The sequence below is a fragment of the Hemicordylus capensis genome, chromosome 2, assembly GCF_027244095.1.
Source record: "Hemicordylus capensis ecotype Gifberg chromosome 2, rHemCap1.1.pri, whole genome shotgun sequence".
Classification (NCBI taxonomy): Eukaryota; Metazoa; Chordata; class Lepidosauria; order Squamata; family Cordylidae; genus Hemicordylus; species Hemicordylus capensis.
In genome coordinates, this window is record NC_069658.1 from 324,488,950 (window position 1) to 324,561,038 (window position 72,089).

At 45.4% G+C, this 72,089-nt stretch overlaps 1 protein-coding gene and 1 long non-coding RNA gene across 6 annotated transcripts; one reads left to right on the forward strand and one right to left on the reverse strand.

Moving 5' to 3' along the window:
* Window positions 1–26,836: 26,836 nt before the first annotated feature.
* Window positions 26,837–32,568, reverse strand: LOC128342232 (serine/threonine-protein kinase WNK4-like). Of its 5 annotated transcripts, XM_053289323.1 has the most exons (4): window positions 31,414–32,568; window positions 30,695–30,789; window positions 28,800–28,879; window positions 26,837–27,876 (listed from the first exon to the last, which is right to left on the reverse strand). In XM_053289323.1, the coding sequence occupies exons 1-4, from the start codon at window positions 31,910–31,912 to the stop codon at window positions 27,681–27,683; spliced, it is 870 nt and encodes a 289-aa protein (XP_053145298.1). In that variant the 5' UTR covers window positions 31,913–32,568; the 3' UTR covers window positions 26,837–27,680. The 5 variants fall into 5 exon arrangements, with proteins under 5 accessions (XP_053145298.1, XP_053145300.1, XP_053145301.1 ...); XM_053289325.1 differs by lacking the exon at window positions 30,695–30,789; XM_053289326.1 differs by having other exon boundaries at window positions 26,837–28,879.
* Window positions 32,569–32,899: 331 nt separating this feature from the next.
* LOC128342233 (uncharacterized) lies at window positions 32,900–52,923 on the forward strand. Its single transcript, XR_008314850.1, has 3 exons — window positions 32,900–33,078; window positions 49,628–49,851; window positions 52,573–52,923. It is a non-coding gene; the product is annotated as an uncharacterized LOC128342233 (long non-coding RNA).
* The last annotated feature ends 19,166 nt before the right edge of the window (window positions 52,924–72,089 follow it).

Below are 72,089 nucleotides of genomic sequence, written 5' to 3' on the forward strand. Positions count from 1 at the left end.
CGTTACACAGTCACTGTTGCATAAGTTGTCCCTCTGGACACCTAAGAGTATTGAATGTGAATCCTTTCTTTACAACAGGGGTGACCAAGAGTTCCTATCACTACCAGCCCAAATTCCTGTGGTCAGTGTTCCCTCTAATAGTTCCCTCTAACATCTTCCAGATGTTGCTGACTGCAGCTCCCAGAATCCCCAGCAGCAATGACTTCTGTTTGGGGATTCTGGGAATTGTAGTCAACAACATCTGGGAATCCCTGTTAGAGGGAACACTGGTTGTGGTTGGTCACGCCTACAGTGTTAACATCGTTTTAAAATGTTGTTTTAAAATTTAAGTTGTAATGTTTTAACTTTTATTCTGTCATTTATTTTGTTTTAACTACTGTTTTAAGTTTTGTTGTTGTTTATTTTAACTACTGTTTTAACTTTTTGTTTGCTTGTTATAAATTGCCCAGAGACATGAGTTTTGGGCAGTATAGAAGTGTGTCAAACAAACAAACAAACAAACAAACAAACAAACAAATAAGATACTTCGTTATGTACAGTTTTGCTATTAGGACTAGTGTTAGTGGATTTTTAAAATTAATTTTTTTGGTGCAAACAAGAGCCCTGGAATCAGGGCTGGCCTATCCACTAATCATATCTAGATGGTCGCCTAGGGTACCAGTTCTTGAGGGGTGCATAAACAGCACCAGAATATAGCACTGCCAATTATGCTTTCACTCCTTCCTGTATTGCACCAATGAAATACTGCACAGTGGCATAAGAATAACAAATCCTGCACTGTGTTCCCCAAAGGGCCTGTACCCCCAAATTCACAGTCTTTTTTTGCACATTGTACCTCAGCCCCCAATAATCAGCTAGCCTCAGAAGCAGCACTCTCTCTCTTGAATATGAATTGCCTGCCTCAGCATTCATTTTCATGAAGAAATGGGTCTCCGGCTGGATTTCCAAATTAGCAGTAGCATCTTTTCAACTCTGAAGTGCTAGTTTTGCCCCCATAATGGAATGGACTTTCCAACTATATCTTCAAATCAGCACAAGTTAGTCATTCGCTGGCCATCCATATGGGCTGGTCAGTCAACCTCACAAATCAGCAACCTGTGCAGTGGAAATTAAAGCCAGAATTCCACACTTCTCGGCTTGGGGAAGTGATGCCAAAGTCAAACTTCACCTAGGGCAACAAAAACTCTTGGGCCGGCCCTACCCAGAGCCCCAGGGCTAGTCAACAAAGGACAGGGGGATGAGAACCACCAATTATGACAGCAGAAATCTAACGTGGAAGGCCATCGAGCATTTAGAGCAATGTATCTGTGCCAATATTTTCTCCCTTGGGAACAATTCACATAATCACAGCTCAGATGGTAAAGACACTAGAAGATGACTTCTCTTGCAGGTTTTGCATTTCCTTAAAGAGAACCGTATCACTACATGGTTGGTCCTGTAGTCTAAGCTGAGGATAAGACTGAGTATAATCAATGAGACAATTTTGGTTCAATATTAAGGCCTAATCTAAGTTCATTTTTAAGGTAGACAAGACATCACGAAGTAGCTTTCTATTCATTGTTTGCGGTCTTCTGAATACTCCACTACATGTTAAAAATCGTAAGTTCCCATGCCCTGAAAATTGCTAGGAAAGTTTCAGGAGTAACTTTCTCCTAAAACTTTGGTGTGGGAGTATTTTTGCAGACCATTTTGTCATGCAATGACACAGGGGAAAAGTCACCTCAAGGTGACTTTCCCACCTTTAACATGGCAGTGTGAACTGGTCCCTATTTACTTTTAAAAAGGCTCAAACATTCTTTTCCTTCTTATTAGAGAACCTCAGAGATGAAAACGTTTGAAAACTTCCATTTTAACACATTTCATAGTAGTGCTAATTACATAGTATGGCTTGAAAGCCTTTGCTCTAGCACATTCCACAGCCTAATTATATAAAGTGTGGAAAAATACTTTTCATCAGTTTTGATTTTGCCCCCTTTACATCTGGAACAAAACTCACCGTATTGCCCACAGACTCCTGCTGCTTCATACAATCCTTCTCATATGCCCTTCGTTCCATAGTGAAAGCTGCCTCCACCCAGTGCTAAAACTTGCTGATATCTTCATTGTGAATGCTTCGCATATGGATCTGACATCTCCTGCAGGGTTCTCAGTCCTGCTGTTACCCCTCATTACAAAGCTGAATTCCCCATTACCCTATGCAGCCTGATCAGTTATGAGACATTCTGCGCCTGGGTAAGTGAACTCAATCTTGAGTTTTCTGATTCCTCCCTCTCCCTCTCCCTATTGTCTCTTTATTAGACTGACCCCTTGTGAACTCAGCTGCTCTCACTCTCCTGTGGTGCCAAGTGTAAAATTAATATTGACTCGAAAATCTGGGCGCCACTTTCTGAATTTAGAGACGCTGTTTGGAGTTAATAGGAATGCAACAGTGTTTCACAACCGCCGCCAGCTATTCAACGACTTTGAATGCTTGCAGCTCATTTATAACTGCAGCTATTAACTCTTAATGGGCTTCAACATTTTAGAGTGTTCAGTTATATTTCCTTGGAAGAACTCCTTCCAGAGGTCCTCAGAACCAAGGTTGGGTTCCTCTTGACATTCCCTGTAGAGAATGTGCAAAGGGATGACCAGTGATGTTTAGCAGGCCATAAACATACGAGGCATGCCTCTCAGTACCAGTTGCAGGGGGGCAACAGCATGTCCTCACCTCTTGCCTGTGCGCTCCCCAGAGGCATCTGGTGAACCACTGTGTGAAACAGGAAGCTGTTGGGCCTTGGGCCTGATCCAGAAGAGCTGTTCTTATGTCACTAACTCTAACCCTTACAGTATACTATGCCAGACCATTCATTCATCTATCTCAGCATTGTTGCCTATGACGGCAGCTCTCCACAGCAGTTCTCAGAAAGGGTTCTTCCCTAGCACTAGCTGGAGAGACTAAGCCAAAGAGGGACTAAACCTGGCGCCTTCACATGCACAGCACATGCACACCATTCTCAATAGCCTTAATGCAGGGAATGGTTTGTCTCCCTCACACAATCTTATAATCTTAGCATTACGTCCCTGAACGTAATCTCCGGATGTTTTAAATGAGTTTAAATTGTTGTTTCAACAGTTGGTTTTATTTTGTCTTTATTGTTTTTATTTCTGAGAACTGCTTATAGCCTTTGTAAAAATTCATGAGAGGCCAAATTCAGAAGTAATGGAATTTCATAGTTTCCCACTAAGTGGATGAGCCATTGGAAGCCCTGAGCATTGTCATGATGCTGGATTCAGAAACTCTGCAGCTGGGATATGAGGCAGACCACTCCCTGCAATTGGGAGATGAAGCGGACCATGCAAGGGATGATATATGACCCAAACCATGGGTGACCCTATGCCACCAGGACCCCCTGCACTAGGGAAATCAGGTCTAACATCCCTGCCACAACCTGAAGATACAGCTCTACATCCATGTTCCAATTCAAGAGTCCGTAGGGGACCTGCCAATCACAATAGAGATCTCCTGGCACCACTGGAGTCAGTCCCTGTAACGTAAAACAAGACCTCTTTAAGCCTCAGGACCTTCCCCAGGGAAGGGGTGGAGCCGAACTATATAGGCAGCAGCTATAAAAAGTTCCAGTTAACTCCAAACATTTGTTGGATCAATATCTGAACTATCTATCTAGACTTAAGTTTATATTGTTCATCCTCCAACGAGCCCAGAGCAGTGTACATAGTTATGTTTATTCTCACAACAACTCTATGAGGTAGGTTAGGCTGAGAGAGAAGTGACTGGCCCAGAGGCACCAGTGAGTTTAATGAATGAGTGGGAGATTTGCTCTCCCTGGTTCCTAGTCCAACACTCTAACCACCTCACCACTCTGGCTCTCAGCTTAATGCCTGCTTGGAGCTACCTGAAGTCCTGACCCCTTTATCTGACTATGCTCCCTTCAGAGATGTCCAAGGTCTCGGTCCCTCCCACACTTTGATCAGCATCCATATCCCTGCCTCAACAGAAGCCCCAGCTTGGCCATAGACCCCCACTTGAAACCTGTGTGCTTCCCCTTACCTCCTCACTTCCTGTTTTGCACATGAGAAGAGGTGAGGGAAATGTTTACTTCCATTTTGAAATAGATCACAGTTCTGCATTATGTCCAAACTTGGGAGTTGTGATTTACTTTAAAACAGTTAGAGGGAAACAAACCAGGACCAAACAACGTTTTTGAATCCTGGTAGTTCTTTGATGCACACAAGAGAAAGGGAGTGGGGAGCCCATGAGCTTCAGGCTCATTCATGTTGTGGGAAACTATATTTCCCCATTTTGGCTGGATTGTGGCAGAATTACAAGTTGCTGTCTTGGGCCTCTCAGTGAGACTTTCAAAGGATATGAGACAAGAAGGCTGTTTTGTAATAAACCAGTTTTAATGCTACCATGTGATGCCCACTGGATTTGTTTTCTTAGGTGTATCCCTCTATATGCTCAATGCTGTTCATCTTAATCGCAAAATCATGACATATTTTTAAATCCTTGTAAGAAGCTACTTCCTGGATAACATATGCATTTTGGATAAGGGATATTGGCTATTACAATGGCCACCTTCGCATGTAATGCAGAACCGAGGGTCCAGTGGGAGGGTGTGGTTCCAAGCCACCCACACATTTATCTGTCCACATTTGGACATAAGGGGCAGGACTTGAACTGCAGTCAGGGAGAATGCAGAGAGGAGGGGTAACTGGCTGCGCAGGTGGAGGAACTGGCTTCTGGGCTGCCTCCTTCTCATGAAGGACAGTCACGGCAGCCAATCGGAATGGAGAGAAGGAGGAGCTTCCTCCCTCAACTCAGGTTGCAGAGAATCCAGCCTAAAGTTCTCCATTTGGATGCACAGTAGCAGGATGTTAACCTCAGGTAGGAGCTAGGGATGTGCATGAAATGGTTTGGAGGTCCTTTTATGGGCCTACAAACTGGTTTGAACCCTGGCCGGCTTGAAGTTTCAATGGCTGGGGGGGGGATGGCTTTAAAGGCACGGGTGGGTGCACTTATCCCTCCCCGCCGTGTTTCCCCCGCCAGCGCTCAAGTGTCTAAAAGTCCATCAGGGTGGCAGCATACCTCCCTGCCGCCCCGTGCTGATGTTTACCAGATGTACCTGAAAGTAGGAGCTGTGACTGTGCATGTTACTTGCGTGTGCGCATGAGCAACGCAAGCAGTCGCAGCTCCTACTTCCAGGTACATCCAGTAAACGTTGGCACGGGGCAGCAGGGAGGTACACTGCTGCCCCAATGGGTTTTTAGGGACTCACATGCCAGTGGGGAAATGCGACTGGGAGGGGGGTAAATGCACCCTCCCCCACCCTTAAAGCTATCCCCCCCACCATCAAACCAACCCCCACCTGTTCCGTGTACAGCAAACTTACAACAGACCAAGGATTCAAATTGGAATTTGGGGAGGGAAACCTCAGGTTGCTTTTCCAATGGGGCAGAAGTGCCATGTATTTCGGCGTACAAGAAATCTAACCTTTGCCCTGTTTAACTCTGGTTTCCCATTACATGTGAATGGGGCTATTAAGTGATCATATCTTTTCTTCTTGGCATTTGATGAATACAATCAGCCTTAATTCATATTTCATGTGGTTTTTCTCTCTGTTAATTTAGATACAGTACATCTGTATTTGCTGATAGTTTTGTAATTGTGGGGCTTAGAATCTTAATGAAGAATGGTCACTGATTGCTTCCATTTATCATGTTTTTCATCTAATCACAAGTGTGAAAAGTGCATATTATTCAGTGGACTCTTTGTGACAGAAAACAAGGTAAGAACCTATTGGGCCAAATGTAAGATTCTCAAAGAAATGAAGTATTTGTGAGAAGACAGAATTGCTTCTTAAAAGAATATTGATGGGCTTGAGGTTATATTTTTCCTTCAGGTTTCTCTACAGGGAAAATGTCTGAATAGCTCTTAAGCAGAATCTTTGCTCTGAATTTCTGCTATCCCTTGTGGTGTATTTGAGAAATTTCACTACCCTTATTTGTAACTCAGATGGTGATGATAATAACAATTGCATGAGTATAGTGTGTTTGAGTGTTTAAAGTGCTTCCCCTGTGTTATCTTCCAGAGGGGTGGCCACATTACTCTGCTACAGCAAAAACAATCTCAGGGCACTTTTAGGGCAGGCAGATTTTTTGAAAGCTGACTGTTCTGTGAACTACATCCATCTTCATCAGATGTATAAAAACTTATTCTCAGGTAGCAGGGATACACTAGGAACCCAAGGGATACATCCTGACCACAACCATGTAAAGCAAGCATGATTATCGCCCTGTTGCTGATGGGGGTCGGTGCTGTGGTGGATTGAGAGTGGCTTGCCTGAGGCCACTTTTACACAGAGGCAAGGTTCAAGCTAAAGGTAATCCTGATTAGCAGCTCTCTGTTTTAGGACTGAACTACACATTGTGTAGGAGACCTGTGTCTGGATCTCCTTCTCCTTAAGAACATAAGAACAGCCCTGCTGGATCAGGCCCAAGGCCCATCTAGTCCAGCATCCTGTTTCACACAGTGGCCCACCAGATGCCACTGGAAGCCTACAAGCAGGAGTTGAGGGCAGGCCCTCTCTCCTGCTGTTACTCCCCTGCAACTGGTACTCAGAGGCATCCTGCCTTTGAGGCTGGAGGTGGCCTACTAGTAGCCGCTGATAGACCTCTCCTCCATGAAGTTATCCAAAGTCCAAACCCCTCTTAAAGCCATCCAGGTTGTTGGCTGTCACCACATCTCGTGGCAGAGAATTCCACAAGTTGATTATGCGTTGTGTGAAAAAGTACTTCTGTTTGTTGGTCCTAGATTTCCCGGCAATCAATTTCATGAGATGACCCAGGTTCTAGTGTTATGTGAGAGGGAGAAGAATTTCTCTCTATCCACTTTCTCCAAACCATGCATGATTTTATAGACCTCTATCATGTCTCCCTGCAGTCGTCTTTTTTCTAAACTAAAAAGCCCCAGGTGTTGTAGTCTTGCCTCATAAGAAAGGTGCTCTAGGCCCCTGATCATCTTGGTTGCCCTCTTCTGCACCTTTTCCAGTTCTACAATGTCCTTTTTATGATGTGGTGACCAGAATTGTATGCAGTACTCCAGGTGTGGCTGCACCATAGTTTTGTATAAGGGCATTATAATATTAGCCGTTTTATTTTCAACCCCCTTCCTAATGATCCCTTGCATGGAATTGACTTTTTTCACAGCTGCCGCACATTGAGTCCACACTTTCAACAAGCTGTCCACCACAACCCCAAGATCCCTCTCCTGGTCAGTCATTGACAGCTCATATCCCATCAGCGTATACTTGAAGTTGGAGTTTTTCATCCCAATGTGCATCACTTTACACTTGCCAACACTGAACCGCCATTTTGTCACCCACTCACCCAGTTTGGAGAGACCCCTTTGGAGCTCCTCACAATCCGTTTTGGATTTCATTACCCGAAAGAGTTTGGTATCATCTGGAAATTTGGCCACCTCGCTGCTTACACCTACTTCTAGATCATTGATGAATAAATTAAAAAGCACCGGTCCCAGTACAGATCCCTGGGGGACCCCACTTCTTATTTCTATCCATTGCCAAAACTCTCCATTTATACCTACCCTGTTTCCTGTCTTTCAACCAGTTAGCAATCCACACATGTACTTGTCCCTTTTTCCCATGACCACTAAGTTTCTTCAGGAGTCTTCGATGAGCAACTTTGTCAAAAGCTTTTCGGAAGTCCAAGTATACTATGTCAACTGGATCACCTTGATCCACACACTCTCAAAGAACTCCAAAAGGTTTGTGAGGCAAGATGTCCTTTTGTGGGAGCCATGCTGGTTCACTCCTAGCAAGGCCTGTTCTTCTATATGCTTAACAATTTTATCCTTGAGGATGCTTTCCATCAATTTGCCTGGAATGGACGTTAAGCTAACCAGCCTGTAATTTCCCAGATCCCCCCTGGATCCCTTTTTGAAAATCGGTGTTACATTTGCTACTTTCCAGTCCTCCGGTACAGAGCCCAGTTGCAGGGATAAGTTATATGTTTTAGCAAGGAGGTTGGCAATTTCATATCTGAGTTCTTTGAGGACTCTTGGATGGCTGCCATCTGGCTCTGGCCATTTGTTAGTTATCAGTTTTTCCAGACAGTTTAGAACATCATCTCTCGTCACTTCTATCTGACTCAGTTCTTTAGCCTCCATCCCTAAAAAGCCTGGCTCACGGTATATGCTCAGTATCCTCTGCCGTGAAGACAGATGCAAAGAACTCATTTAGCTTCTTTGCAACCTCCATATCCTCCTGAATAATCCCTTTCACTCCCTCATTGTCTAATGGTCCAACCACCTCCCTGGCAGATTTCCTGCTTCTGATGTATTTAAAGAGGTTTTTGTTATTCCCCTTGATACTTTTAGCTAAATGTTCCTCCAACTCTCTTTTCACCTCCCTTATTGTCACCTTGCATTTCTTTTGCCAGAGTTTGTTCTCCTTTCTGTTCTCTTCATTTGGACAGGCCTTTTGGGCTTCTAATATTGTGGTTATGAGTAAACTCCATGCACTCTGGAGTAAAGTAACTCTCCTGATTTTCCCTTTCAGCTTTCTTTTCACCATACTCCTCATTTTGGAGAAGTTTCCTCTTCTGAAATTCAAAATGTCTGTGTTAGACTTCCTTGGTGATTCTCTGCCACCAAGTATGCTGAATTTGATCACAAGATGGTCACTGTTCCCTAAAGGGTCGATGACACTGACATCACGCACCAGGTCCTGGGTGCCACTCAGAATTAAGTCCAAGGTCGCCTTCTCTCTGGTTGGTTCCAAGACCAACTGTTCTAGGGCACAGTCATTCAGCGTATCTAGAAATTTGACCTTTTTGTCATTACCTGACAAAGAGGTCTCCTTCTCCTTCTCTTTCTAACATAAGAGCCCAAGGCTCATCTAGTCCAGCATCCTGTTTCACACAGTGGCCCACCAGATGCTGCTGGAAGCCTACAGGCAGGAGTTGAGGCATGCCCTCTCTTCTGCTGTTCCTTCCATGCAACTGGTACTCAGAGGCATCCTGCCTTTGAGGCTGGAGATGGCCTATAGCTCTCCAGCTAGTAGCCATTGATAAACTTCTCCTCAATGAAGTTATCCAACCCCCCACCCCTAAAGCCATTCAGGTGGTTGGCTGTCACCACATCTTGTGGCAGAGAATTCCACAAGTTTCTTCTTCTTCCTCTTTCTCTTCCATGACTATGAATATTTATTGGAAGTGCTGCTTTTCAACAAATGTTCTCAAAGCAGTTTACACAGAAAAATAAATAACAAATAAAGATGCTTCCCTGTCCCCAAAGGGGCTCACAATCTAAAAAGAAACAAGGCAGACATCAGCCACTGGAGGGAGGCTGTGTTGTGCTTGGATAGGGACAGTTGCTCTCCCCCTGCTAAATATAAGAAATCTTCCCGAACGTAGTTGTTTTTACTTAACCCCCCTCCCAGTGGCTGCTTTTATTGGATCAAATAAGAATGGCTCTGGGGAACAGGGTGTTGAACCCTTGCCTTCCATGCCATATTCCTGATCTAAATCACTCTTTCCTTAAGTTGCTGTTTGCCCTGCTGGGAAAAAAAAATATACGTTCCAAACTGCAGGGCAAACAGCAACTTGGGAAAGGAGTGGTTTGGATCATGAACACTGCATAGGGGAAAGGATTGAGCACCTCTTCCCATACTGCTAGTGCTCTGATCAAAACCACAGCCCCCCCACCCGCCCACAAGCACAGCTTTAAAGTTTAAAAAGTTGTGCAGTCCAAGTACACATCTTTTGCACAAAGTAGAGCTTAGCCCTCAGTCACTACACTGCACCAGCTTTTTACTGATACCTTCAATTTCATCTGGGAGTACTGTGTTTGGGTTTATTACTTGGTGGTGATTATCTCTGACATTTAAAAGAAACCATGTCTAACGCTAGCAAATTCTCTGATACAGCAGTGAATGGGGGGGGGGGTGGATCCAAAAAGGCACTGCCCATTCAGACAGGGTACACAGCTGTGTTACATAAGGAGGACGGCTCCTCCAAACAGCCCAAGGTGCTCTTTCTACTCCATTAGTCAATTACGACTACCACCACCACCACCACCACTACTACTGTGTTTATATACTGCTCTTCATCCAAAGTTCTCAAAGCAGTTTACATAGAAAAATAAATATATAAATAAGATGGCCGCCTGTCCCCAAAGGGCTCACAATCTAAAAAGAAACACAAGGCAGGGACAGTCACTGGAGGGATGCTGTTAATCATTAAGAGGATAATTCAGATTATCATTGTGACAGAAACACCGTTTTAGTGAGATGATCATTCTGGGAAGAGGGAAAGGCCCAGTCCCCAAGTCCTAACCTGTGAACCTCCCTAAATATGCCTTCATCACAATTCAGTCTCCTTTGGTAACACTTTCAGGAATGTATAGTAATGGCGGATTTGATAGTCTGAAAACTAGCCTTGTAGGATGCATCCCAGTTAAATGCTACTTTCTTTTTTAAAAAAAGACATAATGGAGCAACATTTGAGGCAAATTTTCTAACAAATTTAGAGCAATACTCTCTGGAGCTCCTCTCACGATTACTGAGAAGAGCTCTGAGGCAGTCTGCAGGGAGAGCGGGTTTTACTTCCCACAGATGATCTCTGAACCTTCCCTGGGTGGGCAGATCATCTGCCCAGATAAGCAGCAGCTTCCCTTGTGGCTTGCCCGGCAGCTCCGGGGTCAGGGTGCTAGAATGTGCCACTGCATGTAGCCCCGCCCCACAAAGCCCGCTTGAGTGCATGGTGCATTACTGGGATTCCCCCTCCCTCCTGAGTATGCCCGCTGCTGCTGCAAGCAGCCGTGGAAGATACACAATCAAAAAAATGAGCAGGAGGCTACTTGGGCAGGTTTGTCGCTGTGTAGCTACCAGGATCGGTCCTGATCCCAGTGGTTCACATGAGTGTGCAAAACCAGGCTGGGCTCCGTTAGCCTGGTTTTGCATGCTCATGTGAATAGCTTCACAGAGTCCTAGGAATGACTCTGTGCATCCTCGTTGTGTGGCTCTGGTGCTTCCCGAATAGCTTTCACCAAGTCTCTTGTGGGATGTACACCACTCTGAGATATTGGGTATCCCAAGTATGCCACAAAGTGTGTGCAAAACTGACATTTCCCTGCAGAGATAGTCAACCCATGTTGTCAGAGTTTTCTTTTTTTCCTTTTCTTTCATCAGCATGAATTTTATATAATCATTATTAAAACAAAAATAACATATATACAATTAACCAATACAAAAAACCCCTCACTGTTTTGCTTTTAGATTAACTTGGATGACATCTTATACAAAATTAAATTCATGACAGTATATTTTCCCACCTGCATATAATATTTATACCCCAATTAAAAAAATTAGGACCCTATTAGAATAAAAAGCCAAACTTGGGGTGTGGTAACAAACCATGTACTAAATTGTACTGCACAAATGGTTGTTATGTTATATTAAAACTGTCATTAGACTTATTTTTTTGTATATAAGGTTATATTAGACATTGATGCATATTCCCATAATTTAACTTGCCATTCCTCTAAAGAAGGAATTATGCGTGTTTTCCAAGAAGACACACGAAGTATTCTGGCTGCAGTTATCATATATAATGTCAATTCAGTATATTTTCCCGGTATATAGGGTTTAGTAATACTTAATATAAAGACAACTGGTCAAAAAGGAAAGTCATTGTTTAGGATTTGTTGAATCCTATGATGAATCTTTCCCCAAAATTGTTTTGCTTTACACCATTGCCACCCCATATGATACAATGTTCCAATTTGAGTTTTAGAGCAGCTCCAATGGCGGCAGTGGGGGGGGGGGTGGGATCTTGCCATTCTGGTGGCACCCTAATAATCTGCTTCCTGAGGTGACCACCTCACTTTGCCTCATGAATGTGCTGCCCCTGAAAGAGGGGGAGGGAGCATATATCCTGAAGCTGGATCCCACTTTTCAAACCATGGTTTGCAAGAAAGAAGTATCACATCTGCACTGGACCTTAGACATAGTTTCTCTTCCATAGCTCTGGACAGGAGTGTCGCAAGGGAAGAGCAGGCCCACATTCACATCGTGAAGATGGGTGGCCTCCCCACTCATGGTGGCACATGCAGTCACACATGTGCACACCTCCTCTCATCAGGAGGGGCCACTGAGCTCCCCCTCCCCCAGAAAAAGGCTTCCACCACAGCCGCCACCGGCCACATGCAGCCACTGCCAGCCACCTCCTTCGGCTGCTCACCTGCCTCCATCCATCCTCCTTTCATTGGATGGACAAGCGGCCGAAGGAAGAGGCTGGTGTTGGTGCTGGCCCCGCCCGGAGGGAGCTTGGAGGCTCCTCCCAGATGCTCAGCTGTCCCCAATGCAGGACATGACAGGATCTTTGTATCTGTCCACCCTATTACCGCTTTGCCCCAACTCCAGACGTTCTGGTATTGGGAGAGGACCTAATTGTCACTGCTACAGTTGCCAGCTCTGACTGAAGCTGTTCTTTCACCCCAATATTTTCCCCAATATTTTTTACAATATCAAGCCATTAGGCTCTCTAGGACTGCTTTTGATAGTGACCCAAAGTCTTGAGGCTGATTGCTGGAGACTCCAGGCCAATCCTAGAAAGTTGACGTCATTGGCTAAGTGCTACAGGTCTCTTTCACTCTACACCTTTCCCATACTTCAAAGCAGATTACCATCCAATAGTTAATAAATGTGTCCCTCTATTTCAGAGTATGCAAATTTAAAAATGCCTATTAGCTAGTAGTGAGGCTAAGCAAAGTAAAAAGCAAACAACCCCCCCAATCTGACTCAGAGACAGTAAGCTTGGGTTTAAAACAATCCAGGCAGCATCCTCAATGACATCAATTGACAAGTGATTGGGCTAAACCTTCTTCTGTCAGCAACTGCAGGTTTAAAGCAAGCACACTGTTGCACAACACTCATTCTCAATTTGTGGTAGATAAATTGAGCATCCTTTCCCTCTTCACCTCCCAGCCTTGCATTGTGCTGTAACCAGTATTTGACAGGTTTCACAAAGTCACGCAGCCCTTGGAATTTGCATCTTATTCACGGAAAGATTCAAGCCTAAGGAAAATAGATGCTAATGCAAAAGCCCATGTTTGGATTGGTGAAGCAGATAATCTAAGATTAATTTCATCTGACAATTAGAAAAAGCAACCCTACAATTCTAGTGCCAGGCTCTGGTGCAACTCTGAGTTAGACTAGAGAGATAACTTAATGCCGGTGCTTCTGTGTGCACATGTTCTTTGCATCAGTGGCAAGGGTCAGGGAATGTGGGGAAAATTTCCTGAGGGTTTCTTTATTACTTCCGTATGTCAGATCAAGGAGCCTGAATATGAAACCAATTTAAACTATCCCTTGTCTGCTGTGCTCACCTCTTCTAATAACCACAGTGGGTGTGGCATGTGACCATGAAATCCACCTATACCATATATGTCATGGGCAGGTGACTTCCTTGTTGCATAGTCTACTTTTCTTTGGGCACTAGTATATCCCCATGGTCCACCAATGTGTTTTAAATTTACAAAGCAAGAATGCATTCTTTAGATCTCCCAACAAAGTATAATAAATCCTGAGTATGCACTCTTGGTGAATGTAAGAGGTACTTTGCTGGACCTTTGCAAGGTCTCTCTAGTCCAGCATTATTTGCAAAAATCCTAGGAACCAGCAGGTGCTAGATGGTCCACCAGAAACTGGCCAGTGTTTCACCAGTAAGAGAGGTCAACTTATTGCCCATCATGCTGTATAGCAGGGTTTCTCAACGTGTGGGTCCCCAGATGTTACTGGACTTCAACTCCCATAATGCCCAGTCCCAGTGGCCTTTGATTGGGAATTATGGGAGTTGAAGTCCAATTACATCTGGGGACCCACACGTTGAGAATCCCTGCTGTATAGGGTGAGCACTTAATACGTTACTGGAGCAGCACAGAAGAATTTCAAGACAGTGGTATCTGATAATGATTGTTATTCAATCGTTCTAATTATTGTTATTATTGTAAGAATATTTACACACTGCTTTTCAACACACCCATTCTCAAGGTGGTTTACAAAGAAAAAGGAATAAGATGATTCTCTGTCACAAAAATGTTCAGGTCATGTTTAATTAAATGTGAGCCTGCCACTGTATTGCATTTGAACATATGAGGTTGCCGTATTCTGTGTCAGATCATTGGTCCATCTCGCCCAGTATTGCCTACTTTGTCTAGTAACAAGGTCTCTGGCAGATGTCTTTCCCAGCCTTTCAGCCTGAAATTCTCTTTTGACTGGAGAGACTAAAGATTGACCTGGGGCCTCATACATGCATAGTTTGTGCTCTACCAGTGGCAGAGATTACCACTGGACCTCCCCACCATGGCTTGCTAGCACTGGGGGAAACAATGAGGTAAGAACTGTTTCATTGTGTTTCCTTCCAGTTGCCCCAGTTCCCTTTTGTTTGCTTTTGTATTATACTTGTCCCTGTAGTCAATAAGATCTACGGATCAGTATTGTACAGTATATATTCATCCTTATTATTTAATTGGTTTGTTCACTTTAGAGAAGAAATAAGAAAGTTTAGATTAAAAGAGTTACCTGGAAAGGGTTTTAAACAATACTGTGCCAAATTTCTCCCATTTCAATTTTCAGGTCAGAAGTCATGCTTTTGGGAGAGCAGAAATATGTCCTCAAAACCCCCCGAATCATGAATGTTCACCTCCCACTGCCACTTTGGTGACATATTTTTCTTTGAATTAATGTGTTTTCTCCTTCCTGAATTAATCACATGGGTTAGCCCAGCCAATCAGTGATTACGTAGTGAGCAGGATGATATCATAATGCTATGCAGCAAATCAGATTTGACAATTACCAAATTGAGTTGTAACAGGAAACCAGAAGTCCCTTCTCCTCCCCACACATCCGAATTTGGGGAAATTGAGTTTGCAGGGGAAAGCAGCCCGTGGTTTCCCTCCCCAAACTCCATTTCTGCAGTGCCAGCATTACATCTGAATGCTGGCACTGCAGTTTTGGCGTCACAGAACTGGAGTTAAGGGAGGAAGCTCCTCCCTCACTCCAGCCAATTGGCTATGAAAGCTGCCCTTCTGTCAAGAAGGAAGCCTGCAGAGCCAGCTCCCCTGCCTCTCTGCAATCTCACTGACTGAAGAGAGACAGCTCTCCCCAACATCCGAATGTGGATGGGAGAGCGGGGGAAGGGTGCAGAACTGCAGGTCCATTGACATTGCTGAGGGCAAACAAAGCCATGTGAAACTGAGAAAAGTGCTTCCTGTATCCATCACATAGGTGAGCCCAGCCAATTAGGGATCATATAGGTGAGCCCAGACCATTAGGGATCACAGAGTAAGCACAATGATGTCATGATGCAAAGTAGCCAGTCAGATTTGGCTACATGCTGATGTCACTGGGAACAAAGTCAATCTAGAGTAGGGCTGCTCAACTTCGGCTCTCTTGCAGATGTTGGCCTACAATTCCCATAATCCCTGGCTACTGACTGCTGTGGCTGGGGATTATGGGAGTTGTAGTCCAAAAACAGGTGGGGGGCCAGAGTTGAGCTGCCCTGATCTAGAGTAAAAGCAATGATGCCTAAATAGGCAAATTCACTGAAACATTTTAAAAGTAATCACTGAAAATATACCAAAAGACACTATGAAGCTATCCCCACAATCAGCAAAAATCTGGCTAGAGAAGGCTAGTCCGATTACTCCCGATTGTGGAAAGCAACGGGAGCCGCATGGCTCCCGGTGGCGGCTCAGCAGCAAGCCTGCTTACAGAGCCCGCTGTTTAATTGGATTTTGGGTGCAAGAGTGCCCCCAAACTGGGTCAAAGGATCATGTGCTGCCTAGCACAGTTAGGAACACAGGAAACTGCCATATACTGAGTCAGACCATTGGTCCATCACGCTCAGTATTGTCTTCACAGACTGGCAGCGGCTTCTCCAAGGTTGCAGGCAGGAATCTCTCTCAGCCCTATCTTGGAGAAGCCAGGGAGGGAACTTGAAACCTTCTGCTCTTCCCAGAGCGGCTTCATCCCCTGAGGGGAATATCTTGCAGTGCTCACACATCAAGTATTCCATTCAGATGCAACCAGGGCAGACCCTGCTTAGCTATGGGGACAAGTCATGCTTGCTGCCACAAGACCAGCTCTCCTCTCCAAGAGTTTTGCACTGCAGCGAATCACGAGTAGACCCCCGACGGGTCATTTTGATGAGTCATACCCACTCACGCAGGTCATTCTGGCAGTTCCGGGAACTGGGAGGCCCCCAAACCCTGCCGCCCCAACCAAGTCCGTGATGGAGCCAGTTGTCTGGGTGGACTATCTTATAACATACTCATATATTCTAAACAGCATACAAAGTATCAAGCTCTAGATAATTCACTACCCATTTTAGCCAAACAACCCCTTGGAAATTAATTTAGTAGAAATTTAGAAGTTTGTTCCAGTGCAGTTTGTACTTTTACTCCAGTTTCTCTCTTAGGCTGACTGAGACTCTGCAAAGAGCTCCAAGATGTTCACACTGAACCAATGGCTTTAACATGCATTTATACATGCATTTCTCTCACCCATTTTTCATATGTGCTTGCGTGAAGGTAGCTTGGGTGAGGGGAATCTTTTTAGGATCCCTAGCTATTAAACAACAACTAAAACTTCAATTTATTTCCAAATGCAGGACTGTTTAGTAATTCCTTCCATACTAGATCTAAACTTACAAGAACTGGCAAGAGGCAGATCAATGCAAGATGAGGCGTGAACCCAACCCCATACTGCCAAAGACAGAATTTGCTGTTGTGTTGATCTGACAAGAACTTGATAGGCTAAAGACATCAGGAAGACATACAGTAAGGCTCTTAAAATGTTTTATATACTGGCTTGAGAGCCAGTGTAGTGTAGTGCTGAGTTTGGCCTTGTGGGTCACATTCTATAGGCCTGGTCTGGAAGAATTCGTGGCCGCATTATTCCTCAGTTTACACAGGCTCAGCGGTAGTGACTATCATGGTTGTCAGGCTGGGCTGTAGAAGGATCCTGTAGCTCAGTATGGATTATGCCTCAAGGTTTAAAGTGACTCCATAAAAGAGAGCCCCTGGTGGCGCAGTGGTAAAACTGCCGCCCTGTAACCAGAAGGTTACAAGTTTGATCCTGACCAGGGGCTCAAGGTTGACTCAGCCTTCCATCCTTCCGAGGTTGGTAAAATGAGTACCCAGAATGTTGGGGGGCAATATGCTAAATCATTGTAAACCGCTTAGAGAGCTCTGACTATAGAGCGGTATATAAATGTAAGTGCTATTGCTATTGTTATTGCTATAAAAGCACTGATGTAGACACAGCTAAGGGCCCATGGCTTCTTAGACCTACCCACAATCTTTGGTTACAGGTCTGTTAGTACAAAGCATTTCCCACTGATGGTTGTGGATGCGTGTGCACTAGACTGTTCTTGACTAAGGCTATCAACATTTTTACAGACTCTCCTTCTGTGCCTGACAGTCTAGGGTTGCCAACTGCCCAGAAAAAAAACCTGGCCCAGATTTCATCCCCCCCACCGACCAGTTGTTAGACAAGAGAAGAGGAAATCCAATCCATTTTAAAAATATCCACTTCCAGAGCATCTTATTATTTCATCCCAATAGTCTGATGTGTGTTATTGATTTGGAAGTAGTAGTGAACCTATTCACAGCAACTAAGATCTATATTGCAGCAAATTGAAACAGAAACGTTAGCACCAGTGTCTCCATGGGACAGGAAAACCTGGAAGGCCCACTTGACATTAAGTCCAGAATTTAGATTTAAATCCGTTTATTACCACCAACCTTGATAGGGCTAATCTGCATAAATTCAGATACAGCTGGACTGTGGATTGGGAAGTAGAGGATCATGGCTTGGAAGAGGAATGGATCTCCTGTTCCTTCCTCTCTCCCTCTGTGAAAGAAATGCCTTTAGAAGTGACCCACAAATGAAAAATTGATGTGCGAGCCTGATAGAGATACTTGTCCTTCCCGTGTTTAACTTAAGTGTCACATTAGCTCAGCTCCCTGTCAAAACAAGTTTCTATTTTGCTGCTGTCAGCACGGAGGGTTTAACGTAGCTTAAGAAAAACATCTCACAGTATTCTTTATACTTCATACATCATCTCCAACAAGCCAGATAGCAGAAAACAAGCTGCTACTGTGCAGATGATTATTGGTGATCATGTACACAGGCAGGGCTGACGATGGAAGAATAATGCTTGATTTTCTTAAGATCCATTTTTAGCTGCATGGAGAAGCAATGAATAATGGCTCTTGGGTTGGGGGTGTGTGGCATGTGTGAAACGTACAGAACTCATGTCAATTATATAAACATGACCCAGAATTTCAATGGTGAGAAGAAAATTGCACCAGAATGGCAGCTTTTTAATGTTGTCACATCTCTGCTCAACAGAAATGGATTTCAGGCCATATAATTCAGCTTCCCATTGGATAGATGAGTGATGCAGTCTAAGTTCTTTTTTTGTAGATTTTTTTAAAGCACTGTTTACATCAGTTCTGGAACTGAGATGTCACAAACTGTATGCTGAAGAGCCTCTGTAGAAGAAGTCTCATTTCACACGCTGTTGCTGAGTTTTAAGGGTCTACATTTATTCATCTCCACAGTGTAGGCAATTATCTATTAAAGCAATGAAGAAGAAGAAAGATAAAATGAGGACACATCTGTACACAAGAAAAGGAAAAACACAATACATTTTTCCATGAAGCCTTTGGCTCAGGCACCTAGTCCTCTCATTACTCTGTTGTGTAAGTAAATTTAAGTGAACTAATATGTTATTCCACAGCCTCTGTTTTCCTCCTCTTCCTCTATTACAGGGTTGCAGACCTTCAGCTCTCCAGCAGATGCTGAACTTCAACTCCCATAATCCCTGGCTATTGGCTATTGTGACTGGGGATGATGGGACTTGTAGTCCAAAAACAGCTGGAGGGCTGAAGCTCTGCATCCTTGCTCTTTTGCTTCTGTTGTGCAGATTTTACATTATGAGCCTCCTCTGCCTTTCTTTGTTATAGTAGTAATAATGGTAGTATAAGAATTTTTGGCTATAGTAGTATATGATATAGTGGTATATACTTTTTAAAAGACTGAGGGAGTTTTTAATATTTGTTGACTCTAGATGTTCAAGAGACAAATGTCTCTCTCATGTCTTTTCTTTGTCTCTCCCAGAGAAAATGTGGGTAGAATTCCATTTTGAAATGCAAGCAGTGGATGATCACAAGAAATCTGGCTGCCCACTTTAACACACAGTCCTAGCTTCTTCTGTTAGAGATGGGCAGATATATTATAGTTATGACATTACACCTTCATGGTTCACTGATGCTAAATAAATATTAAGTAGCACTTAGACATGTGTGCAGCTCCAGAGAGTCTAAGCCATGAATTTTGAAAGTAATGCAAGAAACAGCCCTGGATGTGTTGGAACAAAAAGGGGAAGCTGTAGTCTTGGCACAGGACAAGTTATTACAGGGTACAGTATTGTTAAGCATATCAGTAATTTATCTTATCAGTTCATCACAGTCACTTTGTTCTTTCTCCTGAAACTTTGTTGTTAAATAGAGGCAGTAAATCATTGCCTTTGCCTCCGTTCTTCTGCGCTGATCAAGGCCCATTGCTAGAAGCATTATTTTTGCCAGCAATCATGAGCATTCATTGGCACCAGTGAAGTACTTTGAGGAACTGGCTATTAAGCTCCACTGAAAGGGACGGGACTTGTGACAAATGATTGCTTGTATGAAAGGTACCTGGTATTGCCCTTTCCTCAGAGCTGGCATCGCTCTTGACCATTAGGTATAATGGCAGCAGGTAACAGAATCTCAATGCAGGAGAATTATTGTACATGTGCTGAGCTTCTTCTAATAACTCAACTATTTTATTGCTCACATCTCAGAGCAAAACATCTCCAATTGGTGAAATAACAAAATAACATTGTATCCTAAAGACTATCTCTAGTTATTGGTCCATCTCACTAAGCCCCTGAAAAGCTCAGACAGGTCCAAGCACTCACACAAACGTCTGGTGCAAAAGTGAAATGGTTTGCCCCAGTTTATCACATGGCCTGTCTCATCATGAGGCCTGTGGGTCTTGGGTCATAAAGTACCCTACAAGAAGACTACAAACATGAGGGAAAGCTATGTCCCTGCAACAACTCATGTGTCCAGTTCCTTATGTCAGTGTAGTAGTTATATTCATAACCCACTCATTCTCCAAGCAAGTGTCCATTTAAAGGCCTATGGCCTTTAGAATATCTAACAATTAAACAGTTGTTTAGATGTAAACATTGCTAATCCATGTGTGAGAGGTATTTGAATTGAGTCTTCCCATTAAGAGGCTGGTCTTCCTCATGTTTACCCTTTTGCTCTTTTCTACCTTTCTGGGCATCTGCTATTTCATAACCTCACCCACATGGAAAATAGTATCTGGCCATTTGTTAGTGTTGAACGATTGATTGCCTGGTTCTTGTCATTCTTGTCATTCTCAACCCCTCCTTATGGGTTATCTCCCTGAAAAAAGCTGCCACTGAAACTTATGTGGCATTTTACACATTGTCAACCTGACAACAGTGCACACTAATCTATACAACCAGCCTCTAAAGAAATGCTAATTTACCCAGTGGAACAAACAAGGGCAGCTCCATTCAGTTCTCACCTCTGAGCCGCACAGACAACTATTTCTTAATGGATTTCCTGTACTCACCTCTTGCCAAACATGCCCCAGTTCCAGTGATCTGAAACACGAGCATGTTGCTGCTTTCTCTCTCTCAAAGAGCCTTCATTAGGAGGTCTTTCCCTGCCTTTGCTTTTACATTTTATACGTGTCATTTCAACACGGATTCTTACTGGCTTTGGAGCCAAACCAAATGCAAATTTGTGTCATTGGCCCTGGCATATTTGCTTCCCCCCCCCGCCCCATGTGCTTACACACACACCCCGCCTGGATCAGGGCAGTGGTGGGGAGGGGAGGGAGCTTTAGTCCTGCTTCTCGACAATCTTGATCTGGATTGCCCTCTCCCCTGTGTGCTATTTGCCCTGTGGTGGAGGGAGATGCCATTGGAGGTCTGGCCTTCTTTTCTTCACATCTCCATCTCAAACTCCTTATCTCCAGAATTGGAAAACATTTGGGATGACTCATACCATGAGGACAACCTGAGAGAGATGCTTCCCACTTCATTTTGAACTATTATTCATTTCTCTTCCCACTTCATTTTGAACCATTATTCCATTTGCTTTTACCTAAGAAAAGGTCTTCTCAGCTCAGAGTCTCCCTAAAGTTAACAACAAACTCTTCCTATACTATGAGTTAAAGTTAATCTTATGTCCCATACTTTGTGCATGAGTGTAGATAGACATCACAGGCCATGGGATATGTCTGCTGCTCTTTTATTGTGGAGTTTGTTAGGCAACATCACAACTCCCCCATTTTCTATTGTCGCACCCAAATTTCTAATTTAATACTTACATTCAGGTTTTGTCTCCGTCCTCCACAGGATTTAGTTTAAAGACCTCTTGCTCAGGTTCATCAACCTGCTTCTGCCAAATGTTTCCTAGTCCTCATGAGATGCAGCCCATCTCCTGCCAATAGTTAGAAAAACTAACCTTTTCTTAGTTCCTTAAGGAAGCTTAGACTGGGATCCCAGAAACAGTTTTGGCTTTGTAGTCCTCTACTTTTTAAACTATAAAAATGGATGAGAATACTGCCTGAGGCCCAGGTTTTCCAGTTCTCCCCCCACCCCCCAAGCCTTGTAGTCAGGTATGATAAATTCATTGCTGTGCTTGTCAGCTCCATTCATTCCCACATGGATGAGCAAGAAGAGATAATGATCATTGGACTTGATAAGACTTGGCAACCTGTGCATCACTTCCTGGATCTGTGCACCAGGGAGGGACACAACACACTTCATGAGCTAACAGGTCTATTTGGTTCACAGCCACCTCTGAACCAAATAGCCCAGTAGGGAAGAGTTGTCAGCCACTGCCATTCTTTTCCTTCTCATCCTGCAGGTGATGGTTGAGTCACCTCTGTCCTTAACGGGTTGAGAGTCTTCCTTCTCATTTAACAACCTGTTGTAGCTGCAGCCCATCGGGATACTCAAGGCCCTCTCATTGGAAAGATACTGAAAGCAATTTGTTATTTCCAGCTTTTCCAGAATGCCTTCTGATTCTCCTACTCCTTGCAGTCACATACTTTCATTCAGTTTCCTCCTCCGTCCTTACAGATTACAGTTTCCTCCCCCTTACAGTCTCCTTCTGATGTTGTCCTTGCTGCAGTGTCCCGTTCAAGTACTCTTCATCCTCTCTAATGAGGGAGTTAAGGAAGTCTCTCCCTTCAGTCCTCCTACCTTCTCTTCCAACAGTTGACATTTGCTTCAGGTGTCATCTATGATGCTTAAAGAAATGTGTTCAAAATAATGTGTTGTTTGTCCTTTAGTGACCAAGATAGCAATATTCATTCATTACTCTTCATGAAAAAGGACCAGGTGGCCTCCTACAGCCAGCAAAGAGGCTTCATAATTCATTAGGTAGGATCCAGACTAAATCATTACGAAGTCCCATTTAAATTGATGGGACTCATATTAGTCAAGATTAATTTCTTATGGTCTTAGTCTTAACTAACTTAATCTGGATTCTGCCTACTGTTACACAATTTTGCAGCGTTAGAATTGGTTATGTGTATCCTCACAACATCCTTGTGAGGTAGTTTAGACTGAGAGATAACTGACTGGCCCAGAGCTACTCAATGAGTTTCATGGCAGAACAGGGATTTGAACTCAGGTCTCCCCAGTCCTGAGTCCACAACACTACACTGGCTCATTCTCACCTATCATTGTCCCCAAACATTGTTGCTCAAAAGTTCCTATTAAACCAAATGAGACTTGCAGCAGTTGTGCAACACAGGTCTGGAACACAAGCGCCCAATTGAGTGCAAGAGTTTTGTGCTAGTGCCATGTGGCCTGTTGCTCTGATGTTGGCCAGTGCCTATCCTTTTCTGTTCATGAAGGCCCTGAATGATGAGGCTGCAGTCATTACACCTCTGGCCACATCCCCTCCCCTTCTCCCTGGGGTAAGACCAGAGTGCTGCTGGCTTCAGCCTGTGAAGGAGGGAGATGGGTGAGAGGATGTGGAAGTCCAGGGTGATGGCAGGAGTAGCAGCAGCGGCCTTGGTTAACAGAAGAGTCTGATGAGCATCATCTTTGGGCAAGGAGCTGACAACCCTATTTAAAGCTGCAAAGAGTTGCCCGAATATAATTTTTTTCCCCTGAAGCCAACTTTTTGGCAGTTCAGTTCCCAAACACCGCAGTTCAAATTTGTTTAGGTTGCTTAGGTTTGATCAGAAAACACTGGAGTCCTCAAAGAATCAGTTTAGGAGGGAGATGTGTGCCCTGCTTCATTGCACGAACTACATTAGCAAAAACAGTGTACAGCACTATCAGGTATCTTAGTGTGGTCAGACAAGTAACAGCAGCATACACGTCCAAAGAGGCTTAAGAGCTTGGCGAAGAATTTGGCTCCTGTCGACTTGCGATCACACAAAATCTCCCCAACTGGAGGAGCAGCTATGTGCATGAAGGCAAAGAGACATAGGTTGATTTTAGTAGTCATTTGCTTCAAGGGTGTTTGGGAGCAGTGCCAGGAGAGTACTTCTCCTATCTGAAGGTTGAGAGCTGCCATGAGAAATCACTTCAGGGTGAATCTTGGCCAATACTGTTATAGCTCATCAAGTTGCTGGCTCCTCCTCTAATACAGTTGCCAGCTCGGACTGAAGAAGATATTTCTGGAGATTTTCCCCTCCACTGTTTCCCCCAATATTTTCCACAGTACCAAGCCATTAAAATCCCCAGGAATATAAAAATCAATATCAATGTCAAATGTATCAATGTCAAAATCAGTATCAGGAACAAAGTCACACATTCGCAGCTGCTCACACTATTGGGCATTTGAGGTAGTGATGCGGATTAATTCCAGCAGCAGCATATTGATATATAATTGTTGTCAAGAGGTCTGATAATGGCTCTCAGTCTCTAGAAATTATTTAGAGTGAAACTAGAAAGATGCCTCACATTTTCTAAAAAAGCAAGTTTAAAAAAACCCTTTGAGAGAAAGGATAATATCTTCCTGTGGGAATGTACACTGCCTGTTGTCCACAAACTCCCTTAAGAAACAAGGGAGATCTGTGTGCAGAAGCAGGACTTGGCATAGCAATGAGCCTCAGAGTCCACTGAACTGGCTGCATGTTTCTTTTGATGTCCACTGAATGCTGTGCATTACTAGAGTTGGACTGGGACCCATGGCTATACAGACGGGCTACAAAGGCTCCTAGCAGTTACTACCCATGTGGATACTTTTCAGCTGTGGTCCATTTAAGATGGAAATTATAGTGAGTGAGTTCTGGTTGTGGAGGAACGAAACCTGAAAGGAAGGTAGATGTGTCGCTTTATTTTATAAAGCTCACTTAAGTTGTAAGGACATAGGTGATATCAGCCTGTTCCGAAGGCTCGAGAACCTTAACCCAGGCCTCCTCCTTCTTCCTTATCTCCCCAGGATGGCAAGCCACTTGCTCAGGAACATCTCGTCTGAGCACACAGCCTGGCACTGGAGACAGAGGAAGGAAAGGTTCCCTGCCTGCGCTATCTGTCTCTCTCTGTGACCCTGGAGGAACCAATTGCTGTGTTAGAGAGGCTGGAGGCAGCCGATAAGCCTCAGCAGGGCGATAGGCATCGGCTGCCTGGTTATCAAGGGAGAACAAATACCAAATAGATTTTGATTTGCTAGTTACAGCTTTTTCATTTATCTAAAGAAAAGAAAAGATGGAAAAGGAGGGGTGTCAAAGACTTTTCTTTCCTCCCCACTGGTTTGTGATGTCAGATCTCTTTGGCGACAGACTTCTAGGCTGAGCGGCTGTTCTAGATGAGGGTTTCAGGAGACTGCTGCCAACAGAGGTGTTTGTGGCAGGCAGCAGCTGAAAGCAGCCGTGTGAGAAGCGGGAAGGCAAAAGCTGAGGCCGCCCAAACCTTTCATTCTAAGGTATGGCTGATCCTGAGGAGTGTGTTTGTAGAAATGAGGACATGGAAGCACAATGACAACCGAACTCACACCACAAACAGGATGCAAGAGATAGATAGATAGATAGATAGATAGATAGATAGATAGATAGATAGGCTGAGTGTGGAGCTTGGATTGTTGAGACCTGGGTTCAAATCATTGCTCAGCCATGGCACTCACTGCTTGACCTTAGGCCAGCCCATGTCTCTCAGTTGAACCTAACTCACATGGATGTGGTGAGGATACAAAAGGAGGGGGAGGGGGACCCACCACGAGCTCATTGAAGGAAGAATGGGGTAGAAATGCAAGTATGTGTCCGCATATGTATATGTGTATATATGCAAAACAGACTAAAGAAAATCACAATATACAGTACATATCAAGGTAAGTAAACCACAGCAATCACAGATAGGACTTTGAATTTAAATTCTGAAAGAACTGTTCTCCCAGACCGATTTCAACTGGTGTTGAAAATATACAAGAACACACACCATGCTTTTTCTCTGATTTAAGCAATTGTTTCTTCCAGATCTATAACATTTCATCATTCCCAGAAATGACCAGCTTACTAGACAGTTAGGTGGCTTCCACACCACAGTCCTTTAGCACTGCTGAAACACTACTTCTCTGCAGTCACATATTTAATATAATGGCATGCTACCAGTGGTCCCTCTATTTTTTTTCATTTGTCTGCGGAATTAATTTTGTTCTGGGCAACAGTATCAAGGCAGTGTGTGCGCACGTGCATTCAGAATAGGGCCTTCCTGATTTAACCTGAGTGGGATCTAAAATGAACTGAGCAGACATCCAAAAACTTGTGAGTGCACGCATGTGTGCACGCCTTAGAGGGAACAGTGCATGTTACCCAGCAGTACCCTTCCCCTGGCCAAGATCTCTCTACAACGTGAAGTAAGTCCCATTCAGTAAAGGTCTCTTTAGCTGTAAGTTCCCTGTTTGCAGGTTCTGTCCTTTTGCTGCTACCTGGAAAGCAGAACAGGAGAATTACTGATGAGTAAATAGTCTGTTAATTTCTCCCTTGAATTGTGTAATTGCCCCATACTGTCCATTTCCATTTCTCCAGGGTGAGAGGACTTTAGTTACTGATTTTCTCTCATTTTTTCTTTTCATTTTTAAAATGCAAAATGGTCTTGTTGCACTATATGAAAAGGAAAAAAAGCAATGAAAGGAAATCAGTCATTAAGACCCCTCCAACCCACAGAAACTGAAACTGACCATAAAGGGCAATTCAGAGAGGTTATGCAAAGGAAATTAACAGGCTGTTCAGCAGGAATCTCAATGTTGTGCTCAACAGGTAGCAATAACTAGGAGCAATAGCAAAGGGAAAGCTTTTAGCTAAAGATTCAGGAGTCCTGAAAAGTCTCAATAGGACTTTGCCTGTCTGAAAGTCTCAACAACCCAGGACAAGCTGATACTGCAATTGCTTTTGAATCAAACAATTACAAGAAACATCTGAGAAAACACCAGGAATTTTTCACACCCGGCTTTTAATTCGCATCTCCTCCAGAATGGAAGTGTGCATTTGCACATCGGCCAAATGTATGCCTAAGTCCCTGCGAGCTATCAGGGAGCACTTCACACACAATTTGGGGGTTTTGTCACGTGTTAGACTGCAGCCCAATTTATATCCACTTTTTGTGTTGGGCATGGCTTTTAAAAACTGCCTCTTCTTTCAGAATACGGATCTTGTCCCCAGACCCCAGCCCAAGAAGACACATAGACTTAATATGGGTGAAAGGGCCACAACTTTATTAACTGGAACAACAAGACATGGTGGACTGGAGCACCAGGTGATTAATCACCCTTAGAGAACAGTGCGGGCCTACTAGGACCAGGTTAGGACTCTGACGTCCTACCCAGCACCCTACTGGGCGATACACCCTGGCTCGGGAAATGGGCAAGTATCCCCAGACCAATTCCTTCAAAGCCAACCCCCCCCCCTTTAGTAAGAGAGGATCTGGACATTTCAAGGTCTTCACCCACCCCGGACCGCTCAGCCCAAAGTTGGTGAAGTCCTGAAGCTGGTTTCATGGCAATCCATTCTCCCCGTGCCGCACAGACCACAAAGGAGTGATTGACCAATCCACCTCTTAAATATCCAAGGGTGCTCACCGATGTTCTATCCCTCAAATTACCACCCCGCCCGCACTGTTACTGCCACCCAGGGAGGTTAGCCTAGCTTGACCTCCCTGCCCCATACCTCTCCACAAACTCAGCAAGCCGTTTCCGAATGTTGCTAAGATACAGGTCACATCCCACCTCGGAAAGGTGAACTCCATCAGGGTGAAACAACTCCGGGAAACGGGCAGACAGCCCAGGCTGTCGCAAAACCTCACCCCCTGCTGCCCTCACCAGTTTCCCTATTGCTGTGGAAGATTTACACCGAGCCTTCTCAATGCCCAACACATTCTGAACCCCCTGCCAGACCCTGCGTTGCAACCAATTAACCCATAATATACGAATCCCAGGTATCCAACCCTGCAAAATCGCGAGATCGGAAGAGGCTTGCTGAACGAGAGAGAGACCAGTCCGCCTGCCTAGATCATTCTCGCCCAAATGAATAACAATAATATCGGGCTCAGGGAACTTAGCTAAATGGTCCTGAATGGCGGGGAGCAGCTGGCCCCACAGTATACCCCGCATACCCAACCAATAAACCAAGGCCCTCTTTCCAAATCCCAACTGAGTGCCCCACTGGGAGGTGCTGGTCCGCTTGAAGGCCCAAAATACCAACGAATGGCCACACACCAGGACCCGAACAGGAGCTGCTGCTCCACCAGCACCTGCCAAGAAAAACAGTGTATCAGTATCAGTATATACTACCAGCATTCAGCACACGTAGCGCCTGACCACTTTGGACTTCCATCGCCCTATCCTCTGGACAATGTCCTCTTGCAATCCCATGCGAGTAGCAGTGGTGGCGGCCCCGATCCAAAATGAATGCAAGGTAAGTCCCTCCACAGGGTCCCTGGCTGCAAGCAAGGCCTTCTGAATGACTGCCAGAAATTGATATTGAGTGAGGGGGGTCTGATCCTCATGCACAAACAAACAGCCCCCTTAACTCCAGGTATTGCCGCAAGGCAGTCACTGGACAAAGTGAAGGATTGTTGGCAGCCGCCAAGCGGATAACATGTCCCTTACCCTTCTGATCAGTTTTGGAACGGCATAAAAACAAATGCGCCTCCCCATCCGAAAAGGACAGATCAGAAAACCGCAGGCAGCAGTCCCTAGAAGAGCCCTTGTTCCTTGGCAATAACTCCCCAGGCCGGAAAGCACCAAAAAAGGCAACGAATACCGCTGCCCGAAAAAGCGGGACTTCCCAGGGGGCCCCACAGCAGCCCGGCAACTGCCCGAGCAGGACGGCTACCAATTCCAAGGTAAATGGGCATCTAGCGTCTGCTCCCGCAGGACACCCTCTGGACCAACCCTCCAACATATGTCTCACCCGAGGATCACCAGAGTAATCCTTAACCCCCCTGTCCTGGGCCTCAAATGCCAAAGCAGCAAGATAACCTCCTAAGGTAGACACAGCACGCCCCGCCCTATGGAGGAGCACCAGGAACTACTGTAAATGACTAACCGGTACCGGCCAAACCTCCACCAGGCCTTCAGCCCTCTGAAAAAGGGAAAAAGCCTCAATCTTGGACGTATAACTCGCCCTGGTGCTGGGTGCCAATGAAGCCGCTATGGCAAGCTGGGATTCTACCTGCCAAGATGCCACAGAAAGGCAGGCATAGGCTCCGGGTGCAGTGCTGATTCGGGTGCTAACTCCCTGAACTTGTTCACCTGAAAACGAGACAGGGCGTCAGCTATATCATTCCGAATCCCAGGCACGTGGTGAGACTGAAACAAGTTGTTGGCTCAAAGGCATTGCAGCACGAAGACCCTAACGAGCCCCATAACCCTCTGGGAGCGGGAGGTCTGAGTATTAATAACTTGAACCACGGCCTGGTTATCACACCAAAACCAAACCGACGAGTTAGAAAACTCATCGGCCCAAAGATGCACCGCTACCACTATGGGAAAGAGCTCCAGGAATGTCAAGTCCCTGATGATCCCCCATTGTACCCACTCTACTGGCCAGCGGGCAGCACACCAGCAGCCCCTAAAATAAACCACGAAACCGATCCCACCAGCAGCATCTGAGTGGACTTGTAAATCAGCCTCAAGGAGCTGCTCGCTCCTCCAAAAGGTAACGCCATTGAATTCCAACAAAAAGGACTCCCACACCGCCATATCGGCCCTGACTCCCTCAGTGATCCAAACCCTGTGATGAGGGGCCCGAAGCCCTGCCATCAGATCACAGAGACACCGTAGAAAAGCCCGCCCAGGGACCACCACCCTGCATGCGAAGTTCAGGTGCCCCGCTACTACCTGAAGCTCCCTTAATGTAGCCTTATGGGCACGCCCTAAAGCCCTAACAAGGTCCAGGAGGAACCCCAGCTTTGCTTGCGGCAACCTCGAGCAACCCGCTACTGTGTCCAACTCAATCCCCAGGAAGGAGAGCCGTGTGACCGGCCCTTCTGTCTTTTCTTTGGCCAGGGGAACGCCCAACTCCTCTGTCAGCTCCATAAAGGAGCACAACAATGCAGACATTCCCCTGAATTACCCTTGCCTACAAAAAGAAAATCATCTAAATAACGAGCGGTAAATACCAAGCCAGCCCTCCGTCGAACCGCCCATTCTAGAAATGTACTAAAGGCCTCAAAGGCCGCGCAAGAAATGGAACAGCCCATTGGCAGGGCTCGATCAAAGTAAAATTTTCCTGCAAAAGCAAAACCCAGAAGGTCAAAGTCTTCCGGGTGAATGGGAAGCAAGTGGAAGGTTGACTCGATATCGCACTTGGCCAAGAGCGCCCCTACTCCCTGGCCCCTAACAATCTGGACTGCGTCGTCAAAAGATGTATAACGCACTGAACAAAGAACTTCGGGAATTCTGTCGTTGACAGACGACCCTCTGGGGTGAGAAAGATGGTGAATCAAACGAAGTTCACCTGGGGCTTTCTTAGGGACTACCCCTAAGGGAGACACCTGTAAACAGGGAAAGGGGGGGCTGTCAAAGGCCCCCAACACCCTACCCGCCAAAACCTCCTTATTAATTTTCTTAAACACTACCGCCTCTTTACCCACTACAGACCTAAGGTTGCAGGATATACTTGGCTCCCGGCAGGAGGAAGAAGGAATCCTAAACCCCTCCTGGAAACCAGAAAACAAATAAGCAGTGGCCGACCTATCGGGATAGGCCCTTAGCAAGTGCCCAAGCACCTCAAGCCTGATGGGGCTGGGTCCCTTTACCCGCAGGGGGTGGAGGGGGTCCTCCTTTCTTATTGCTACCTGGTCTGAATTTAGGTCCGGGACTCCCAACCCTGGCCCTAGGGCAGGTGGAGCTCAGGTGTTTGGCCCCGCAAAGCCCACATGCGTGTTTAAACCGACATGACTCCCTCAAACACCAGCCACCGTTGTTATGTTCCCAGCAGACCATGTGGGGTTGAACCCACTGTTGGCCTGTCGCTGTGGCTGGTGAGACCCCATGCGGCCTGGAGAGCAAATGCCCGCTATCCGACTGGCCCCCTTCCACGGGGCGGGCCGGAGACATAATTACCAGCCAAAACTCCTGCAGGGGCATATCCCATGGTAGGGTGGGGTCCAGAGCAGCCCACATGCGGAAACTTTCGTCATAGCGGATCCAGGAGGAGCCTGCAAAGTCAGAAACTGCCCTGTGAATGATGTCCATATATTTTAAAAGCGCTGGGCCCCTAGCCAGTTGAGCCTGCACTATTACTCCCATATAAATAGTGAAGCCTGACAGCCAATTGCTCCAGGTCTTCTCGACGGGTTTGCGCTTAGTCGCCTCATGTTCCTTACACGATTCACCCTCCCTATGCTTGACCTCTGGCTCCCTAAATAAAAGACTAAATATGTCGACATATTCGCCTTTAAGTATCTTTTCCCGGGTAGCCGGGAGTAAATGGTCGCCCAAAGGCAGCCCCATGCCACCGTAGGGGGCATGCTGTGAAGAAGGCAAGATTCCCATGGGGTAAAAACCTGCCGGACCCCCCGTACTGGTAGGTGCCGTTGGCATTGCTCCCGCTGGTCCTACCAGGGAACCAAGAGCGGGCCTATTGCCCAGCCATACCTGTTCAGCTGCCCCCCGAAGACCCGCTGTGACCCCTGGAAAGCCCAATGAGAGACCCAATCCCCAAGGTTGTGTGTAAGGGGACCAAAATGGGGCTGATCGCCAGCCACCCATGGCAGGCATCGGCCAGGGAACAGAAGGCCACTGGCCGGTGCCGCCGGGAGGTGTTGGTGCTGCAGGCTCACCCGGTGCCAACGGGACGGCTGAGTTCAAAGCAGACTGATCCACTGGCAATGGAGGAAGAGGAACCACAGACGAGGGCAGCACTGGAACAGGATCCACTGGCAATGGAGGCAGAGGAACCCCAGGCGAAGGTAGCACCGGAACAGGACCACCAGGCATCAGCATCCCAGGATCAACTGGCTCTGTGGGAGAAACTGGGCCAGCAGGGCCCCCACCTTTCTCAGGCACTTCCATCCTATTGGAAAGAGACTTTACTAACTGGGTCCTGGCGGTACCGCATGTGTGACAAGGAACCTTGGTAGGCACAACCACCCCAGAAGGGCCAGCACCCTTGTCAGAGGGAACCGCCTTGGCCTTCTTGAGCACTTCCATTCTATTAATCAGGCCCCTAATGAGAACCATTTCTTCATCATCCTCTTCAGAGGAAGAAGGCGGAGGTGCAGGCCGCTTGGGCTGTCTAATGGGCCACCCGCCTTTCTTTTTTTTCGCCTTCCTGGGCATTTTGAACCCCTCCTGCCCCTGAGTGAAAAGGCTGAACAAACAACCTGGAGAGTTAAGGGAGAAAATACTGCGCCTGCCCCAAGGAGCAGGAAAAACCCTCACAGCCTCTCAAGAAGAAAGAGGAAAAACCAGCTAGCAATCAGCAACCCACCAAGGACCAGCAACACCCAGAATAAAAGCTGCCACCCCCCGTGGAAAATAAACCACCCAGCTATGGCCACCACCCAGAATATTAGTTGCCAACCCGCAGTGGGAATCAACCACCCAGCTATGGCCACCACCCAGAATATTAGTTGCCAACCCGCAGTGGGAATCAACCACCCAGCTATGGCCACCACCCAGAATAGATGCCAGCACACAGAGGACGCTCGCACCACCCAGCTATGGCCACCCCCCCCAAGCCCAAGACAACAGGGTGAGGGCCCCCAACAAACCAGAGGGCTAAAGCCCCCGTGAAGGCCAAGCGCGGCCTTCCCAACGGTCCTCCGGCCGAATGCCGAGGTCCCCGCACGCCGCGGAAGCCGCCGACAGCTCCTTCTGCCCCTCGCGACGGACTGACAGGCCTCACCGAATGCGCCACTCGCCTGCTATTGGGCGTCCCTGCCCCGCGAAAAAAGTCCTGGGCCCAGAAGGAGCTCGCATAGGAGCTGCTTCTTCAAAGAATGCTCGGCCCGAACTGAAGAGGCCGGGGCGGGGATCGGCCGACCACGGCTGAAACCCCACCCCCAGACCCGAAGGGCCAATCGGCCTGCTTCTTGGGCCTCGTGCAGAGCAGGGCTGGGACAAACTTCCTCCCCTCTGCATGAGGCCAAGGGGAGGGGAATTCTGTGAAAAGAAAGAAGAAAACTTTACACGCATGCATTGGAGAATACTGGTCTGGATTCCTGGCTAGGGATGTCACCTGTTTCTCTACTAACATTCTGTGCCTTTAATAGCTGCTTGATAAGCAAAAATTAAACTGGAACTTCCGGGATGCAAAAGATTGCACCTGTTCAGCTTCTACCTGCCACACAGCTGTTAAAAGCTCGGAAGTTGCAATGCTCAGCAGTCCTCCTTCTTAGAGATAAATCTTACTGAAGGCAGGAAAAACATGTTCACTTCTGGCATAGGTTCACTCCTTGCTGCTGCTGCTGTTGTTGTTTGAGGTGACTGCACCTTTTGAAGAGGTGAGCCTTATATGTAGCAGAGGGATAGCAACTGTCTTTATTCACTACAGGATAGTGGCCCTCCCAGTAACTGTTACTGGTGTCTCCATTGTGTTTCTCACTAAATTGTCATTCTTTTTTGGTACAGGAAGCATTTCTGTATTACTTTTTGCCATGTAAACTGCTTTGTGAACTTTTTGTTGAGAAGTGGAACATAACTATTCTAAATAATAAGAAATGGTTCTGGTCTTCTGTGGGAGAGGGAAAGAAGTGTGTGTTTGTGCAATTCAGTCTCTCACAAGAGGAGTGTAAGATCTATATGGGAAGACTTCAGATCTGTATGGGGATGATGTTTGGTGTATGGAACATGAGGCAGGGTTTTTGCAACTGACTGGCATTAGCTCCCATTGTGTCTTCCAGGAAGAAATGCAAAAGGTAGGGATTTCTGGGGGTCAGCCAAGCCTCTCTATGGGGCACTTTCCCAAATAACCAAAATATGCACTAAATTTAATGTTTTTTTTTAATGGAGTCAGGGTTGCAGTTACCTGCTCTTTGGAGGTGACAGAGATAATGGCCGGCACCTATACACTCCCTTTTGAAAGAGAGTTCACTGTTGCATCACTTCTCTGCAGACATGCTTTCAATACCCATTAGTGAAAATATCTGAATATTTCAGGGGGGGAAATCTATTAAGATAGAGCTTTTTGCTGCTCATTGCCTTTGGATACTGAATTCTGGAGGCTGCTGTCCCAGAAGACTGAGCCGTCCTTATCTGACACTTTTCTTAAAAGACTTGGACTCTTATTAATTTAGTGAAAGCTCTTTCATTCTGATCTATTGTCTGAGTTAATTGATTTGCTATCAATCATTTGCATTGATTAGGCCTCCAGATCTGGCAGCTGCTAAAGACAGAAAGATGCACATGTATGCTCAGCAGGAGTTCAAAGTCCAAAATGATTTAAAAAACAGAGAGTAGCTTCTAAATGACTGTTTTTGAAAGGGATGTCATTCTATCCCCATGCAAGAGGACAGAATCATGCATAATTAACTCTGAGTTAACAAAGCAGAGGGATGCATAGAATTTGATCCAGAATTCTTAGATGCACTAAAAACTAAGAAGATTTCTTTTTTGGACTCGTTTCAGCTCTTTTCCTAGGATTAACACCTTTTCATTGGCCTTGCTTCTGTGCTTTTAACAGCAACCAGACATGTAGAAATTTAGCAGGGGAAAATAGGAGAAAAGCAGTGGGGGAAACTTCCCCTGCTAAATTTCTTCATGTGAAGCTCCTAAGTTCAACTTGGTTCCACAATGGAGGTGGAAGGGCCAAGCGGGTCCACTGGCCTTGGGGCTTCACTGGGCTTCACTCGGGCACACAGAAAGATGAACAAGGAAACCGGCAGGGGGTCACCGCTTTGGATGGGACGGTGCTCCCACATCCGGGCTCCTGGGTCCAGGCCGGTTTGCTCTTCAGGGGAGATGGAGTACGTCTGTCTGATCAGGGGAACTAGCAGTTCCTCCGGGACTTGCAACGAGGTATTCAGGAAACACTAGTAGGATGGAGGTAAGTGGGGCAAAACAGAGGTTTGCCCCGCCTTTGTGGCAGGAGAGTGTCGGTCTTGGGTAGGCAGATTGATTAACAGTGTTCAGCTGGAGGGCCATTTGGGATGAGGGGGGCCCAAGGAACAGCCCTTCAGGGTTTTTGTGGTCCGGAGGGTTGGGAATGGCTCCCACTTGGGGGGTGGGGTGGCTGGTCTCACAAACTCAGAGTTTGGAGGTTTGAGCTGGGGATGGGTTGGGTTGCCCCTCCTCAGTGGGGTAAAGCCTTGCAGTGAGAGAAGTCAGGACCTGGCACCACCCCACCTGGTGTGGGACGGCCCTCCCTAGGAGGTGCTCTCACATGGGAGGAGTACCCTCATTCTGGTTAGTTAGGTACCTCATTGCAAGTCTCATTCCGCTGTACATTAATAAAATGGCCCTATTTTATTCCAACTCAGTGTGTCCTTTCTTTATTGGGGTCTGGGGGTGCAATGTTCCATGTCCACTCCAGGGGTTGCTTAGTCTTCACTCAGAGACAGAACATGTTCCTTTAAAAGTTCCAAGGCACTAACAAAGAATACAGTGGTTTTTTATAGGCAGATTCAAATCTGATCAATGTGCAAATTGTGGAGTGAGGGAAACAGTTGACCACATTCTTTGTGATGGTTTGGCTTTTAGTTTAGAATGGGAGGTATTCTTTAGAGAACTGCAAGGCTTAGGCACTGAGGTTCCGCCTCAGGAGTCTGATTTCCAGAATGATGTTCTGGGGTTTGTTCATGAAGATACTATGGAAGTTCCTGTGTCCCTCTGGATTGTATAATCATTTGTAGCCCAGGAAGGGTTTTCTTTTTTCCTGGTGGTTGGTAAATAGCCGTTATGGGGCCTTCTTTCTGGCCTTGCTACACCATTTTTCCCTAGAAGAAGAAGAAGAAGAAGACAGTTGCTGTATCTTCTGCCCTTCTGGTCGCCTATCTTAACCCAATGTAGGGCAACAATGGAATCTGCTTGCTACAGAGGGAAGTGAGTGAAGAAGGGCCCAAATTTTCCCTCAGGGCTTTTAAAGGGTACATGCATTGTTTCTGGCTCAAAACAAGCAACTTGACCAGTGCCACACAGTCTTTGTACAGAAGATGGCATTTCAGCACTTCTTTCCATTCCTGCAGTGCTATGACTTGACAAGCTGGCCGGCTGTAACTGCTTGCTCTGCACAGCTATGAACAGCACAGTAATCTCATCCTTTGAGACAACATTGGGCTAGGGAGACCACCTTTTCAGAAATAACTCCTCTGCTTTTTAAAGCTGAAGGAGAGCCAACACATGAACAGGTGATGTCTCTTTCTCCATCACTCTTTTTCCATTCGCAGAGGGAAGCTTAGGCACTGCAGCCCTAGCAGAAGAAATGGTGGCATCTCTATGTGTACCTATGAGAAAGGATATATGAATTAGATGAGGTTTACTGTAGCTCTCGACAACAGTTGATACGCGCAATAGCATCTGTGGAGTCCCACTCTTTGGATAAGCCCTGCTGGCAGAGACATTTAGCTGACCTTTGCAACACTATTCTCACAGAACGGGGACAAGCAAAGAGTGGTCCTCTTCTACACCTGTATCTGCTTAAAAGGTTTAACCTCATCAGCCTCTAGACTTTACTCATGACCTGTTGTTGCAGATCTGTGTTTGCAGGCCCTTCTTCATGTTGCCGATTCAGGCCTGTTCTGCTGTAATAGACAACCATTAGTCTTGGGATATCACAAAGGATGGCTCTATTTGTAGGACAGGGAGGATTATAAGAATTCCATGTTGTTTTTAGGAGGCAAAGTTGTATAACAACTGGAGAAAAGAGTAAAGGTAGCGAACACTAAAACTCATACCTGCTGCCAACAACTGACTCTTTGGATTAACTTCTGTATTTTAAAAAAACATAGAGCCAGGTCAAGCAAACACTCCTGCTCCGATATCATTAAAAGATGTGCCAATGCAGTCTTAGCAGTCCTTTACTCGTGTGTTAGGAGTGATTTAGATGAGCACCCCTATGGAAGGGCGAATCACCGCACACATGCTACAAACCCATGTTTAAGATATTGCAGTGCATGTAGAGGGGTGACCCATTAGACGTGAGTAATGGATGTGCCGAGAAGGCCTCAACACATCCTCTAATGACATCAGAGCAGACATGTCCTTGCAGCAGCCCTGACATGATTGCGTTTTTGGGGGGCTGTTCGTCTGAACTGGCTCACTGTGTTCTTGACTGCAGTGTGGCAGGTGTGAACCCAATTAGTGTGGCCTTCCCAGTTCCTTGAATGGGGTTGCACTCTGCCTTAAAGACTGAGGATGTTTCAGGAACTTCAGTTGTCCCGGGAGGCACAGGTGGCATCAGTTGTACGTACCAAGAAGTGCCTTTACCCAGCTTTGGCTGGTATATGGCAGCTGCAATGCTGCCTGGATTTGGGAGACCTGGCTTCTGTGACCCATGCTCTTCTTACTGTTATTCAGTCTTGACTGCAGCTATATGAGCTATGGAGGTTGCCTACAAATACCATTTGGAGGCAGAATTAGTGTAGAATTCAGCAGCCAGGATTCTGGTTGGGGCTAGACAAAAGGCCCATATAACACTGACATTATCACAATTACCCCAGCTGCCCATTCACTTATGGGCTCAGTTCAAAGTAGTGACCAATCAATGGCCCTTAAAGCCTTAGATCAGGGGTGTCAAACTGCAGCCCTCCCCCAGCTGTTGTTGGCCTACAACTCCTATCATCCCCAGTCACAACAGTCAGTAGCCAGGGATAATGCGAGTTGTAAGCAAACAACAACTGGAGGGCTATAGTTTGACACCCCTGTCCTAGATGGCTTGGGGCCAGGCTATCTTAAGGACTGCCTGCTCTTGTATGAATGCCAGGGCCCCTAGATCTGCCTTGAAGTCTTTGCTTTTTGGCTTGTCTCTGGTTGGAACATGATTCAGCTGGTACCAGAGACAGGGTCTTCTTCGTGGTGGTGCCACACCTATGGAACGCTCCCCACCCCCAAGTGATCCACCAGCTACCTTTTTCACTGCTTAAACAGCAGTTGAAGACTTTTTCCTTTTAGACTATTTTTATTAGATCAATGAAACATCTGTTTTTAGATGGCTGCTTATAGATTGTTGTTAGTGGTATTATATATTTAATATTATGTTACAGGTTTTTAAAAAATGTTTTAAGCTTCTTTGTGCCTGTTTTTAACATGGAAATGTGGAATATAAATAATTATAAGCATAAGAATGTCCAAGCAGGCAGATGCAACAGATGGGAAAGTTACATCCATTGAATTTCACCTGCTATGCAGTTGTTAAAAACAGCTCATTTGTCAAGGAAAAAAAGAGAGAGCTCTATAAATCTTGTTAACCATTGCCATCTTTTAAACACTTGCTCTTGTGCCTTTAAAAGTGGTACAACATAAAGGAATTTAGTGGGTGAAATTTAACCTGGCAATGCAGACAAGAAGTGAGAGAAGTTTCACCTATTACATTTCTATGGGCCTGGCTGCTGTTAAAAACCAAGGGAAAAAAGCCGGTAACAAAAAAGTGGCAACCCTAGATAGAAGAGGCTTTTGGTTTCAAATGCTCCTATCACAATCCTTCAATTAGCCTCCAGGCTGTCTTCTTGCTGCTATGGATGAAATATAGCTACTTTTCTGAAATTGCTCCATGTGGAAAAAAAAAGCTGAAATGGAGTGGGACATTTGAAACCGATCAAAGGAGACTAGAATGCACACTGACAATTGCATTTAGTATTGTCCACTTTCAGTGGAAATTATCTAGATGGGGGTGTACAGTTGAGATTTTTCTGAAAATGTTTCCTTTTAACAGTAGGTTATTCAGTGAACTCCTCAGAGTTAAAAAAGCAGTTTGGGGGTTTGGTACAGGAGCTGCTGGGTGGGTGGGGACCAACCACACAGGGAAACATGTAATGGACATGCATCTCATTGGATCAAAGATATAGGCTGGGATATTGGACTATAAGGGTCAGTGATCCAACTCAGCAGGCCTGCTCAAGTGCTCAAGTCAAATCGTACCAGCGATTGCACATAACAAAAGGCACTTTGCATATCCAGTGCGCTCCTATATTATCCAGGGGATTTACTCCCAACTGCAATAAGAACTCAATAATGCTTCAAGGTCTCCAATGTCATAATACAACCGGAAGATGAAATAACTGAAGACAGCAGCAGATATCCATATTATAAGCCCTGCACAGATGTTTTATTTCTAAGCCATTATACATATATATACATATATATTATTCCACAAAATAATTTAGTTCTAAGTTAAATTAGTTCAGATGTTCTTCCCATTAACAAAATTACTAAAAACAGAAGACTTGTGAGTTGAGATTAACATTGTCTCCCGCTCACATATTATTACCTTTAGTACCCTGCTAACATTCTAGATGCAAACTCTAATACTTTCATTTCATTGCTAACGTTACAGGCATTTGCAGGGCAATTACCAAGTTCTACGAAATTAAGTTCAAATCCCAAACCTTGTTACATCCAACTTTGGCACGGTTTACTGGGCATTTATGTTTATATCTATATGCACTTATGTTCAACTCATATTGTCATTCCACTCCTTTTTAAGGGGCTTGAATGACAGGAATTTGGTACATACATATGTCCTGCATTGCACATTGAGGTCATTCATGCATTCAAACAACAGAGGGTATTTTCATGCACAGCCTAATCCAGGCGAATCCTGGGTGAGGCTGCGCATGTGAAGCACCGGGAGCAAGGTGGCTCCCGGTGCTGCCGCCACACCAAACCCCACTTGTTAACCTGCTGTTTAGCCGAGGTTAATCGAGCCTGTGGTTCACTTAACCTTGGCTGGTGATTGTCTGGGTGATTGCTAGCAAGTTAAATGGACCCCCCCTCCCCTGCCCACTGCCATTTCCAGCAGTGAGCTGGTGAGGGAGGAGTGGTGGTGCCAAGCATAGTGGATGCACTAACAAGAGCAGCCACCGTTCTCATGCGCTGGGGCACCCTAGGATGCGGGAGGGGGGAATGACTCCCGCTCCCAGCATCTTCCTCCGTAGCATCACTGCTGGTGTGGATGTGTGGTGTGGTGGAGGGGAGGACGGCGGCTGCTTGTCTGCCAGGAAAGGCAGGCAAACTCCTGCCTTCCCCTCAGCCGGACTGCCCTCCCCAATGAGGTTGTGTGAAAGACCTCACTGTGTTCTACCTGGGTTTGGGAGCTGTGTGTGTCATCCACACTGAATGACCTGTTATTGGCCTCCAAACATGTTCGAACACCGGGCAGTTCGAAGGCTTGAAGATGGGGGGGGGGTAACTTTAAGGGTGGGGGAAGGTGCACTTACCCATCCCTCCGCTTTCCCCCCACTGGCACTCTGTTAGTAAAGGCTCTGTCGGGGCAGCAGCCTACCTTCCTGCCACCCCGTTCCCTCTTTGGCCAGAAGTACCAGGAAATACCTGGTGCTCGCACCAGCTACTTCATGGTACTTCTGGTCAAAGAGGGAACGGGGTGGCGGGGAGGTAGGCTGCCACCCTGATGGAGCTTTTACTGATGGAGCACTGGCAGGGGGAAAGCGGAGGGAGGGAGGGAGGGAGGGGTAAGTGCACCCTCCCCTGCCCTTATCCCCCCGTCTTTGAACTTTCCCCTCCAGGTTCCGTACACATCCCTAGCTGTGTGTGCTCCCAATTTTTGGTTGTGTGGAAGCAAAGTAGGAGGAAAATCTGGGTAGCTCTTCCTCCTCCCTTGCTTCCACACAATCACATCTATCCAGGTTTTCCTCTAACCTTACTTCCACACATCCAAAAATCCTGTGAAAGACCTCATTATATGCACAGTGAGGGTCTGCATGTATGTAGGTTGATGTATGTAGGAGAGGAGAGCTGGTCTTGTGGTAGCACCTTTGCTAAAAAGGGTCTGCCCGGGCTGCATATGAATGGCAGACTTGATGTGCGAGCTCTGTAAGATATTCTCCTCAGGGGATGGAGCTGCTCTGGGAAGAGCAGAAGGTTTCAAGTTCCCTCCCTGGCAGCATCTCCAAGATAGGGCTGAGAAAGATTCCTGCCTGCAACCTTGAAGAAGCCACTGCCAGTCTGTGTAGACAATACTGATCTAGATGGACCTATGGTCTGACTCTGTATATGGCAGCTTCCTATGTTCCTATGTTCCCCATCAGGTGTATAGCATTTCTCGATTTCTCACTGTATGAATCTGAACCAAGAGATGGGGGAGACCAGAACAAAGAGCAAGCAGTGACATTTAGGATATAGAAACAATATCCAGGATGAGCAAACATAACCGCCCTGAGCCATTTTTGGAAGGGCGGTATATAAATCAAGTAAATAAATAAATAAATAAATAAATAAATAAATAAATAATCACGAATAAAAAAGAACCAGATTTGAGAAGTTGTACTGCTGTTCTATTTACACAAGGTAGGATAATGGCCCACTGGATAAAGGAGTCAGGACAGAGATGCACGTTCCAGCTTTAGCTGTTCAAGTCTGACATCCCTGTGCATCACTTTCTTCTTATGTCCAACAAAGATGACAACGCATGCCTAGCCCTTCAGGTTGTGTTGATATAGCCAAAGCTGTGAGAAGTTCTGTGGCCCAGAGGGCTGCATTTCATTACCTGTGCTGTTAGCAGTCCAAGTCACTTTGACATCCTTTGCCTCCTTATTCACAAGTGAAATTAAAACAAGCAGACCTTTCCTTCTTTAAAAAGCAAGTGTGTGTGTGTGTGTGTGTGTGTATGCGCTTGCTTTTTAAAGAAGGAAAGGTTGCTTGTTCTCTCTCTCTCTCTCTCTCTCTCTCTCTCTCTCTCTCTTGGTGTTTCTAACAGGGAAACTGTGAGAGAGTCTAACATGTACACAGCTTTATTGACTTCATTGATAAGACAGAAAAATGTCCCTAACTTCTTTCCTTTTCATCCTCTCCGTCACCCAGGTAAACCTTGAAACACCAGGTGCTGCCATGTTAGTTTGCTCATGCAAGATGGAGATGACGAGGAGGAGGACGTACTTGCTCTGCCTTGTATTTTCCCTTTCATCCTCGAAAAGACATCCTGCTGCAGAGACATTGTTAAGGCCCTCCCGTGGCTCTGTGTGCTCTGAAGCACTTCGGTGCGCTCATCAGGGTGCTGTTGCATTGCTGTTGCAGCTGTGGTCCAAGAGGCTCCCAGAGGCAGGCAGAGAGTGCTTTGGTGCAAATCAGTGATCAAACTCTATTTGGGGAAAGGGGAAATAAAGTGCACATTGCATGGTACCTTACATTTCAATTACTGCTTTATCTCCTGATCGTTGTGCAATTAACTTATGTCACCAAGCACTGCGGGTGCCAGACAGGTTGAGAATGAAAACAGGAGGTTTTCTTTGCATGAGTGTCACAGAGGTCACCCTTTTCTTGGGTTCTTTATTCTTAATAAATATGACTTTCTCAGGACAATTCCTTTTCCCCACTCCTTGTTGTCTAGAAAGCCATTGTCCTTCCTTCAGAGAAAAGAGGATTAGAAACATAGGAAGCTGCCATATACTGAGTCAAACCATAGATCCTTCTAGCTCAGTATTGTCTACACAAACTGGCAGCGGCTTCTCCAAGGTTGCAGGCAGGAATCTCTCTCAGCCCTATCTTGGAGATGCCAGGGAGATAACTTGGAACCTAGATGCTCTTCTCAGAGCGGCTTCATCCCCTAAGAGGAATATCTTATAGTGCTCATACTTCTAGTCTCCCATTCATATGCAACCAGGGTGGACCCTGCTTAGCGAAGGGGACAAATCATGCTTGCTACCACAAGACCAGCTCTCCTCTCCAAGGACTGTCGTTGTCTGTGCTTCTTTTCATTGAATATATTAATAATGGAGGAGAGCTGGTCTTGTGGTGAGAGAGGGCATGCCCTCAACTCCTGCCTGTGGCTTCCAGCAGTATCTGGTAGGCCACTGTATGAAACAGGATGCTGGACTAGATGGGCCTTGGACCTGATCCAGCAGGGCTATTCTAATGCTCTTATGTGGTAGCAAGCATGATTTGTCCCCTTTGCTAAGCAGGGTCCACTCTGGTTTGCATTTGAATAGGAGACTACATGTGAACACTGTAAGAAATTCCCTTTATGGGATGGGGCCGCTCTTGGAAGAGCACCTGCATGCCAGCATGCAGAAGGTTCCAAGCTCCCTCCCTGGCATCTCCAAGATAGGGCTGAGAGAGATTCCTGCATGCAACCTTGGAGAAGCCACTGCCAGTCTGTGAAGACAATATGAGCTAGATGGATCAATGGCCTGACACGGTATGTGGCAGCTGCCTATGTTCCATGCTTTCCCCATAGCAGGGTGTGTCTGCACATAACACTCTTTCCCCCAAGCGAGCACAGCATTCCTGATGTGCTGTGCTGGGTTGATGTATTCAGTTTTGTCTTATCATACAACACTATCTTGATCTTATTCTCATTCACATAATTGGTGTGTCCCCCCACCCTTTTTAAGGACAGTTGGTTATTCCATTTGATATGTAGTTGTATCTAGCTTTCTGTTACCCCTCTGTAAAACTGCTTGCTTGGTGCTTCATTTTAAATATTCTGTTATTTCTGCATTATTCATTCATTTCCTGCCCTTTTAAATATGTTTACTGTGCTTATCCCTCTTGTATTCTCAGAATCTCTGTTGCCTGATTCAGCATTTACAAAAGTGTGAGGCAACCAACACTTAATATATGATAATGTTTAAAAATAATACCAAGCAAAGTCCTGTTCATATCTTCAGTTTCAGGTGACTAAATGTGCATAAGGGGTCACAGCCACTTGCCCCACCCCTGACCTACAGTGTTCATTTGAAGCCTCTGAGTACCAGTTGCAGGGGAGTAACGGCAGGAGAGAGGGCACGCCCTCAACTTCTGCCTGTGGCTTCCAGCGGCATCTGGTGGGCCACTGTGCGAAACAGGATGCTGGACTAGATGGGCCTTGGTCCTGATCCGGCAGGGATGTTCTTATGTTCTTATGAAGGTCTGCATAGACCTTCTGCATGCCCAGTCACTTGAGACTGAAGGTGTGGATAGGGCTCTAGAAAAAGAAGGAACTGTGGTGGAGATTTTTGAATCCAGCTATGCCCAGAGTCTAGAATGCTGCCAGATCTCTAAAGACAGAGCTGTAGTGGAAGAATGGCAGTTCAGTCCCCAAGTTGCAAAGCAAAACCAGTTTGGTGAGAAAACAGCAAAGCAAGAGATCTTGAGACAGTTCTTTAGGATTGAAGAACTACAAGGATTTATTTAAAGAAAAGGTTACAAACAAATGTGGAAAAGCCTGCAGCTTAATTTCAGCTGTACCTCATGGCTGAAGAGAGAGAGACCAAAACAGCCATCTCTGGAGAGACAAAATGAAGACTAACACTGGAAGATCAAAGAGAGGAGGAATCCAGCACTTTTATCCATGATCCTAACCCTCTCCCCAGTGCTTACTATGAGACATTGCAGCTGAGAGCTGATGCTGCCAGGGCCCTAGCTCCAACAAGAGCCTGGGAGCTAAGCTAAGAGGTGGTGCCTTGCTGATTAGGGACTGGAGGTTGATGGGATGGGGTGGAGCCTAGAGGATGGCAGTTGGTCAAAGACAATGGAAAAACCTTCAAGCACATCAGAAAATAGTCTCTCCCCCTTTGAACCTGGCCCCTTAATCCTGAGATTTTACTCTTTCTGAAACTCAGTTAAGATAGCTAAAACTAGTGCTGACCAAACCCTCTATTTTTGCTGCCAATTCACAAGGCTGTTTGTCATTTCCAGGGGGTGGGAAATATTGCATAGTTTAGGCAGGGGGCTTACTGGTGATGGCAGCAGTGCAGGTCTCCTCATTTGGCCATTTAATGCTGTGTTTGTGCAGGTGGTGGCAACAGCGACACTAGAAGGATGTGGCGGCCCACTCTTCCTGGACACCTTTGTTTTAAAACACAGAATGCACTAGGGAAGGACACAACATTGCACAATTCCTCAGTGCATACTGGATGAAAATAATAGCAGCTGGCGGGGTGGGGCGGGGTGGGGGGGAATGGACTGCTTCTAAACATGTATCAGGGCCTACACAGCTTTCAGTGTGCCATGCCATGCTTTCCTCCTCCCCCACCCCATCTTTGCCCTTCCTGTTAATCGGCATGTAGCTGGGAATAAAGAGTGATGTTTTGCATCTTTTCGGAGACTCCTATTCTTCAACAATCTCATACAACTTCACAGATCAGTCGAATCAATTGTGCCTCACAACCGTTCTGTGGTATATTATCATCCCATGACAGAAGAGACATGGCAACCCTTAAAACCATTTTGAACCTAGAGCGGTTGCCTGCCCCCGCTGCAATGATAAGCTCTAGAACTCACTTATTATCTAAATATTGGCAGTGGTGAAAGTAGGATTAGAGTCAAATACCATTTGCCTGATATGTTGAAAAAGCTACTGACAATGCGATAAACCTGAAATGACAGGCTGAGAACATTAGTTCTTTTCCCCCTACAAGGGATATTAATTTACCACACAAATGGAGAGTGCTTGGCTTTTTAAGGTTCCTGTAGAGTTGAAAATACATTTTTATTAGATTGTGTGTGCTTTGTTTTGCTTTGCTAAGCTATCTTAGCATTCATATTATACAAGGCCACCAAAATGGCCTTTCAACTAATAATTGCAGTGGCCACAGATGTCATCAGCTCTGGCTTCACGTGGACCTGTCGTGTGGAGAATATTACTACAACACAGCCCATCTTTGCTTCCATTAAGTGAGCTGCTGCTTGCACATGTTGCAAAAACTACTATAGAGGGAGCAAAAGCACTACTCAACCATTATGTTCAATGCACATACAATCTGTGTACAGCAGGGCTGCACAACCTTGGCCCTCCAGCTGTTCTTGGACTAGAGTTCCCATCATCCCTGACTATTGGCCATTGTGGCTGGGGATGATGGGAGCTATAGTCCTATCAGCCCCTGTATCTAGCAAGGAGATTGTTGGAGGTGGCCTGTTTAATATCATTCATGCATTGCTGAGGGAGGGGAGGGTAGGGTGCCCCCTTGTTTGAAGGAGGCAGCGGTTAGACCACTCTTTAAGAAGCCTTCCCTGGATCCCTTAGTGATGGATAGTTACAGCCCAATCTCCCTTAGTTGGGCAAGGTGATTGAAAAGGTGGTGGCCGACCAGCTCCAGGCAGTTTTGGAGGAAACTGATGATCTAGACCCATTTCAAACTGGCTATGGGGTTGAGACCGCCTTGGTTGGCCTGATGGATGACCTTTACTGGGGAATCAACAGAGGGAGTGTGACTCTGCTGGTTCTTTTGGATTTCTTGGCGGCATTTGATACCATCAACCATTGTATCCTTCTGGATCACCCTGGGGGAGCTGGAGATAGGAGGCACTGATTTGCAGTGGTTCCACTCCTATCTCTTGAGGAGACTCCAGATGGTAGAGCTTGGTGACAGCTGCTCCTCAAAACAGGAGCTGCTATATGGTGTCCCTCAGGGCTCCATTCTGTCACCAATGCTTTTCAATATATACATGAAACTGCTGGGTGAGGTTATCAGTATGCTAATGACACCCAAACCTATTTCTCCTTGTCATCATCAATCATCATCATCATCATCATCATCATCATCATCATCATCATCAGGAAATGGCATTCATTCCCTAAATGACTGCCTACAGGCAGTAATGGGCTGGATGAGGGATAACAAATTGAAACTGAATCCAAGCAAGTCTGAGGTGCTCATTGTAAGGATTCAGAATTTGAGAGATGAGCTAGATCTTCCTGTCCTGGACAGGATTACATTCTCCCAGAAGGAACAAGTATGCAGCTTGGGAGTACTCTTGGACCCAGGCCTCACCCTGGTATCTTAGGTGGAGGCTATGGTTTTGAAAATGGTCTCAAAACAGTGGTGCGCCAGCTGGTAACCTCCAGGCTTGACTATTGCAATGTGCTCTACTTGGGGCTGCCTTTGTACTTAGTTCAGAAACTTCATTTAGTCCAAAATGAGGCAGCCAGATTGATCTCTGGGGTATCCCAGAAATACCACTTTATTTATTTATTTATTTATTTGATTGATTGATTGATTGATTGATTTATATACCGCCCTTCCAAAATGGCTCAGGATGGTTTCCAATTAAAACAAACCACTAAAACAATAAAAAGCTAAAACAAATTAAAAACAATATAACAACGATCAACAATTTAAAAACATTTTAAAACAGCAATTAAACAATTCCAGTAATTAAAAGCCCCAAAATCGGGTTAGAATTTAAAGACCCTGGAAAGCCAGGCCAAACAAATACGTTTTAAGGGCTTTCCTGAAGGCTAATAAAGAATTCAAATTACCGATTTCCTCAGGGAGCGCATTCCACAGCCCCGGAGCAGCCATAGAGAAGGCCCGCCTCTGAGTCACCACCAGACGAGCTGGTGGTAACTGGAGACGAACCTCCTCAGATGACCTTAATGTGCGGTGGGGATCACGCAGAAGAAGGCGCTCTCTAAGGTAACTCGGGCCTAAACCATTCAGGGCTTTAAAGTTAATCACCAGCACTTTGTATTTTGCCCGGAAACATATTGGCAGCCAGTGCAATTGTTTCAAAATAGGTGTAATATGGTCTCTCCGGGTTACCCCAGCGACCAATCTGGCTGCCGCATTCTGAACTAATTGAAGTTTCTGAACTACGTACAAAGGCAGCCCCACATAGAGCGCATTGCAATAGTCAAGCCGGAAGATTACCAGCTGGTGCACCACTGTTTTGAGTTCATCCTCCTCAAGGAATGGACGCAGCTGTCGAATCAGCCGAAGCTGATAGAAAGCACTCCTGGCCATGGCCTCCACCTGAGAAACCAGGGTGAGGCCTGGGTCCAGGAGTACTCCCAAGCTGCGCACCTGCTCCTTCTGGAGGAGTGTAACCCCATCCAGAACAGGGAGATCTAACTCACTCCTCAGATTCTGAGCCCCCACAAGCACCTCCGTCTTGCTTGGATTGAGCTTCAATTTGTTCTCCCTCATCCAGCCCATTACTGCCTGTAGGTAGGCATTTAAAGAGTAAGTGCCATTTCCTGAAGATGAAAAGGAGAAGTAGATTTGGGTGTCATCAGCATAGTGATAACACCCAGCACCAAATCTCCTGATGACCTCACCCAGTGGTTTCATGTAGATATTGAAAAGCACTGGTGACAGAATGGAGCCCTGAGGGATTCCATCAATATGCCTGTACTTAAACAGTTGCACTGGCTGCCGACAGGGGCGTAGCTAGGGAAGAGGGGACCCGTGTTCATCCCTCTCTCTGGTGGCCCCTCAGATTGAGGGAGACAATGGAGAAAATAGGGAGGGATGGAGCTGGAGGGCCCTCAGGAGCTGGGGGCCAGTGTTCTTTGAACCCTTTTGCTCAATTATAGCTACGCCCCTGGCTGCCGATATGTTTTCGGACAAAATATAAAGTGCTGGTTATTTTACCTTTAAAGCTCAACAGACTAGGCTCAAGTTACCTTAGAGAACACCTTCTTCTGTATGATCTCCACTGCACATTAAGGTCATTTGAGGAGGTCCATCTCCAGTTACCACCAGTACGTCTGGTGGCAACTCAGAACCAGACCTTTTCTGTAGCTGCTCCTGGACTGTGGAATGCACTCCAGGCAGAAATCCATAGCTTGGGTTCATTGCTGGCCTTAAATCCTATTCGTAGCTTAACCCGCTGAAAGGGAGCATATGAGTCAGACCATTGGTCCATCTAGCTTTTTACTCCGACATTGCAACAGCTCTCCAGATTCTCCAGGCAGAGGTTTTTCTTACCATCTACTACTTGACTCTGCAGCCGCTGACAGAGACTGAACCTGTGATTTTTGTGTGGACAAGATGTGTGTTCTACCACTGAGCTGTGATTCTACGATAAATTGTGACTGGGGATGCTGGGAATTGTAGTTCAGCAACATCTGGCGGACCCCATGTTAAGAACCACTGCTCTAGTATATCTAACCATTCTTTGTCGTCCTGGAGCCCCTGCTATTTTACAAAGTAGTTATATCTTGTCTTACAAACACTATTTTACAAAGTAGTTATATCTTGTCTGAAGCAAAAAGTTACTAATCTAATCTAATGCCTACCTCATTCCCTCTATAACTCAGCTGCAATCTAAGCACGGTACTAGATCCCATTGAAATTAGTTGGGTTTTCTAGAGCAGGGGTAGGCAACCCTGGCACCCTAGGTGCTGTGGAACTACAACTCCCAGAATCCCCAGCCACAATTAATTGTGGGTGAGGATGATAGAACTTGAAGTTCAGCAGCCGCTGGATTGGAAGTTGCCTATCCCTGTCCTAGAGTTAGCTTATATGACTGGGCTGTTAGCAGCTTTAGATTTAGTGACTGGACTCTCTCACAACTGCTCCATCACCATCAGCGCCATCAATGTGGATCTTTACTTTTGGGGGAAAACAAAAAAATCTTGTTGCACATGAAAGCTAACGGCATAACCAGATAAAAGCAGAGTTTCAGTCTTTATGGACAGATATTATATGCCTTTAATAGCTGCAAAATAGGCAGAAAACATTGGAGTGCTCTCCCCATACCTGGAAGAGCTTCATCTGTTGACTTCTGCCTGCTTGGCAGCTCTTAAAGGCACAGAACATCTATCCATAAACAGCTGGCAACTCTAGATGAAAGTTTATGCTGATGAACCTCTTTAGGGTGTGAATGTCCCCCCTCCCCCTTTTGCTGCAGCAGACCGTTCTAGAATTAAGTGCAGTCATCTCCTATTTAGCGATCAGAGGATGTAGTAAGAGTCGTCTGAAAGAACAGTTTGGTCTGTGTTGCCGGAAAAAATGCAGCAGAATACTCTTCCCTAAAAGAGAAATCAGTAGATCAATGAAGTTTTCATTTTGCTGTCATGTGCAGCAGGTATGAAAGGGATCGGTCCTTCCAATAACAGCGACAGGATGCGGAGATTGTGCTATCAGCTGCAGAATGGAGCATCTGACTGGTGCAGTGTTTTATCCCTTCCAGAGAGATGACTGCAACAAATGAAGTGCTTTTGTTATTTCTCGTTCACAGGCAAGAAAACTGATGAGCCACCTGAAGCCAGACAGAGGATTGGAGCAGTTTGGCAGGCAACAGAGAAAGCAAGATGAATACATCACCTCTTTCTCCTGCTAGCAAATGTGAGCAGGAAATTCAGAGCTGGATTCTTCTAGCAGTGGATTCCAAGCCCACATCTCATAAGCAGCATTAAATTCCCCCTCTTCTTTCCATATTTGCATTTTGTAAATGGCACTCAGGTGGGTTGCTTGCTTTGCTTTCTGTAGCTGCTACTGTAGCAAAGTGCTAATATGATATCCTCCATCTCAGCCATCATTCTGAAGCTGTTCGGTCAGGGGATTCACGGCCAGCCTCCTGACCGACATGCTTATCTGCAGTCAGTGACCTATGAACTTCTTCAGAAATCACACATCATATATCTTTAGAAGAGAAAATCATTAGCAGTTGGCTAGATATTTAAAGAGACAGTGCTAGACTGCCTCTAGTTAGAGGAGACATCAAAACCCTTTCTAGAGGAACTCACCAGGAAAATACCTAATCCATTGGGTTTGAAGGCTGGGACTGAGTACAACCAGCCAAGTATTTATGATGCCACCTTCCTGTCTACACAACCCTTTGGGATAGGCATAGGCATAAACAACTATCTTTAGTGAACAATAGTCAACAATTCTCATTAGGCTCTCACTACTTCCTGCAGACTATGGTTAGGGGGGTATATGCAGGGGAAACAGCCTGCCCACCAGGAATGAACAATAGGTAAGGATCAGTGATCCCTGTAACAGGGATCCCCAGATGTTGTTGATGACAACTTCTATCATCTCCAGCTACAGTGGCCTTTGGCTGGGGATGATGGAAGTTGTCAACAACATCTGGGAATCACTACTGCAGGAAACACTGGTAAGGATCCCCAGCTGATCACTACAGAGTCATTCATTCATTCATTCATTCGATTTCTATACTGCCCTTCTAAAAATGGCTCAGGGCAGTTTACACAGAGAAATAATAAATAAATAAGATGGCTCCCTGTCCCCAAAGGGCTCACAGTCTAAAAAGAAACATCAGATAGACACCACCAACAACAGTCACTGGAAGTACTGTGCTGGGGGTGGATAGGGCCAGTTGCTCTCCCCCTGCTAAATAAAGAGAATTACCACATTAAAAGGTGCCTCTTTGCAAGTTAGTCAGATGCTGAACAGCTGGCAAGTAGTAGCAATCCCCTGAGACTACATGGTGGCAGCTAGTGTTCATTGAGATTAGGCAGAATGTATGAAAAAGGGCACCACCAGGCCTAGCATCCTCCTCCTAAAAAGCATGGACAAAGCTTCATCTGGAAGTTTGCACCAAGTTTTGGTCACCCATTCAATTTTTGTTCATTCAAGAAAGACAAATTCCAACAAAAATAAAATGTGTAAAGAAATAAATAACTAGATTGCAAGGATGTAGAACATGTGAGCAGAGTTTAAGAGAGTATGGCCTCTTATAAACAGAGAGGGAGAAGACATCAGAGTAGAAAGGTGAGAGCTAGTCAGGCTAATGAAGAATGGGGGTACAAAAAGAAACAGTACAATCTCCTCACATTACACTGAAAATCCAAAGGGGACTTTCTGTCTGAAACAATGCATGTTTACTAGGAAGGAAGTCCTACTGAGTTCAGAGAGTGTCAATCCCAAGGAAGTATGCCTAAGATGGTAGCCCAAACCTATGTATGTTTGCACTCAATAGGGCATGTGTCCAATTAAGTGAGCATAGGTTTGCTGCTTTAGTCTATTGCCATTCTGTATACTAATAGATAATGTTGGGAGTAGCCATACTAGAGTTTCTATGAATGCTGGAGAACTTGTGAGGGGGGAAATCTGGGATGTAGAACTTCCCCTCCCCATATTTCCTATTGCTACTATTCTCACTTCAGCAATCAGCAACTAACATTCTTGCAGTGGTAGTCAATGCCAATGTATACATACTAGAAATGGGCTTCCCTGGAGAGGAAGGGAAAGTGGGTGAAATCCTGTTCAACAACCTAACCAAAACCAGATGCAGCTGGTTGCAAGCAGCTCCTTGGATATCCAGAGGCGCACTAACCCCCAGACCTTGGGGACCCAGTCCGGTCATCCAAGGTCTGGGAGGAGCCTCCAAAAGGCCGGGGAGCCTCTGCAGCCACCTAGCTTGCAACGATCTCTAAACGGCGCAGGCGCACCTTGCACTTTGTTAAAGACACTGGCCCGAACAGTCTCTCTGCTGCCAGGGGAGGGGGGAGAAGGGAGAAGGACTGCTCCACTCCCCCCCCCGCCACAGGCACCCCTCGGCCATGGTAAGGGGGGGAAAGTTTGGGGAAAAAACCCCGAGGTTTGGTGGGGCAGGCCCCCCAAAGGAGGCTTTGGGGGCCCTCATGCATGTGGGTCCCCCCTCGCGGGTGGGGGATCCAGGCAGTCCAGGTGCCCAAATCATCTTGGTGCACCCCTGTGGCCATCACTCCCAAGCAGATCACCAGCCCCCTGCAAACACTGCTAATGTCTTAAGATGGAAAGACACCTTCCACTTCTTGTTCCCCTACCCTGCATTCCCTGTGTCCCACTGTTTCTGGAGGAGGAAGGTGGAGGAACAAATCACTTTTGCTCATGCTGTAGAGTTCCTGGGCCCAGTTCCCCTGCTAGCTGGGCAAAGAGGCACCTTTTACCGTGGTGATTATCTTTATTTAGCAGGGGGAGAGTAACTGGCCCTATCCACCCCCAGCACAGTACTTCCAGTGACTGTTGCTGGTGTGTGTCTTATGTTTCTTTTTAGAATGTGAGCCCTTTGGGGACAGGGAGCCATCTTATTTGTTTTATTTCTCTTTGTAAACCGCCCTGAGCCATTTTTGGAAGGGCGGTATAGAAATCGAATTAATAATAATAATAATAATAATAATAATAATAATAATAATAATAGGTGGTGGAAGTGACATTGACAGCTTCTTTTTGCAGGTAGCTTTTCTGGAGGAGGCTTGAAGGGGAACCTGCCACATCTGCTAGCTGATTCAACCTAAATAATTCCTGTGCAATATTGGCTTGCAGCAAGAGCATCCACTGGAGATCCCAGTCTGAGCAGGCTGGTGGCAGAAATAACTGGTAGCTTTGCAAGACATCTCCACGGAAGCAGCTCAGAAAGAGACTGGCCAGTGAGGCTTGATGGCAAAAGGAGGAACGGAGAGTCTTGTACCCCAACTCCCTCCCGCCACCATGGATTGCCCATGGGCTCTACTTTGGTGTAACATTGTGGAATAATCTTCCTGGAATAGTTAGGAGCAATAAAAATAAAACAATCATTGAGTGTGAGTCAATGTATGGTAGATTCATGGAGTCCATCTTCCTGTCTCATGCCTTAGTTGTGGCCCATTGGTTTCAGGGAGATTTCACTTTCAATATAAGTTGATGCTTGAAGTAGTCCCGGGTAATCTAGAGGACCTCAGCATCTCGTAGCTAATGGTTTGCTTCTTCCAGGTGTAGGCTTAGGATCACTGAACTCTGCACAGGACTGCAGCTTTAATGTCTTTAGTATTAAATAAAGCCAAAGGGGACCTTGGTTCACACACCCTCTTTATTACCTTTCTGTTATGTATGTCAGGGAACGCTGTGTTGCTTAGTTGTGCTTTTTGTTCCACAGAAGCTCTTGCAGTTTTTTAGAAGCTGTAGCAGTTGATTGGCGCTTCTGCAGATCCCAAGTGTATCCATAAAGAGCAGTTGTGGTGTTTGTTTTTAGGCCTGTGTGTCCCCTCCATTTCTCCTGCTACCAACAGAGCACTGCCAACTGTAGGCACACATACCACAAGCTGCATGCCTGTTATGCTTATCTTGGTAACTACCTCCAGAACTGAAAGGGTTAGGCATTATTTGAAATGCCCATAGTACAAGACTCTGTATATTTAAAAAAATAAAATAAAAATCATAACACGTTGCCTGGAAACAGATAAGGGATCCTGCTCCTTGCTGTAGGCCTTCTTCTTCTTCTTCTTCTTCTTCTTCTTCTTCTTCTTCTTCAGGAAGCTGTGGTGTTGATGAGGAAAGATTCACTCATCTGCTTTCTCAGTTCACTAAAAAAGCTATATCTATATCTATATCTATATCTATATCTATATCTATATCTATATCTATATCTATATCTATATCTATATCTATATCTATATCTATATCAAGCCACCTAATGGCTCAGAAGTGAAATGACTTGACTAGCAAGCCAGAGGTTGCCGAATCCCTGCTGGTATGTTTCCCAGACTATGGGAAACACCTAAATCGGGCAGCAGCGATATAGGAAGATGCTGAAAGCCATCATCTCATACTGCATGGGAGATGGCAATGGTAAACCCCTGCTGTATTCTACCAAAGACAGCCACAGGGCTCTGTGGTTGCCAGGAGAACACCAACTCAAAGGCACAACTTTACTTTACTTTACATCTAAATATCCTAAACACAGAAAAGGACCTCAGCAGAGGAGTGCTGTGTACTGCAGTTTAGTAAATGCCAGTTCTAGGTCTCAGGGAGCAAAAAACAATGGGTAAGGATTTGGCAAAAGCATGAAACACTTTTCATTGGAGAGAGTACAAGCCACAAACTGGATCCAGGGAGTTGCTACACAGCCAACACAGAACAAAATAAAAAGAATGGGGCAAGGGCTGCAACCCATAAAGCATGGAACCATCTCATTCCTGGTGTGTGCATGTGCTTCCCCAACCTCCTCCTCCCCACAGCTTGGTTGGCCAGTTTGATGCTTCCTCCACCTGGGCCAACTCTTCCCTATGACCCAAAGACAGAAGGGAAAGTGAGTGAATGGTGGCAGCTGTTGCTTGCTGCTCTTATGTTGAGAGACTGAACTGCAACAGTGGCAAGCAAGAGCACTGAGCATTGCCTGCTCACTCACCTGCTTGTCTGTTGGCTTACAAAGCAAGGAAGCCAGCAAGTGAGTGAAAAACAAACAAACAGACAGGCTGCTGCTGCTGCTCCTCCTGCTTGTCATCAGTGGTTGCACTCATGATCCACTCTCTCCTGAGAGAGCAAGTGGCAGGGAGCAGCAGCAGCTCACCTGTGTCTCCTCCCTTGTGTCTCCTTATGGTGGGGACTGGGCATAGGCTGACTCCCCATCACGCATCCCAAGGGGAAGGCAGAAAAGGGAGGGAGGGAGGAGGATGAGGAGGAAGAGGCATATGCAGGTGCTCCTTCTCCTTGCTCCCATCACCACTCACCTGCCCACTTTCTTCCCTTGGGCCAGAGAGAGGGCAAGTGTGCAGTGATGGTGGGACAGAGCAGAAGGACTAGGATCATTGAGTGGTCAGTAGTGGATCCTCTGCAGGGATGTGTGCACCTCAGTGAGTCCTTAATGCTGTTGATGCCTGACACTGACACTGGCCATGTAGATGGACAGCCTGAGACCTTCAAAGTATTGCTTTATTGGCCATTGCTCAAGAACCACATCCAAAGATTTCCTCTCATCTGAGATGTCCACAGGCTCTACATGAAAAAAACACCAACTAGAAACAAGGAAGTTTTTCACATCTGCATCTTTTAGTTCACATCTCCTCCAGAATGGAGGGGCTGCATTCACATATCCACCAAATTTACCCTGAAGTCCCTGTGAGCTATCAGGGAGCAATTCACACAGAATTTGAGTCAGGCATTAGAGTGTAGCCCAATTTATATCCAGGGTAAAAAAAATCCACTTGGTTTTTGGGGGCAACTTCAAACTCTCAGTAAAGCCTCACAGAAAACCCACAGTAAAGCCTAGGGATGTGCCCGGAACCACCGACTGCCCATTTGAAGGTGGTGGTAGTGGTGGGGATAGCTTTAAGGACCAGGGAGGGTGCTCTTACTCCCTTGTCGCATTCCCCCCACCGGCACTGTGCTTTAAAATGTTCCTGTGTGGCAGCAGCATGCCTCCTTGCCACCCCAGTGTGTGGTGGGCTGGAAGTACACGGAAGTGTCCATCCGCATGTCGCGCTTGTGCATGTCATGCGCACTGGGTACTTCCAGTCCGCCATGCACTGGGGTGGCAAGGAGGTAGGCTGCTGCCCCACAGGACTGTTTTAAAGCACAGTGCCAGCAGGGGGAACGCAGTGGGGGTGGTAAGAGCACCCTCCCCGGTCCTTAAAGCTATCCCCCCCCCCACCTTCGAACCGACCAAACCACCAGACTTTCGAACCGGTTCAGAGGTCTGTAAAAGGGCCTCCAAGCTGTTTCATGCACATCCCTTGTAAAGCCTGCTGTCTGGGAAAGCTCCTGGCCAAAGTACACACCCTTGAAGAGAAACACTCCTCATTGAGACCTGGTACCAATATACAGAACCAGTTCTATGCTGGAGACTGGCTGTCTGGGAGCTGCCCACATTTCTGCAATGTGAGCAGCTGTGTCCATCTGGCTCTGTTGCCTTCCCTGTTGCTCTGTTGGCTCTAAACTAGACCTCTGGCTTCAAGTCGCCACTGCCTTCTGACTCCAGCTTCCCCTTTGTGCAGCTCCACTCAGTCCTCGAGGATGCCACCATCTCCTGTGGGCAGTGATTGGCCAAGACACGGTGTTGGGGGCAGGATGTAGGTAATGGCGACACTGAGTATTGGATTCTGGATAGTTTGTGCACAGGAAGCTTAGGGAGTAGACCATGCCTCTTGTTTGGCATTTTTCATTTGCTACCTGAAAAAAGCCTCATCTCTGTTTCCTAGTGGCATACTATGAAGGACCACACAATATTATTAACCCAAGCAGATGTAAACATTAATACATGATATGGCCTAATGCACCTTTTTAAAACCAGCTTGGATATGATAAGTGCACATTCAAATTCACCCAGTGATCATTTTGGAATTTCATCTTAAAATAACTGAGTTCAATTGTTTTCCCAAAAGGCTTCTTCTCCGATGTCCAGGACTAAGAAACTAGAAGGTTCAACCGGATTATTTGGACAATCATCTAAAACAAATGTGCAGTCTGAGGTTCACACATGAATGGCAAGAGCTGAACTGATGCCAAAATGGGAAAGACCAGTTCCTTGTGTTACCTTTGCAAGCCTCAAGGAGACTTATTGCATGTCACTTCAGGACAGTTGCTCCTGTTATTCTCCATGTACCTCAGGGAAAACCATATAACATTTTCCTCTTCTATTACTGACTTGGAGCAAGATGCACGCCTCCTTAGCTGCTCAGGCAGCATGGGGATTTTAGTATGTAGTGCTGTTTCTGCCTTCTAATTACATTTCTCTAAGAGCAGTGACTATGGTGAGAAACTTAGGAAACACACTCAACTTTCCATAATGGAAAGAAATATTATGTAGTCACACATCTAGAATATCCTAGTTCCTGAAAAGGTTTTTGGCTGGGGGCACACAGAGCAGTGTATTGTTCTTTGAGGTACAGCAAAAGAAACAATGAGGCTGTTCACACGGGCAGCTCTACCCAGGCTTGCACAGCCCTACCAGGAAGCACTGAGAATCAGAATCAGAATCTTTAATGTTTCGGCCACAAGCCAAAACAAAAGAAAAAGTTTACAGTTATGCAGCAGTAAATAGAGTATATATGATTTAAACAGTTAAAATTAAAATTAATTAATTTTTTTAAAAAATATTGAAAACATAGTAATAATAAAAATTAAAACAATAAGATTTCCTTATTAACCATCCGGTGACATATATTTATGGCGGCAGCACAGAATTTAGCAACATTAGATGTAATTACAAACTCTGAGTCCAAAAGCAACAAGGAACAATAAAATCGCTCCTGTTGACCAGGGAATTTACATAACAAACGTGTGATGAAAGATTCACGAACATCCTTATGAACAGGCAGAATAATAAAACATGTTCAATAGTTTTGACCTGATCCAGACCATAAGGGCAGAGCGGAACTCCTCTGTAATGACCTTCTAGGACCACCGAGGGTAAACAGTGGCAATGAACCAAGGTAAAAGCTTTCCTATACCTCGGAAATTCCAGCCAAGTAAAATAATTAATTGCGGAAACTAGGTATCTTCTTTCCTCCAAGATATAAAATTTAGAGACCTTCCCAAGATCATTTTTCAGTTCAGAATCAAAAACTCGTTGTTTAACCAGCCTGATCACAACCCAACGTGGACAATATTGTAACAGGTGACTCTGGGCCAGTCACTTCTCTCTCAGCCTAACCTACTTCACAGGGTTGTGGTGAGGAGAAACTCAAGTATGTAGTACACTGCTCTGGGCTCCTTGGAGGAAGAGCAGGATATAAATGTAAAAATAATAATAAAAATAATAATAACAGAGAGGCCCAGAGTAGGTATTTTAGCCTCACTGGATCCACCCAGAGCTGAAATCATCCTGAAAAATTAGGGGAGCCAGGCCAATTGGATGATAGATTAGTTCAAGCCAGTAGCAAAGTATAGTAATCCAAAACATTTGGCCTCCACCCTAATAAAGCCAGTCTCCAAATGGATGGCAGCATTTGAAACAGATCTTGGGGTATTAAGTGCAGTTCTGAGATCATGGTGCTGCCTCGCCAGGTAGCCCAGGGTTTTCACCCAGGCTTTTACCTGCATAAAAGGGTGCGGGCACACCCTTCTACCCAGATCCAAGTCGTGTGTCTGCAGGGCAGCCCAAGCAGACAGAGCCAGTTGCCTAGAGTGCCCGGCTGCCCTCAATGTCACATGCTCTTCGTGTGGTGCAGTTAGGGATATTTGGAGGCTAGGCTGATTTTTCCCAGCCCCCAGAATGCTGTGCTGCCATTAGCATGGATCATGTAGGGGTGAGGAGGAACCACTCCAGGTGGTTCGGTTTGAATTAGAACTAAACTGCCAGTCCGTGAACCAGTTCGTTATAACCAGCGGGCAGTTCATTGTCCACTTGAACTGGGTTGAACCAGTTTAGTCTCGCTTGACCCGGTTTGGGATGCTTGTAAAAGGGAAGGTGACCTTCCGCTTGCCCGTTCATTTCAACCCAATTTTAGTTGCTAGGGATCCCCGGTGCTTGTAAAGGGGAATCCTTGCTGGATTCCTTTGCAAGCATCCTGAACTGGGCCAAACTGGTTTGATCTGAACCAAGCCCTGCTGGCTTGGTTGATGGCTCAAACCTGGACCATCACCCCTTTTTTTGGAGGGTGGTGGTGGTCTCGTTCAAGCTCAAACCAGTTCTGCAATCCCTAGGATCATGTGGGTGTACAAGCTGTGTAACCCATGACGAAAAGAAGATCGTTTGGGAGGGAAGGTAGGAGCGCTCCTGCTTTCCCTGCCAGCCCGCCTCGCCTGGCAAAAAAGATCGTATGAACGTCCTTAATATCTGTCCTCATGAATAAACTATCATAAACGTCCTCTATGATAGGAAATAAAAGAAAATGCACAATTAGCACCACAAAGAATTAAGGGTACATAAGAAATTATCCCCATCCAAATTTCTCTCTGGATTTTGGAATTTAAAATTACCTGACCTGAACAATCTGCCATTCTACCCTTTTTGATTTCAGAACTTCGTTCAAATGGGCAGTTTGGGGTAGTTTTCTGTCCACAAGGGTAGTTTGATATTTTTCACAGATTTTCCCTTTTAAAAGATATGAATGTGGAGGAGCACACCATGCACTGATTTTTAAAAAACACACAGCACAAAAAGCAATCTTTATGCACTAGAAGATAATGTCAAGATTCCCCTTTCTGCTGTGACTTAATTAATGTCCATATGGGTGCATGTGCACCTGTAAGGAAGGCAACTGAAGCAAGCTGAGTGCCCCTTAATTCTGAAACTAATTTTAGAATAAAATCAGAAGGCAAGTCGAGTGGGAAGCAGTGCAGAACCAGTCCATGGAATAATCTCATGGTGGAAGTATACTTACCCCTAGGAGGAATCCGCAGGCAGAAGATGATGACTAGCTCCTTTATTATATAGGTTCTGTATCTACACTTACGGTGCATGGCCTAGTTGGAGGGTGCTGAGGAAATGTAAAGGTTGGGCCATCTTATCACTTCAACCCTGCAGAAATGTTGAACACATGAAGCTGCCTTACTCTGATTCAGTCCGTCTAGCTCCGTATTGTGTAATGACAGCCAGAAACTCTCCAGGATTTCAGACGGGGGGATGTTCTTTCATAGCTCTGCCTGGAGATACCAGGGATTAAACCTGGGATGTTATGCAGGTAAAGCATATCCTCTACCACTGGCCTATGTTGTTATTGTAGGCAGCTACCATCTCTGACAGTATTGTAGACAACTACCTAGATCAGTTTAATGAGCAGGTTGCTCCTGCTGTGAACTAACCAGATCAGGCTTCTTTTTAATGTACCTGAACTAGGCAGACGAAGACATCTTCTCTTTGCTACATCTGTAAAATGGCTTAATCAGAAGCTGACCATCAGAACATGTCTCCAGAGGAAATATCTGTCCCTTGTGGAAAAGACATATCACAGGAGGATTCATTTAAGGTTAAACATAATCAGGCAGAGCCACCTGCTTTTACAGGCTTAACCAGACTTTTACTTTCTTCCTAATGTCTACGAGATCATTGAGGGTGGGAGAGCAGCAATGCTGCAGGCAGTTCAGTCTGAAAGTCATACTAAGTGCATGACACCGCACTAGCAAATCCCGAGCAGCAAGTCTGATATAATGACAGAACAGAATGACAATTTAAGAGGAACATGTGGGTGGGCAGGAATTAAACTTATTCCCAGACATACAAACTTGGCACTTAAGTCATATGAGAATAAGTTGGTGAAACAGTACAAAATTATCTAATTGTATTAGGAAAAGAGAACAAGTTATCTAATTCTTGTGTTTTGCTGCCATAAATCTAAATCAGAGCTCACAGTGTCAAGATTTGTCAGATACAGAACAAGACAAACGAGAAGTGCAGTTCCTATTCTGTAGTGCAGCAAAATAATAGGTCCTTTTTGTTGTTATCCCAGTACATGTGACCTCATTGAAATGACTTTGCAGCTGTACATACATTGGCACATACAATATACAGGAACTTGGAAGACTGAACTGATCAGGTTCATTCAACACAAGCCACAAGTAGCGAGACTATTGAAAAGGTTGAATCATCGTCCATAAAGTCTAAAATATCTTTGAGAAGGTCTTTGGAAGCTAACCTCATGATGACCCTGCCACTTCCTTCAGTTCTCATCCATGATGGCTATATGACCAATTTCACATGTCAGTGCATGGAACATGGTTTGTTGCAAAATTGCTACTGAAATAAAAGTTACTGGTAACTCACTGCACTGAACCATGGCCAGTGGTAGTGGCACTGGTAAATAGTTAATAACTCCCCTCCCGCCTGCTCTACCCTTAGGGAAGCCCCCATCCCCCCCTTTACTGGTAAGGACAGAGCTCCAACAGAGCTCCAAGCCAGCTCCGTTTGAACTGGTCCGATTAGACCCTGAACACGTTGAGCTGGCTTACACACCCTTAGGGCTGCCTGCCACTTAAGAGCCTTTTTGTGGGGAGGAGGAATTGCATTTTTGCCCCCAGTCCAGTTATCCCAGCACCTCTGATAATTAATCACTTTAAAAAAATGTAGGTTTGTCCATTAGAAGAAAGTTGAGCAAAACAAGGGGGAGGGGGAAACAGGGCATGGCGTAAGAACTCCAAGTCTGCAGTTTATAGAACTCTTGAGAGGAAGTGCATGAGGAATTATGCAGACTTAATTTGATTAGCCTCACAATATGCAAGATGCTGCGCCCAGGGCTACTGGAACAAAGACACAATCATGGCTGTCCTCATTTTTAGAAAATATAAAATCTAGCATGTACGCAGTTCTGATTGTACATTTACAATATATAGATGTATTGATAGTGGCTGACATGAAGTGCAGCTTACCACCTGCGTAATGGTCTGCTGCAGGGCTCTTGCAGACTTCAAAGGAAACTCCAGTACTACTCTGAGGCAGCAATTGCAGAATTGCATTTCCCCATTTCCCCATTTCCCTGAATGGAGAAGCCTGAAGAAACACAATTTCTACAATTACTGCCTCAGGGTAGTATTGGAGTCTTCCCTTGAAGTACTGGAGCCTTCCCTTGAAGTCTGTAAGAGCCCCAAAGCAGATCTTACGGAGGTGGCAGGCTGCGCATCATGTCAGCCAATGTACATTTTTTCCTATAAGACATGCACTTGATGTTGCTTGATTTCTAACATGAGGGATGCTGGACTTGAGACATCACATACTCTAGTCTGGAAGTCTTTCCTCCTAATCCCAGATGTGTGGGGCAGGATGTGATTATAATGGATTACATCATACATTTCAATTTTGCTCATGGAGATGCTCTCTATGTTAGAAAACTCAGGTACACCATAACATTTGCAAATTCCCCCCCCCCCATCAGTTCAATGATCAGGCAGTCAATCTGGATAGCCTGGCACTTCAAACTGACAGTGTGCCTGCATCCTTCCAAATTATTCTCTTTGGAGAAAACATACACACAACATAATAAAAGCTGAAACTGGTTCCCGGAGTTTGGCAGCAGGCAAGACTTCGGGGGAGGGCAGGAAGCTGACACTGGCCATGCTGTCCAAAGCTGCCAATGTTGGTTCCATCGTCCTACTTACAGTTCGGGAACCAATATCTGTAACCAACTTCAACTCTTGGTTGCAGTTGTCAGCTACAGAAGTGTAAATAGGCTGTTGCAGACAATGTTGGTGAGTTCAAATCACATGGCCTCAGTTGACTTTCCACCACCCTCACAGGAAGTCTGGCTTGCCACCACATTGCTGGGCCTGGAGTTTCAATGGTTATTGCGTCATGCAAACCTGTCCAGTTTATGAAAAGATCCTCAATGGTGAAGAAGATGTGCATTTGCTGAAAGACGCTCTCTTCTTTGTTATTAGTTTGCATGTTCACCAAGGAAGGGTATTGACAATTATGCCCTGCTAAGCAAGGCAGAAATTAAGAGTATTTTCATAAACAATGGTGAGAATGCCTTTCATTATCAAATGTGTCACGTTAGAATATTGCTAATGTAAATATAGCAGAGAAGGCAGAGGAGAGTCATTTCTAAATCAAGATTGTGTCCTAAGTTTTGTGCTTCTCTTATTCCACTTGCAAATGTTTGTAGTGTTTGCATGGAAAGACCAGCAGCTATTTTAGAAAAACACAAACTGAAGAAGCAGCGTCCCAGGGGAGGCAGTCCTGCCTTTATTTAACTCCACCTCTTAACATGTTAAACCTTTAACCCTTTAAGTCATATTCACTATTATGCCACATCACCTCTTCTTCCATCTTTATAAATCTTAAAACTATTTTCAACCTAAACCCCAAAAGTACCATTTTAATTTAAAATTATCATTTTAGAACACATAATGTTCTACAACCATTTATTTGCCATTTGTGTCTATCACAAATTAAGTTTCTGGAGAGGTCTGACATATCTCCCTGGTCAGCTTTGTACTCTCTTCTGTTTTCCTCATCAGCCTCTCTCTTTTGGATTACTGGCTGAACTGGAGATAGCTGTTGTGGCAACTCATCTCCATCTGAATGTGAAAAATTCCAGAGATGAACATGATTCTGATGGACACTGCCTCAGGGAGTTTTTACAATATAATATCTAGCTGCTGTAGCTTCCCCCTGCACAGTTCCAAATGCCTGGGAACAGTGCATTCAAACTCTGTCCCAGGAAGCAACGTTGATAATGGTTGAACTCTGTGCTGAACATTGAAATCATGCTGCTGTCGTTTCTTCTGCTCTGTGTCCCGTCATTAAAAATCTTTTTGGATCTGGCCACTGGGGTAAAGCTTGGAAGGTGCCTTTGGTAATGGGATGCTCAGCTGAGATCCCATGAGAAGTTCTGCTGGTGAAGTTCCTGAAGCAAGGGGAGTGGATCTATATACTAACAGAGCTAAATATGGATCTGTAGCAACTAGTGAATGGCGGATTTAAGCCCAGCCTTTGTCTCAGAGCAAGTCCCCATGGGGGAAAGAAAAATGCTGATTTATTCCCTCCTTGTTTGCTCAACAAAAGCTGTTCCTCTGGTAAAACTTAAAACCTCCTCAGTAGCTGATTCGCTGCCACCACACCCTTATTACAGAGTTTAACTCCTCCCTGGATTTGGGTGAATGTCCAGGGAGATTCTTTTCCTCTTTACCAAATGGAAAAATACCAAAACCTCCCACGTGCAGCCTACACATGGTGAGAAAACTTGGTACGTTGCCAAACAATTAACTTAGAGGTATGTCTGCACCAGAGTAAAACCCCTTTTTTCAGAGTTAGAAATCCACTCAGGGGCTGGTAAAATTACAAAGCATAAAAAGAGAAAACATTATTCAAAAGACTACAGACTGCTTCAGTCTAAGGCTCTAGCAGCTTCCATTACAGGAAAAAGAAACACTCAATACTTTACAAGATTACTTCCAAAAAACACTCCGGCTGCTTTGTTTGGATGGCACACTTTAAAAATCGTGGTTACTCAGTTGCATAGAACATAAATGCAATAAAATACAAAAGCCCCCTTGTTGGAAAGAAAGGGCTCAGGCTAACATTGCTCTTAGCTTGTTACATTAAAGATTAAAAAAACATTAAACCAGTTGTAAGGGCTTGCAATGCACAAAACCAAAATAATCTAATGCAGGCTGCCTAACACACAGTTCTCTAGCTAAAACCTTTCCCTGAAGCCAAAGCCCTGGCTTCCCTCCTGAACTCATCAAATCCATGGCAGAGGATTCAAGCTTCCTGCAATCCTGTCTCTCCAGGATCTGCAGATGTCCTTCCCTGAGAGAATTCTTCAGACTAATTTTGACCATAAGGTGCAAAACTCAATTTCTCCCCCACTAAGCCTTCTGCCCATCCTCTCTCATCTCTTGCCTGGCTGCTTCTGCCAGAACAAGAACCCCTTCAGTTCCTGCGACCAGGCCCTCTATGTCCCGGTCACCGTGCGCTGAGTGGCTGATCCCTAGAGGTCACTGCCTGATGGACAGGACAGGGTTTCCTTCCGGTTAACTCTTTAGGAGAAAAGGAAAAGCTGTTCCTGATTGATCACAACAGGATTATCCCCCCTTTTCAACAACCCTTTCAAAGTTTATACTGCACATTTGACTTCCATTGCTTTGAGGGTAATGGGGGCTACTGGTATGACATGCAAAGTTGTACATACATCTCTGCAAATGCTTTGAAGCTGTCAGAGACATACTGAGGTCCACTATCAAAAAAAGAAAGAAAGAAGAAGAAGCTCAAGAACTCCATGTCTAGCAAAAATAGCTTTCAATTTTTGTTTGACCTGAGGGGATGAAAGGTGAGAAAGCAAGGCAAAGTCAATATACCTGGAAAAATAATCAGCAACAATAATATATGTATTCCCTTGCCAGACAAACAAGTCTGCAGCTACTTGCTGCCAGGGTCTCTCAGGTAGCTTTGTTGAAATTAAAGATTCAGGACTCTGTTTACTTATTTTACTACAGGTCTCACAATTGTCACCTAGTGTTTTTATTAGCATACTCAGTCCAGGACTCAAAGCAGCCTGCTGTGCTCTCACTCTGCTCTTTGTAATGTCGTGATGGCCTTCATTAATTTTATTTAGTAAATCCCTCTCAAGTTCTTGGGGATGACAAAATGCTGCCCTTTCATGCATAAACTATCTATGAGGTGTAGGTCATTTCAGTCTGGCCAATAAGGTCTCACCACCAATTGAAGTCATTTCCAGGCACCCCATCCTTGTTGACAGAGGCGAATTACTGTCTGACATGTGGCAACTTGGCATTGTGCCTTGCAAATTTGCTGGAGTCACCCTTTTGTTGCTGGAAGAGAAGTTTGAATGAAGTCAACATAAACTTTCACTTCTGTTGCCAAAGCTCATTCTTCCTTTGACTGTGGTTGAGGAACAGAGCCCCTGGAAAGTGCATCTGCCGGTACAAGTGACTTTCCTAGAGGGAACACTGATCCACAGCCACAATTGGGTTACCACAGACTGGATTAAGGCAATGCACTCTGTGTGGGGCTGCCCTTGTATGTAGTCTGGAAACGATGGTCCAGAATATGGCAGCCAGGTTGGTCTCTGGGTCATCTTGGAGAGACCATATTACTCCTGTATTGAAAGAGCTACATGGCTGCCGATATGTTTCCGGGCAAAATACGAGGTGCTTGTTATAACCTATAAAGCCCTAAACAGCTTGGACCCTGGGTATTTAAGAGAACGTCTTCTTTATCATGAATCCCACTGCCCATTGAGATCATCAGGAGAGGCCCATCTGCAGTTGCTACTGGCTCGTCTGGTGGCTACTCAGGGAAGGGCCTTCTCCGCTGCTGTCCTGAGGCTTTGGATTGCACTCCCTGCTGAAATAAGAGCCTACTCATCTCTGACATCTTTTACAAAGTCTTTAAAGACACATCTGTTCACTCAGGCCTTTAATTAAATATTGTTTTAATAGTTTTAATACTGTTTTAAAATATTATTTTAATTTTTTTTAAATTCTTGAAACATTGTAACTTTTTTTGGTTTTGTTTCAACTAATGTTTTACTTTTTCTATTTTTACTTTGCTGTAAAGCTCCCAGAGACATAAGTTTTGGGTGGTATAAAAATATGTTAAATAAAAATAAATAAATAAATATATTGCTGGGTACTTTTCAGAATACTGTGCCAAAACCAGAGAACAAAGCAACAGTTGTTTTACAGCTGCAAATGCACGTCTTTGTGCATAATCCCAAGTCCACAGAACATCTCTTTGGAGAAATTCCCATAAGAAGTTCCAGTAAGGGCTTCATGACTTGCGCAAGATTTGGTAAATTTTCCAAAATAATTTGCCATGCCTAAAAACTGGTACACTGCTGATACATCTAGAGGGTCTGGTAGATTTACAAGTGCAGTAATCACTTTAAGTAGAGCAGCGGGGAAATGCTTGACTAACAAGCAGAAGGTTGCTGGTTCAAATCCCAGCTGGTACTATATCGGGCAGCAGCGATATACGAAGATGCTGAAAGGCATCATCTCATACTGTGCGGGAGGAGGCAATGGTAAACACCTCCTGTATTCTGCCAAAGAAAACCACAGGGCTCTGTGGGTGCCAGGAGTCAAAATCGACTTGATGGCACACTTTACCTTTAACCTTATCTGGTTCAGGCTGGATTTCCTTGTCACTAATGATATTGCCTACAAACTGGAGGCTTGTTTTCCCAAATGCACATTTTTCACTCAGTGTGAGGCCCACTCGTTCAAAATGCTCTAGTATCACCTGCAGCCTCGCATCATGTTCCCGTTCGTTAGGGCCATAAACAAGGACATCATCTGCATGGCAAAGAACTCCTGGAAATCCAGATACCAGTTGTAAGACTCTCTTTTGAAAGTGATCTGGGGCAGACAAAGGACCAAATGGAAGGTGGCTGAAACAATACCTGCCGAAGGGAGTAATGAAGTTAGTCAGTAGTTAAGGTTGTTCTGCCAGGGGAATTTGCCAAACCCCTGCTGTAGCATCAAGCTTTGAGAAAACCTTTGCCCCAGAATTGAGCCAATGACTGGTGAACAGCCAGAAGCATGTTCCTTTCCCTGCAAACACATTTGTTAAGTTCTGTGAGATCCACACAAATGCAGATCTTTCCATTGGGCTTTGGCATTGCCACTAGTCCTGCACAGAAGTCTGTAGTTTCATCTACTGGGGAAATGGCACTCCTCTTTTCCAACTTGGCTTATTCATCTTTGACCTTAGCTTGTAAAGGCATGGGGACCCAGTGGGGTGCTGTCAAGGCAAAGGACGCAACTCATGGCTTCAACATAATTTTATGTTTTCCTGAAAGTTTGCCCAATCCTGTAAAAACACAGGGAAAGGCTTCAGGAATCCATATCATATCTTGTGTAATGTTGTCAAGTCTCTGCACAAGTTGTAAGTGGTGTAATGCAGGCAATCCCAACCGGAGTGTATTGAGGTCCTGTATCACATATGCTGGATTCTATCTATCTATCTATCTATCTATCTATCTATCTATCTATCTATCTATCTATCTGTCTGTCTTTTTTGTCAAATTTATACCCCGCCTTTCATTAAGAAAATCCCAAGGCGGCTATGTGGATGATGTAGAACCCTCCCCTCTTTTTCCAGCATGGCTTGAAACTGTTCCAAGTTGTGCAAAGGGTTGTTACTGGCACCCTGCAACACTTTGGTTGAGGGAATTGAACACAACCATCTTGGGATGAGTCACAGACTTTCATAGGAATGGCAGTAACTGCAGCTCCTGTATCAATTTTAAGCTGAATTGTTTTGCCATTCAGGTTGAGACTGGTAGGCCAAAATGACCTTTGATCAATATAGAGGCCAAAAAGAAAGGTTCCACTGCTTCCTCATCACTGGCTTGTAGAATGCCTTCTTAAACCATTTGCAGATTGAGGGCTGTGCTGCAGAAACAGGCAAAATGTCCTGTTTTATGGCAGTGCCTACATTCCATATCTTTTGCTGGACATTGTGGCCAAGTATGGGTAGGTTTTCTACCACAGTGCCCACCCATGCTTTCTCCAGAGTTTTTAAACGGTCTGGTTTACTTTCCCAGATTCCATTAATGGTGATGTTTTAAGTTGACCCTTAAATCTAACTATCTGATTCTTCTTTTATTCTTTGCCTTTACACTGTCCACATTAACAGGCACCATATTGGTTGGGGTAGTTGCCTGCAGATCCAGCTGTTGTTTTGCTCTGGTTTCATGAAGGCGCACCCGTGCAATGGCAATGACCAAAGTGAGATCAGGATCCAACTGAAGTTGAGCTGACAATTTTGTATCTTTTATGCCCACAATAATCCTGTCTCTTCTAAGCTCTTCCTCAAGAGCTCTATAGTTACATTGCTCAGCTAAGGCATGCACAACATGCCTTTATTATAACAGTAATAAAGGCTTCTGCAGTTTCTCCTAGTTCCTGGCATCTCCTATTAAACTAAGCCCTTCCATATATGACATTTTGAGGCTGTTCTCACCAAGTAGCCAAGACTGGGCTAGGGCAGGTAAGCCTGGGCATGGATGCCCGTGAGCACCCACAGGAGCCGACTGGCTCCCAGCAGCGCCTCAGTGGTAAACCCACCTAGGGAGCCTGCCTTTTAAATGGGGTTAAGAGAATGAGTGCAGAGCCCATGTGCTGACACATTGCCACCGGGCACCCACCCATCACTTGTGTGGTGCATTGTGGGATTTTGGGGGGCTGGGATGACTCATCCTGGCCCCTGCACCTCTGCGCTGCCTGGGGCAGTGGTGGCCCAGACATTCCTTGGTGATTGTCTGCAGGGAAGGTGAGCTTCTGCAGCCTTTTCCGCCGCCTGCCTTCCACCCTGCCCACCCAATCATGAGAATGGCCTCTTTGTCTCCCAGTGAAATGATTATCAAAAGCTTCTTCTACTTCCTTGTCATCTTTTTGGTCTTCTGTGGGGGGTAAACCATACAGAATATCATCTGCAGTGTCTCAATAGCAAAAATGATTCGCCTGATGTTCCTGTGACTTCTGCATTAAGCCAGAAAACATTCTATACCTCTCAAATCCTCTAATCCACATGGGTCAACTGCTTGAATTTTGAAAAGAAATTTTTTGGAGATGGACCATGTTTGTTAAATGATTCATAGCTTTCCAAACTTATGATTAGGGATGTGCGTTTCATTTCGGATACAAAACGTTTTGTGAACAAAACAGGCCATTTTGGCTGTTTTGTAGCCAAAACAAAACACCCAATGCTCAAAACAGAAAATTGTGTAGCCAAAACAAAACATCCTTGTTTCAGATACAAAGTGTTTTGTTGTTTCGGCTGTTTTGGAACTCCATTTTGCATTCTCAAAAAGTCTTTCTCCTTCAGTCTCCATTTTGAGTTTTGACATCTGTTTGAATTTCCAGCCCGCAGATTGGCCAGTGAAAGAGTGGGCTGATCTGCTGGCAATTGCCTCCTTATTCCTTTTAAGCAAATTTAAGGGTAAATTTTACCCTCATTGGCCAGTGGGGCAGTGTGCATTTCATTGTTGTTGTTTCACACTGTTGTGTGCAGATCAGTTGCATTTCGGGCAGGGGGGATGTGGATGTGCATGACCTTTGGAAATTTGCCTGATTTTTTCCAAAGCTCTGCTGTTGTTGATGTGTGATGTTGATGTTATTTGGGGTGGATTTGGGGCATAAAGGGGGCTTTAGGGGCAGAAGAGTGGTTCAGGTGGTAGTGCTCCAATGGGTGCCTGCTGCCACCCAGATTCCAAAGGAATTGGGAAAAGGGCTGATTTTAAAAGAATTTCTGAAGTTGACATGTCTTTGGGGCAGATTCAGGGCAGAAAGGGGCCTGAGGGGCAAAACAGTGGGTTGGGTGGCAGTGCCCCAAGGGGTGCCTGCCACAACCCGGAAGTTTACGCTTCTTTAAGGTTCCCCCCTCCCCAGGGAATAATGGAGGTTTCAGCAGACCCATAACTCCACTGGGGGGGCACTGGAGGGACTGGGAGTGAGTGTTGGTGTAGTGCACATAGGGTGCCAACCGCCCCCATGGGTTGCTAACCCATGGGGTGCTGGGTTCTGTTGTTTCTGAGTTGTTCTGAGTGTAGATTCTCTGGTAGCATATGAGATTTTCAATGACAAACCATGAATCCACTCTCATATGCTACCAAAGAATCTGAATCTATACTCAAAACATCTCAGAAACAACAGAACCCAGTACCCCATGGATTAGCAACCCATGGGGGTAGTTGGCACCCTATGTGGTCTACACCACCACTCGCTCTGGGCCACCCTGGTGCCCAACAAGTGCAGTTATGGGGCAGGAATTATGGAGGTCTATCATTCCCTATGGGGAAGAACTTTACAGACACGCAAACTCCATTACATCTTTAAAAATCAGCCTTCTGCCCAATTCCTTTGAAATAATTCTGGCAGCTTCCTTGCCCCCACTGGGCACTACCACCCACCCTACTCTGCTCTGGGCCACCCCTTTCCCCCCAACATGAAGCTATACTTTTGCTAAAACCTCAATTCTTCCCTATGGGAAAAATCCTATACTTCAAAAATTCACCAAAACCCAGCCCTTTGCCCAATTCCTCTGAAATTTGGGTGGTAGTTTCCACCCATTGGGCACTAGCGCCCCACCCACTAATTTTTCCCTGGGGCCATTTTTAAAAATCCAAAACGTTTTGGATTCGGATTTTGCAATTTCGAACAAAGAACAAAATTGGGGTGTTTTGAATTGGCTGGTTTCGAACAAAGAACAGAACGGGGGTGTTTCGGATTCGGGCAAAAACAAAACAGGGAAAAAATGCACAACCCTACTTATGACGTTAAATTTTCACTTGGCTGTATCCTTCAGCCAACAATCTCAATCTCTCCTCTTTCCCCCGCCCCAGCCCTCACCCTTTGTTGTAAGTTGTTCTAATTATTCTTTCTTTGCTGACTCGAAGAAAGGATCCTATTCTGACACCATGTAGTGTTCGCAAAGAAAGATCAGCAGCCATTTTAGAAGAACATAAAGAGAAAAAGAAGTCTCCCAGGGGAGGCAGTCCTTCCTTTATTTAACCCCACCTCTAAACATGCTAAACTTTTAACCCTTTAAGTGCTATACACTATTATGTCACAATGTTGAAAATCTGCAAATTGATATATGAATCCTTTCTAAACACAGTGCATTTGCCCTCCCATCCTAGACATTCTGAGTACGGACAGATTCTTGTGCTACACAGCAGTTAATAACCAACAGCCATACATTGCAAAGACTTTACCTCTATGATAATTACCAAACTAGATAATACTCTGCTGTATCATATGGAACATTCACTTCTGGACAAAACAGAATTTTCTTCCTGAAATGCCTCTGATATAAGAAAATCGCCAGGCGTTCTAATTCTCATGGGAGTTTATTGCCATTTAATGAAGTCAACAATGTACTGCACAATATAGTGTCCTATTACTTAGAGGGTAATTATAGATTTACGAAGATGTTGGCTATAAGCCAGCCACAGTGAAGTGTTTTTTGTTCATATTGATTTCAGTGGGAGCGTTAACTCTTCCACTGAAACAAGTTGGACCTAAAATTGTTCAGCTAATGGTGGCGGGATCATGACAGTGTGAAGTGCCAAAAGGAGGGCTGTGGGGAGAACAGGTTTCCCCAACCCTCCCTGCAGATGATTCCTAGGCAGGCAGATCGCCCGCCCAGACGAGCAGTGGGTCTCCTGCGGGCCACCCATGGCTTGCAAGGCAGCTCCGGGGGTCAGGCACGGGGAAGCGCTTCCGCATGGCGATCCCACATGGCAGTAATGCACTGTACCATGCACTGAGTGCGTGGTGCATTCCTGGGAGCCCCCTCCACCCCGAGTATGCCAGCAGCGGCTGCAAGCTGCTGTGGCTGACACACAATCAGTTAGCCCGGTTTTGGGGTGCACTTGTGCCTAAAACCTGGGTTAAGTGGAGGGCTACTTTAGAGGGCTCGCCGCCGTGCTGTCACCAGGAGCTGCGCAGCTCCCGGCATTTCTCATGTGCAGCAAAAACCTGGCTGGGCTTCCCTAGCCCGGTTTTCGCTGCTTGTGAGCATAGCTTCCACATTTATTCACGTAGGCCGAATAGGTATGATCCAATCATACTATTAGAAATGTTGGGTTTTA

Coding starts and splice junctions, on each gene's coding strand:
- LOC128342232 (XM_053289321.1), bottom strand. CDS start 31,912: ATGCCCAGGAAGGCGAAAAAAAAGAAAGGCGGGTGGCCCATTAGACAG. Junction 27,877..31,413: donor AGCCGTCCCGTTGGCACCGG/GTGAGCCTGCAG, acceptor TTTTCTTGGCAG/GTGCTGGTGGAGCAGCAGCT.